The following is a 65864-nucleotide window of genomic DNA, read 5'->3' on the forward strand; positions in this document are numbered from 1 at the left end:
GCATTATGGAAGTTTGAAAACAAGTGTGGCAATCCAGAAGGGCGTGGGAGGCTGATGAAGGGGCAAGAAAAAGAGGAAAAGCATTATTACTCAGTCTTGATGTGACATTCTTTTACAGTGGATGGAGTTTGTGCTCATCCTGCTGAGACAACGAAGCTGCTGCAGGAGCCTCACACAGGTGTTGGAGCCCTTTTTGGTGACACCCAGGTGCATACGGACACCTCCTGACTCCTTCAGATGACACTCTGGGAATAGGTAGTTGACTTTCATTTTGTTCTGTGTTTGTTTGGGGTTTTTTTCTCCTAAAAATGCAATTTCATCAAACACATTGCTATATTTTATGCAGCTTTAGGTAAAATTTGAAGAGATTGTTTTTAAAGTTTGGGGTTGTTTTTATTTTTCCAGTGGCGCGTAATTTTTCTGTTTAATTGAGTACACTCAAAACTATTTAAAGACAGAGATTCAAATGCAACACTCTGAATGCCCTGAACCAAAATGCCCTGATCTGAAACACCAGTTGTTGAGATTCCCTTGAAAGAACAAAAAGAATGTGGCAATCTGGAACCTACTTCTTTCTCTCTCTAGGCCTCACCCCTTTTCACAGATCAGAAAATACAGTTTTCTCAACAACCTTTTCTTCCTGCGACGTCTGCCCATCTGACTGTGCAGCATCCTTGAAAGAGGGGACAGATCCTGCACCACAGCTCGGTGCTTCCCTTCCCAGACAGAAAGGCTACTTTGCTGTTAAAGCAACTTGGGTCTTGTGAAGGCAGCATCCCCATCATTGTCTTCACCTCCCTTCCCCACTTCAGTGGCAGAATGTGGTCTAAGCATAAAGAGTGATCTCAGCCCAAATGGTACATGGTACACATTGTCTTGCAGGACTTGCACCCTGGGGATGGCAGGGCACAGATGGCCAGAGCTGTGAGAGGTGCTAATAAAAAAAAAAGACTCATCTATAGAGTATTGATTATTTTCCCTGCCTTGCTGTGGTAAACAGCTGTCTGCTGCATGTACGCTCACTGCCTCGCTTTCCCAGGCGGACGACATGTTGCCCTCCCCAAGCCCCTTCCAGAGAAACACTTCATCCTTCCACCTGAAACCTCTCTAGCATTCACTAAATAAAGCAGTTTGGCACCCATCAGGTGCTGGATAGGTGAAGGACTTGCTTGAGGATGGCTGCAGCCTCCAGCCCCTCAGACAGGGACCACCTTCACCCCAGGGCAAAGCAGGCTGCAGTGGCACCCACAGGCTTTACATGCCCCCCAGCTTTCCCCGCCACCCCCCCTCCCCCCACCAACCCCCCCCACCCCATTTTGAACTGGTCATGGGGAGAAATGAATTCCTCAGGGAAAGAGCCAAATCCTCCCCATCAGCATCGCAGGACCCCACTCCACACACCACGCAACAGAGCCGAGTAGCTGCGCTCTAGGCTCCCACGCTGTCTCCTCCCAGCATGTATTTTAATGTGTTCAATGCTGCATGTAACAAATCCCCCTGATGTACCTGCCCTGGCACGTCTCAGAGGCACCATGTTTAGCAGCCTGTCCTGCGTGGAGATGCAGAAAGCAGGCTGGTGTTTCTCCAGCCCAGGACTGCACAAAGAGCATTCACATCGTGCCTTTGATCTGGGGCTCCCTGCGTTACACAAAAGGCTTTCTCCCCCGAGACAGGGAAGCTGCGAGCTCCCTTGCAGATGCTCCTTTGCCAGATATCCATGAGCAGAGCTCAGACGGCACCCCGGGCCACACTCTCCCTAGCCCCCAGAGCTCCTGGCCCTCCATGTCCCACTCTCTGTGAGTCACTGCCCCTCTCCACCCCCAAGTGCAGGGCATTCCATAAGGACAGCTCACAGATTTTTTCCTTTTCCTTCCCCTTTCATCCAAGTGCCAGGCTCCTGCAGGTGTCTGAGAGCTCAGCCCTCTCCCAGCTCCTCCCTGCCCTCCTTCGCATCACCTCTTTCCTGGGCTTCCTCAGGGGCCCATAGCTTGAGGTTATTTTCCATCCTTCCTTCTCCATCTCCTGATTAAGGGCCTCAGCCACAGCTCCCGGGAATGGGGGTGGACACGACAAGCTGGTGACTCTGAACTGTTTGATTTCCTCAGTCGCGTGGTACAACACTGCATGAGGATGTTAGCCCCGAGTCGCCAGTGCCTGACAGAGATGCTGCAGTGAAGGTCTGGCTGTGCCCAGACTAAAGCTGCTGTCAAGAAAACTCAGGACTGTTGGGCCCCATGTAAGGCTCCAGCTCCATGCAGGTGGAAGCCTCCTGTAGAGCGGCTGCGGCCTGTTCTCGGTCCTCTCCCAAGCACGTCCTGCTGCAGAGGGCCGCTGGCTGTTGCTACGGGCTGTGTCACATCCCATGCATGCCTGTGTGGCATCACAGGGGAGATGCTGCCTGCACCCACCCGCCTGTTGCTTGGGGAGCTGCTGAGAAACGCACGTGAACAGCCGAGGTTACTTATCAAACCGCGGTCATGCAGACCGTACTAATGCCGTGACGGTCGACCCAGAGAGGTGGAAGGGGCAGAGCTGAGGGCATGTTTTGTGGGGGTAGTCCTGCCATTGGAAGACTCAGTGTGGAGGACAAAGGCTCATTCCCAGGCCTCTGAATGTGGAAAAGTGGGTGGGTGGGAGATCTGGGCAGTCTCAAATGAAGCAGTCACTGTCGAAGGCCTCTGACTCTCATTTATGATTTCAAATCCTGTCTGAGGGTAGTATTTTCAGAAGTACATTTAAACATGCTAGAAATAACCCTGAAGATCTTCATGACATCAGATGACACAAATGTTTTAATCACTTTTGAAAAATGACATTTACTGCCCCGGAGACTCTTACCCCAGTGCAGCAGCCTGAGCATCCTCAGGAAACTGCCTGCTTGTTACTTCTCCAAAACAATTTCAAGAGATTTTCTTGAATGCAAATTTCTCTTTAAAAAAAAAAAAAAAAGCCAGCATGACATATTTTGACTTCCCTTGTTTGACAATATCATAGTTATTCCATCTCAATAATGTAAAACATGATTGTTTCGGCTTTGCCTTCTCATTTTGCTCTGTGTGCTTTTATATTACATTATCATATTTCAATGCCACAGAGCCCAGATGGAGCACGTATAACATTTCATTTCTTGTACATGTTCTGGCACAATCACACTGAAAATCCGGAACTTTACCACAGCAAAATGTTTCCCTAGCTCCAAGTCAGGGCTGGATGTGTTTTAGGATTTTGAAAATTTTTTTTTAAATGTAAAATCTTCAGCTTCCCCCCTCCACCCCATTATACAGAAAATCCAGGCACTGAATTGTCAGATTTCTTCTCCAAAGAAATGTTCCATTTCCCGAAGATGTCGATACATGGCCTCTGTGAAATGAGAGATTTCAGCCCAATTCCCAGTGGATGAGCCATTAGTCTCTAAAAGGACACCCTTGCGTTTGCAATGACCTCATCACAGAGGATGTTTCAGGATGCAGTTCCCCATTAGGATTTGTCCATGGGGTTAAAGCAAGTTCAAAGGTCCAGCCCCATTCCACCTCTCTTTGCTGCATTCTCCCTGTCCATCTGTCCCCCCCACCGCAGGCACATTGCCCCTCTCCCGTTTCCACCTTCCTCCTCTAGATCTCTAACCCGGATCAGTGAAATGAGCAGAAACCTCGGGTGGAAGACCAAGCAGTGGCATCAGGACAATGATGGAACTGTCCCCTGCTCTACTGTCACCCCTCGGCGTGCTAGCTGCCCCCCGACGTTGGATGCTTACAATGCTGACGTTCTCTTTCACTACAGTCTCGGCCAGCCGGAGCTGTAACCGCAGCGTGAGAATGCCAGCGCGCCCGCGCTGCTCTCCAAGCATCCCTCCCGAAGGAGCCAGCGATGCGGGCTTCCCCAGGACAGGCAGCGGCTGAGGTTGGCAGGGGGAGCTGTCCCCTCCCCGGCTCTCCGTGCAGCGGGGCCAGGCTTCCCCCCGCACGAACTCACTTGGGGAGAATACGCTCCCCACTCACCTCCCCCCCCCCCCCCCTCCCCCGCGTGCCCGGGGTCCTTCCCTCTTCCTTCTCACGCGGAATTGTGTAAGAGTCCTGAAACCACCCGGGGGGATGGGTGGGGCGAGGAGCCTTTTGTTGCTCCCAGCTGCTGATTTATTTCACGCTCCCCCGCCGCCCTTTCTCCCCCCCCGCCGCTCTCCCCCGGAGCCAGGCGCTCGGACGCTGCTCTTTGTTCCCAGCCGCCACGCCGGTGGCCGGGCGCAGCCCACGCGTAACCTACATACAACCCGCACGGAACCCACGCGAAACCCACAGGTAACCCACGCACCGTCCAGACCGGGCGGGCAGCCGCCGCCTTCCGACGTGGTGGAAGGCGGGTGCCGCGGGGCCGGGGCTGGCGGCGGGGCCGCCCCGTCGGGCGGGCGGTGGCGGCGGGTCCCGCCCGCGGTGGGCAGGCCCGGGCGGGGCGGGCGGGCGCGGTAAAGGCGGCGCGGCGGGGGGGGCCGGGCTCAGTCTGGCCGCCTGCGGGCTGCGCGGAGCCGGCCGGCCGCCCCCGCCGCTCCCGGATTGCTTTGCCTATGGGGCAGCAGCGCCGAACCCTCGGGACCGCCCCCCGCCGCCGGGACGTGCGTTAGGGCGGTGAGTACCGTGAGCGTCCCTACGCGCCGCGGGCTTTCCCCGCCGTTACCCCCTTCCCCCCATCCCCCCGAGATCTCGGGTACCGGGGTCGGGAGCATCGGGGGCGTGGGCTCCCTCGTGGCCGAGCGCCCCACTGTTGGCAGCCGCCGTCCGGCACCCGTTCCCCGGCGTTCCCTCGGACAGGGCTCCGCGGAGTCAGCATGGGCGGGGGGCGGCTGGATGGTTGGACGGACGGACGGACGGACAGGAGCGACAGAGGAGGGATCAGCCCTTGTGTTGGCTGCGCACAGCTGCGGCGGGACAGCATCTGTCCTGGCCGTGCGTGGTCCGGCAGCGATGGGTGGAAGAGGAGGTGGTACAGTGCTCCGTCCTGATGGGAGAGTGGTACCCAGAGGCATGGGGGCGACAGTAGGCGTGGCACCCGGCGAAGTGATGAGCAGGTGGATCCCTGGGCTGGGAGCTTTGTGTCGAGGGCTTTCTTCAGGCTGTCTTGACACTCAAAGGCTGGGGTCCCATGTTGCTTCTCTCCTGGAAGCGCCCATCCATTTCTTCTTGCTGGGGAAGAGTTACAGAGGGACCATTGTCCCCAAATGAGTGCCAGCCTCGACAACTGAGTCATGGCTGCGGTTGGGGTGGGAGAGGCAAGCACAGCTTGCACTCACATGGGATGCAGTCCTGTGGGTGTGCTGGGGAGCCCTGGCTGCAGAGAGGGCTTGGCTGTGGAGAACAGGGTGGTACTTGACCTGGGGATGGAGTGAAAGGGATGGGATGAAAGAGCTGTGATGCAGAAAGGAGCCAGGGAGAGGAGATGGGACGGAGCTGCTGCTATCACAGGATGGCAAAGGTGAGGTTACCCAGCTCTCAGTAGGATCTGCATCCCTGCCTGGGCACTCACGTGTATGCTGTCTGCTGTGCCACTTTGTGGGGCCTGGCTGGCCCTGCTGAGCAGGTGCTCTCTCTAGAGCAGCAGCAGCTCTTAGGCTTTCCAGGTAAGTACAGCTCTGACTTAGCAAACCAGGCTGAGGAAGAAGCAGGACCTTATTCAGCACCTGCTTCTTGCCCTGCCCCAGCACTGTCAGGAGTTGGGAGTCCACCAAGCCTTTCCCTTACCTGAATAGTGTCCCTGTCCCTCTTGTAGCTGCCTGAGATGCAGAGCCAGCAAAGCCTGAGCTGCTGATTAAACGGGTAGCGTTTAATCCATCTCATCTGTCTGCAGAGCCTGGGAGGTATAAACTCCAGCAGCAACCAAAGCCTTGTTGACATTAGGGCTACCACCAGTACAGCTGAGCCATGAGAAACTACAGACCATGCAATAGCACTGGCTATTCTGGACTTGGCATAGCTAACCTGCTCAGTAACTCTATCTGCACTCAAGCAGAGCCTGCTGAATAATGACTTTCAGGGTTTGTGGATGAGGAAAGTGTTTTTTAAATAAATAGTGGTTATGGTTCAGGCAGGGTAGATCTCCCCTGGGACGAAGTTTTCTTGGAAAAGTTTTGGTGAAAACAAAAACAAAACCCAAGATCCCCATGACTTGGCATGAAGGTGCCTCAGCTAGCCCTAACTACTCAGCTGCGTGGCATAAATACACCTGATGCATGCAGGGCGGCTTGCAAGGGATGCTGCGAACATGCAGAGTCCTGCTGCCCTCATCAGAGAGGGGCAGGGTACTGATGTTGGGCCAGGAAGAGTAGGACTTGGTTGCTTTTGAATGTGTCTGTGTGTTACTGTTCTTTGTCTGCTGTGCAGAGCAAGGTAAAGGGAGTTCTTCTCTGGGTTAGGTGGCTTGTCCCAACCAGGAGGCTGAAAAGATGATGCCTGCTGTATAGTCTCAAAGGAAATGTATCCCTTCTGCTTGCAGCCCTGTAGCAAGGATTTGTTCTAGGGGGAGGTGGGCAGAACAGCCAGTTTCTAGAGACTGGCATTGGGGAGGGGGTGTGTGTTGGTGGGGCTATTGATCTGTGGATGAATAAACCACAGAGCTGCTCTGCCCTGAGATTTTTCTGTCCATGTGAAGCTGCTCGGAGGCTGGGGCCTGATCCAAAGTGAAATGTTTTTCTCTTGTTTCCAATGAGCCTCGAGCACTGAAGTGTGCAAGATGCCCACAGCACATCTGCAGCTGGTGTTCACTTGCCCTGCAGCTCTCCACGGCATGTAACAGTGGAGGCTAGGAGGGATCATTCCACATGCTGGTCACAAGCATCACTTGGAGCTGTTTGGATCATGATCTGTTCCTTGCTACATTTTGGGTAATGCTTTATCCAGTAAGTACCCAAATGTCTCATGAGAACTGGTCAAACACAAAGAGAATCTCCCTCTGCTCCAGGCAGGGTGGGATGCCCTACCATTGGGCTGCCCAGCAGGCTTCACGGTGAGTAGGATGGAGCTGGAGCTGGGGGCTTTTTCTGAGCTGGCAAAAGCGAGAAGGGACCAATGAGACTATGGAGTTGGGGGTGCCTGTCTTCCTCACACTGTGTGTTTGGTTTCAAGCTTGCTCCTGGCACAGGAAAATAAAACCACACGTGCACCAGAAAGATACTGAGATTGTTTATGTTCTGCTTCTGGCCTGGTGCCAGAGGGAATGGCTTGATGACCTTGGCACTGTTGGGACATTATTTATAGAAAGTAGATCTTCTGGGTTTTGTATTTTTGACGTAGAAATGTGAAAACAAGTCTTGCGAGGAAGAGACCTGATGCTGGCTCCCAAATGTGTTGGGACTTTCTCCAAACCAGGAAAAACAACACTTCAGGTCTGACCAGGTGTTCCCTGTTGCTTCCCATTGCTTCCTGCCTTTTCTTGGGAAATACGGGTTTGATTCTGTCCTGGAGATCACAGGTTAGCACGACTTCACTCCTTGTTTGAACAGAGTTCCTGCTCAAGGTGCTAAAAGATGTTCTCAAAGACAAATCCAGCTATAACCAAAGACAGTTTGATGGTTCAGACATGAAGGGAAACAATAAACAACTCTTGGGTTCCTTCTGTTCATGAAGCTCTTTATCATCCACAAGGGTCGATGCATCTCAGCGTGCCCATCTGTGGTGTGGCTGCCCCCGGATGACAGATGGAAAAAACAAGGCTGGGAAATGCGTAGGGAGTGCGTTGGGTGACCCACCACACAGGAGTTAGCCTGGCTAGCCATGCTAGCCCTGGCTCCCTGGTAAAACCCCAGCAGCAGACTTTGCCTCAGGCTTTCACAACGTGGGTACATTTGTCACCCTCATCGTGTGAGGGGGTTGTGTTTCAGTTAGGCAAATCTGTTAATGCCTTTACATCCCTCCATATGCAGAACTGGACCCGTGTTCTCTGCTTTACTCAGCTCATCTTGCAGGGCAAAGCCAAGGACTCAAAGTGGTGTACAAAGCCACAGTCCACGAGCAAGCTCTAACCCAGATTTACACTCACCGCTGCTGTTGTTGCAGGGCAGGATGGTGCAACCAAAACAGGGAAGCAGCCAAAATGATTGTAGCAGGGTTTAGTGCTAGTGGTGAGAGGCTGCTGCTGATGCTGGCAGTGGTGAACTGCATGCTCGCTTTCTGAACCTGTGTGGACAAAATCAGAAGTCTTGAGTGGAGGGATTGGTAGCTGGCTCTGGTGCTGCTGGGCTCCCTGGAAGTTTTTATTAGAGGTTTGGATGAAGATTTTTATTTTTTTCAGTCAAAGACGCCAAGGAGAACACAGAGAGAAAGACAGTTAGAAATAAATCGGTGATTGAGTAGCACAGTCTCCTGGGGAGCGGTGTTTGCAGTACGAGTTGATGTAGCGGCAGATGTGCACACAGGAGTGTCAGCTAAGGCTGGCCACTGGCAGCCTAATTATTTGTTTGAAGGGATTCTGTTTTATAGGGAGATTATTAGCTTGTAGTCCCCTCTGCAGCTGCCTGCTGCTGTGTATGGCAGAGAAATCCCTCCTTTTCTCATTAAAATCAGGCAGCGCCTCAAGCATGGAAGGCAGGTGCAGGCAGAGCAGCACACAAAGGCTTGCAGCCCTCTTGCCTTTAGCCATATCCTGCCCCGGGTTGAGAAAGTAAACACTTTGAGGCCGTATCATCAGCCAAACAAGGGACCCACAGAGAAAACCCACAAGTCTTCAGGAAACTCTGTGGGTGACTCAGCTGGTGTTTTCGTCTGGGTTCGCATTCATTCAGTAACCTAGGATGGCAGCAGAAGTGCTCTTTTGTAGTGGTGCCATCTTTGGAGTGAAACACAAACCTCTGGTCTCCAGTTGTTTGTGGTCATGGAAAGGCTCGAGGAGCTTTTCCAGCTGGCAGAGGTTGTTTCAGGAATCCCGACACTGAGCCCTAAAAAAAGAATAATCACTCCAGACCTTGCTGGGCACTGCAGTCTGTCTGTGGGCTCACAGCTGGGCCTGCTGTAGATGCAGGTGGCTGTGACAAAGAGCAGGCAGCTTGCCCAAGGTCAGCCTGTGCGTGACATGCTTCCTAACCCATCTTCCATACGGCCAAGAAGAAGTCTTTACCTCAGCCTTCCTGGCTGTCTCAGCCTGCCTTGCTGTGTGTGACATATGCTTATGGAGGCATCAGCCTCGCTGGTCCCCACATGCAGTGTTGCTGCAGAACTGCGAGGGGTACGTGAGTGATGACTTGGGTGTAGCCCCTCTGAGGAATGAGGGTGTTACAGAAATGAGGGCTGTATTGCCAGCAGTAAAGGAGTTTCAGAAAGCAGGCAATTCTCTCAGAAAACAAGGTATATTAAAGGTCTGTGGTTTTAGGTCCCTCTGAATTCTGTTGGATGTTTAATTTTGGCTGCCTGGCACACCGTTCAGGGGGAATACTTAGTGTATTCTCAGGAGGTAGAAATGTGAGATGCCACCTTGCAGAGGTGGGAGGTAGAATCATAGAATGGTATGGGTTGGAAGGGACCCCAAGGATCATACAGTTCCAATCCCTACTGGCACAGGCAGGGCCACCAACCTCCAGGCCTGGATCTACACAAGGCTGCCCAGGGCTCCATTCTATCTGGCCTGGAACACCTCTAAGAATGGGCCATCCACCATCTCTCTGAGCAGCACGTTCCAGCACCTCACCACTCTGTCTGTAAAAAAACTTCTCCCTAATATCTAATCTAAACCTTCCCTCCTTTAGCTTTAACCCATTCCCCCATTCCCCCATTTAATCCATTCCCCCATTCCCAAAGTAAAACAACTGCAGTGCTGAGTCCGGAGGACATGGGTGGCATTGGCTTTTCACCAAAATTGTCTTTGTGGCCTAGGAGAAAAAGTTACTGTAGAAGCTGCTTAATAGCAATAAAGAGCACCCAATGCTTCGTAGAAAGGGGAAATCTGCCAGGAGTCAAAAGATACACCCAACAGGACTGAAGAGTTTAGACCATCTGTCTGTTCATTCCCAGGTTGTTTTCATGGTAGATGAGAATAAAATCTAGCTGCCTTTAATACCGGCATGGCTGGTGGAGTGTCTAGAAGTGCTGACCACAGATTTGGTGTGCTTCTGAACAGCAGGCAGCTATAGTGCCCAGCCTCACCCATTGCTCTGCCCCATACAAGCGTTTGCTCATTACGGTGTACGAATGTGTTCTTGCTTTGCCTGCTGGCAAAACCCCAGCTGCTCTACATCATGAGTTCAACAAGTCCCTCCCGTGTGCCATGTCAACATATGTTGTTTAAATCTCTGGACAAGTAGAGTGTGTCCAGGGTTGAGGGATGGAGGAATAAGAAAGCAGTTGAGCTTATCTCCTCCAGCCAATTTATTCCCTGCTCCACGTCACTGTGCAAATCAAGTGCCTTTCATTGGCCCTTGCAAAGAACACGGGGAAGAAAGACCGGGCTACAGTCCCCAGAGCCGCTGCGGCATAGGAATGACATTCCAGATGAGGTAACAGGGAAGCACTGAGAGAACCTGACGCTTCTGTGTCATGAGCTCTCCTAAGCAGGAGGCTGTGCTACATGCTTGCTGACAGAGATGTATATATACGCACACGCACATCAGCGAAGCACCATGTGTATCCACACACGTGTTACTGGGGCTCGTTGTGTTCCTGTCAGAGACTTAAAACTGTAGTAAGGAGCGAAGGTCCTTAAACAACCCTTGATTATAGAGATGACACATCTCGCAACTCTGTGTTTCCCGTGGTTACTTGAGACCCTGATTTGTCAGTGCTGGTGCTGCTAGCACTTGCCTCCCCAGGCATCCTGTTGCCTCTTCTTCGTTGGGTACAGGAGTCAAACAAAGGTAGGGATCCACTGTGAGTTTGGCAAGGAGAAGGACTACTCAGTAGTACCTTTATACTTTATTTCCTCAGGCTTCTCTCTTACGCACCAGGTGAGATGGGGAATGCTCCTTGACTGTGGGACCTCTCACTTTTGCTCAGATATCCCCCGTCACCAAGGCGATTAATGCCACACCTCGGCATCCCCCCCTCTGTCTGCTGTAAAGAAGAAAATTCTCTCTTCAGTCCCTTAGGCTGGTGTGTGTCCTCTGTGGCTGTGACTGAGAACAGGTCCGCTTGGGACATAGCTTCTCTGTGCCTAGCAGAAGAAAAGGGAACCCCTCTCCTTACAGGCTGTTGTCTAGCTTTTTTATAACCCCAAAGTGTGACTCTGTGCTGTGAGATGCGCAAAAACGATGCTGTGTTTGCCTAGGATTGGGTAGTAACTGTGAGGATCATATTGTCTTTCCCATCCATACAAAAGTAATGCAAAACAGTGTCTCGCTCATCTTCTAAGACTCCTCCCATGGCCTATGGAAAGAGGTAAGCCAGTGCAGGAGATAAGGCATCCTGTCCCAAAACAGGTTCCTCTGGGGTATGTCTCACCCTGCCTATTCCAAGCCCTTCGCTGTCCACCTGTGAAATGCTTTTATTCTGTGCCGGGGACAGACTGTCTCAGCGTGGGATCCTCGCAGTACACATGCCGCGGCCTTTTGTGGAAGCTGGAGAACCTCTCCCAGCATCAGAAGCATTGTCTTTTTCAATCTTCTTCACATTACCTCCTTCTTCTGCTGAAAGCTTTCTAAAGGGTACTTGTGTGCTGAATACCCATTGCTGGTAATGCACTTTATGAGATCGGAGAGGAAGGTTGAGATTAAATGTCACACACTTCACAGCCAGGGAATTCAGAGAGCCTTGTTGATCTGTGCATAATTCAGCGTTTGACAGCTCATGCATAAACAAACATCACACACACACACACACACACACAGACACACACACACACACACACACACACAGAGGCATGCATGCACGGAGCCTTCTCCCCTGACTTGGCAGCGAATAAGAAAGAGGTTTGCGTCAGCTCCTGGGGGTTTGTGGGTGGGTGCAAGGTTTGTGGGGAAAGCCTGTGAGTTCTTCGGGGCTCTGTGAGCTGAGAACCACGCTGGCAAGGCAACCCCTTCCTGGTAGTGGGGTGGGCCCTCTTCCACCTTCCTGCCCCGTGCGGCACCACGATGTGCTGTGGCTGCTTTGGTTTTATGTGTATGGGTTTGATCTGGCCAGCGGGATCTTCCGAGAGCTTGTGGCATGTGCGAAGTCGGTATTGACATGAGGTTCACCCCAAGGTTTCCACAGCACCTTCTCCTGCCAGCAAGGAATGAAAACAGACAGGAAAAAAAAATTGATGTCACGCCAAGCTGGTGGTTTCTCAGGCTGGGAGGGGCTTTTCTGCCGCTGGCACACGGTGTGTAATGAACCAAGTGCCACACAGGAATCCGTAGCCTTCCTGAGCAGTGGGTTATCGCAAGCAGGTTGTTGGCACTGCTGGGGTGCAGTCTGGGCAGTTGTATTTGAACTGCTGTTCCCGCTGAGCACAAGCCATAGGAACTTGGGGGGTAGGTTTATTTTCCATATACAGCTGGGAAGGCTGAGGTGTGAGAGGTCAAATAACCTGGCCTTGGTTGCGTGGAGGGGCAGAAACAGCATCAAATTTACAACCCAGTATTTTGGTTTTCAGGTTTGCTATGCCATATGCCAGGGTCTAATCCCCATCCTGCACTGCAGGAGGGAATGATACTAGTGGCTTCTTGCTGAGGTTCTGGGGGGTGCAGCAGCCTGGTGCTCCACAGGTATATGTCCCCACACGCTGCCCCGCTGGTGGATTGCTAGGAAGAAGGTCTTTTGAGGCAGCGTGCCAGAGACCTGTGAATTAGCAGAGCCTGTGATAGCTCTGTTAGCAGCTGTTTAGAAGTTTCCCCTTTTCTAAATCTGTCTTCCTTGCTCCTGTTTGCCCAACACAGGGAATTTTGCATCTAACATTTTTAGCATTAACCTGTTGCTATGGAAACCGCTAGGGTGTCAGAGGGAGGTTTTTTGGCACTTGGGGATAGGCTACCAAGTAGTTGAAGTATGTGTTTTGTTGGGAAACCTTCTCCATCATGTTTTTGCTAAGCAACTCCCCAAACTCATCTGCATGGCTGTGCTTATTTCGAGTCTAAGGAGACACAAGGGAGTGATAAACCTGGAGTTGTAATTACATGCGAATGAGCAGGGCTCAATATGAGCAAATTGTTTAGGGAGGACATGAGAATGTGCTCCCAAGCTGCAGCAATGGGTCTGGGTGATGTGAAGGGTGGTAGTCCAGGGCCAAGAGTTAAAAGGTGGTATTGGTCTCTAGGACAATAAATGGTAACCCTGGAATCAAAGAATCACAGACTGGTTTGTCTTGGAAGAGACCTCAAAGATCAGCTGGTTCCACCCCCCCTGCCATGGGCACGGACACCATCCACCAGACCAGGCTGCCCAAAGCCCCATCCAACCTGGCCTTGAACATTGTCAGGCAGGGGGCATCCACAGCTTCTCTGGTCAACCTGTGCCAGGGCCTCACCGCCCTCATATTAAAGAATTTCTTCCTAATGTCTAACCTAAATCTATCCTCTTTTCATTTATACCCATCACCCCTTGTCCTATCACTACACTCCCTGACAAATGGACCCTCTCCAGCTTTCTTTTTCAACTCTTTTTGGTACTGGAAGGCTGCACTAAGGTCTCCCTGGAGCCTTCTGCGGACTGAACAAGCCCAACTCTGCCAGCCTGTCCTTCTAAGAGAGGTGCTCCAGCTCTCTGATGGTTTCTGTGGCCTTCCTCTGGAATCCAACAGCTCAGTATCTTTCCTGTGCTGAGGACCCCAGAGCTGGATGCAGTACTGCAGGTGGGGTCTCACCAGAGCAGAGCAGAGGGATAGAATCCCCTCCCTTCACCTGTTCATCCAAGCAGGAATCAAGGCTCTTGTGAACATCTCCAGCAGGGAGCCTGAGACAAACAGTTCTCTGCGGCTTCTCTCTCCCCTGAGACTAAAATACTGCTGAATGCTGAGGTACTTGTCCAGTCCGGCAACCCGAATTGTCTCCGCTAACCAGTCTCGGGAGGTTGTTGCCATGCTGTGGGACCCAAAGTCCACAGATATCAAAACGTATCTTTTTATTATTATAGAAAAATAATAATATATACTTGATTTATTAATGTATAATTTACAGATCTTTATGAAATATATGTTTACGTAAATAATATGCTTTTACGGGATATGGCTGTGTGATACTGTGAATGCTGTGTAACGTATGGTTGGTGACAACTCTGCTACTGGCCGAGTGTCACTTGGGCCATTTTATATCAGGCTTGCTTTAAAGGACTCCGGTGCTTGTGGAAGCAAATCTTACTGCTTGCATGGCATGAGGCGGGAGCCCTGTGAGTGCTGGTCCTGGCTGGGCCAAAAGGCACTCTCCCTGCTTAATGCAAATTTATTCGTCTGCCCTTTTATCCCCTCTTTGTGTGTGCATAGACTGCGCCTCTGGTATATCACGACAGGCTGTGGGAGAAAAGGAACCCTTTGTTCGTTGCAAAAATGGAAATAAAAAAATAATGATGGCGTTGGGGCGTCCTGCAGCAGCTGTTCTCAGGCTGGGGCTGAAGATCCAGGCGCAATATGGGTCAGGAACCTGCTTTTGCCCAAGTAGCACAATCCTATCAGCTTCATTTTCCGTTTCATGGCTGCGGGCATCATGGTAGTTTATAAACCGCAGTAGTTGCATCGTGCTGGGTAAGTTATGGGACTGCAGATCAAGAAGTAATGTTGCCAGAGATGCAGTTAATCATCTTTTGGGGGAGAGTCCATCAAGAATGGCTTTGGAATCACTGCTCTGTGACATGGTAGCAGAGGGACGTGGTGCTTGCATGTGGCTGAGGGCAGCGAATCTCCCAAATGGAAATTTCTTACAAGTTCGAGCTCTGGAAAGGCACGGAGCTGGAGGACTGTTGGGAATAAAGAGCTTCCTGGAGAGTTTGTGAGTGAAAATTGTTGAGTGTCTGGGGGCACAGTGGAAAGAAAATCTGGGGAGGTTTGAGGTTGATGGGGGCGGGGGGGAGGGTAGAAGTGCCAAGAAGCCTCATTTTACCATGATGACCCGGTATTCAGTAATGAGGTGGGTATGCAGTGTGTGCTGGGGCTTCTCCCTGGTCCCAGAGTGACTTTCCTTAGAACTTCTCTGAGCCTGTGCTGTCTCTCAAGTGTGAGGCACAGGCAATGAAATAGAGAGTTGCATCAGATTTTCTGTATAACCGAGTTTTATTGCCCTGTTTGAAGGGCTCTCTTGGCTCTTTAAAATTGTTCTTTTCCAGTAGCAAGGGTTCGTTTACTTTGTCTGTGTGTGTGTGTGTTCTGTGTGCATATGGGGTTTATTTTACCTTCTAAGGTTTCCCTGTAGAAATCATCTGCAGGACAGATGGCCTGCTAAGCTTCTGGGACTGTCTCCCACAAACACCTGTCTAAGGCAGCTCAGAAATCAGAGGAATTCTCCTCTTTTAATGCCCTTAAAGAAAAACAGCACCCAATCCCAATACATCTTATTTCCTTCTATATCCAGCCCACCCCCACCCAGCTCATTAGGAAACTTGACTGCTTGATGGTGGCCATCCAGGGTGAAGGTGAGGGCCTGGGTTCTGGCCATGGGTTGAGGTTGGGATACATGGGATACAGCTGCCGGAGCCATCGGAGAGAGTGAGAGCAGCTTGGGGATGATGGATTGCTGCAGACGTCTGGGCTGAGAACCTTGGTGATGATGATGATGGAAGGGATGGACTCGTGTGTGATATGGTTGGGAGTCGCTGAGCTTGCATCCTTTGTATTTGCAGTCAAAACATTCAGCAGAAGCAAGGGATGAGCTACTTGAGAAAGGGTAGTATGGCCAAGTTTAGGGGGGTAGGGGGTCCTGTGGGGCGTCCACATGTCTGTGATGGACAGAACATGAAGCCTGTTTGTCCCCCCGTGCTGGGAGCCCATTGAGCCACATGCAGCAGGGCTGTGATGGGACTGGATGTCTGACGGGGCACCTGTGGGGTGTCGTGTGCGCTGATGCTGTGCACGGTGCCTGACCGAGCGTGTTGATCGTGTCACAGGTTGCCCTGCCAGCTGCTGCGGGGAGCAAACAAGCACCCCTCCCCTGGGCACGCTGGCTTGCAGCGAGGCTTGGCGTGTTGCTGCAGGTGGTGGTTAGCAGGCCAGCACGAGTGTGGTCGCTGTGCTTAATTATAGCTCCGGTCTGAGAAACGAGCAGAGCAACAGGGCTTTTTTATCTCGTTCTGGGGGAACCGAGCACTTTGCAGGTTTTGATTGCTGTGTAAGGCGTCCTGTGAGACAGAAAGGAACTCTCCTGTACTCCCCACGAAAGGAAACTATAAAACCTATGGGCAATAAAATCTTTGAGCTGTACCATGCTACCCAGATGGGTGATGGCTTGACTCCCAGATCACGGTGCTTCTTGGGGCAGGGTGTTTTTATGGCTGGAAGGAGCGTGTGGGCAGAAACCACAGCACCTGAGGGCAGTGGAAGAGCCGGGACTGCAGAAGAGCTGTGTGGAGGAGGATGCAGGGGCTGAGCCTGCCCAGGGGGTACAACTCTAAGGCAGACTGAGGAGGGAGTTTGGGATGTGTGGGAAAGGCTTAGCGGGTTTTGGAGGTCCTTTGCTGCCTGCAAACAGGATAAATAGCAGAAGTTAACTCTTCTCTCCCTTCCCTTGTCTGTGGTCCCCTGCTGAGTGGTGATGCTGGCCACATCCATTGCGCTTGTGGTTGCTGGAGCCACAGTTAGGCACAGGGTGTCACTGCCTTGCAGGTGGTGGCTCCGGGGCCAGGTCTGCACTGCTCACAAACACCATTGGAGGGCATCCAGACGTGTCTGCCATGGGGCACGTCTGACCTGCAGTTGGGCTTTGGGAGTCCCTGAGGCAGCTTCTCACCCATCGCAGGTAGTTTGGGTTTTGAAGTTTCCTCTGACTTGCCTGTGTTCTAAAGGCACCTAGTGAAGATGCTGTTTGACCTAGGGATTTTGCTTTGCATTTTCATCATGCATAGGGGCAGGACATTTACTGTCTGGGCTTCCAGGCTTTCCCTAAAGAGGACCCGGTGTCCCTGTGCCTGTTGGAGCTGGTTAAGGAAGCAGCGGGGCAGCGGTAGAGTTGGGAGTGAACCTCTGGCAGGAGAAGTTTCCCACTGGTTTTGGGAAGAGCCTTCTGTACTGAAAGGGCTGGTGTTTGTGTGGGAAGGGAGTCTCACATACCTGGCTTGTCACAGGACAGAAATCTGAAGTATCCCTGTTGCTTGGGCGTACAGACTGTGCCAGACTGAGCGGGAGCAGCAGCCGCCTTACGCTGCCGTCGTGGCTGAGTGCTAATTGTTTTTACTGCCTGAGCATCAGGTTATTTTTGGCTTGATCAAGTTTCATTCCCTGCAGGTCTCTCAGGCTTCCTGACCTGCAGAAACAGCTTTGGAAGAGTCTTTTAGCTAGGGTGGAGAACTTAAATGCCTCGTCCAGGGCATGGGTCACGGTGTGTTCATCCCAGGAGGTGAAAAAAAAAGGCAAATTACTGTGTTGCTGGTTTAATGTGTGTGCTAGCCCAGGGTGTGCAAAGCTGTATGCTGCAGCTGGCATGGAAGAAATCCACTGGGAGATGGGAATAGAGATGGACAGCTGCAGCTGGCTGGTAGCAGAGAGGTCCTAATCGTCTAGATCTCTGTTTTGGAGAGAAATCCAGGCAGGGAGCTGGTTCAGTCACTGTGGGCCTGGGATGTGCTGTTGCAGAAATACAGCATGAATCATAGAATAGAATAACAGGATGGTTTGAGTTGGAAGGGTTCTTTAAGGGTCTTACAGTCCATATCCTCTGCAATGAGCAGAAAAAGTACTGGAAGGCTGCAATAAGATCTTGCCAGAGGCTTCCCTTCTCCAGGCTGAACAAGCCCAACTGTCTTAGCCTGTCTTTGTAGGATAGGTGCTCCAGTCCCCTGATCATCTTTGTGGCCTCCTCTGAACTTGCTCCAACAGCTCCATGTCTTTCTGGTGTTTCGGCACCAGAGCAGGGCAGAGGGGCAGAATCACCTCCCTTGACCTGCTGGTCAGTTGCTTTTGATGCAGCCCAGAGTGCGGTTGGCTTTCTGGGCTGCAAGTGCACATTGCCAGAATGTAGCTGCACTTCTGGATTATAGCTGTACTTTGGTGGTTACCTGTGACATGGGGAGTTCTGGCTCAAGCTCTGCTCCACCATGGGCTTCCTGGAGACTTTTATTAGGTGGTTTGGATAGGACACACAAAGATGCTTTGTGGTTGGTTGTTGGGTTAGACATGGGATTTACCTCATCCCTTTGGATTTCAGAGTTCCAAAGTGTCTGAGGTTGTTTACCAAGATATTTTTATGGACGTTGAAGTGAGCAGACTGAGACTTCATATATGGGGGAAAAAAAGGAGCTTTAGATACTACTCGATTAGGCAACAGCCTAATGTTTGCATGAGCTAAGGTACTTAGTATGTCTGTGGATCCTGTCCTTAATCCTTCCAAAGAAGGGGTATCATCTGTCCTGAAGGTGCAGGGCTGTAGTAAGGTGAGACTGTGACACACTGAGATACACTTTGTTAATGAGCCTCATGGGCAAGAGGAGGGAAGAGATAGCTGGCTGATTGAAAATCATATGTGGAAAGTTCTGTCTTTCCTCTTCTGGCTGGTCTTGCTCTCATATGACTACTCTGACCTGTGCATCCATCACCCCTCTTCTTTGCCCTGCCCCATGTTTTTGACACCAGGCTTCTTTTGGGGATCCAGAGCAGTTGCTTGCCCTCACCAGCAAGACCACCTAATCCTAAAGAAACAGTGGAAGAGCCAGACAAATGCCTTCTAGGACCTTACAAGAGAAATGCTGTGGGAATCAGGCTGGCTGTGAGAGCCAGGTACCATGTTGGGTGACCTTTTCATGTGCAGACCCCTTTGTGCTGCTGCAGGGCTAGAGACCTCCCCTCTAGGGTACTGTAAAAGGATAGTGCTGCTCCATATTTACCAGTGGTTCTCAGCCCCTGGCCCATGAGAGATGACTAGGCACTGCAAGTTTATGTTAGGCTGTTGGGAAGAACACAGATCCCCTCGCCTTCCTGAGTAACTCTTTGGCATAACAAATCAAAGCACTATTTGAGGCTTACTAGCTCGGGAACTCTAAAACCAGAGCCTGGCAGGGTCACGAGAATCCTCCTCCTGAACATGATCGAGCTGAACAAACTCGTGGCCAGCTTAAAATGTGTAGATGTTCCACTTGTTATCCTGACTTGTCTCTGGTTCGTTTGGTTCTTCCCCTGCCCGCAGACTGGAAGTGCCCTCAAAGCCCTGGGGCAAGAGGTACCGTAGTGCCACCTCTTTACTTGAAGCAGCGCTGCTCTGTGGGGTAAAAGGCCGCACTGCAGATGGCAGTGCCACCAAAGCAGCGTCCAGCTAAGCAGCAGGTAGCAGCCCCACCCCCAGGGACCCCATGGCAGCCGTGTCCATGCAGGCAGGTCAGATAGCACCTGGCAGCTGCTCAGCAGTGGCTTGCTGAAGCTGTAGGCACCCAACTTCAGGTGCTTACAGGAAGGGGGTCTGGTTCCTTCCCACAGACCCACATGCCTCCCTCAATGGGTGCACACACAGCTCTGGCTGCTGCGGCATCATCATGTGTGCAGTTGAGTCTCCCCTCGCCCGTGCTGCAGAGCTCCTCTGCTCTTCAGACAGTGGGAGGGAAGCAGAGATGCTGGGGGAAGAGCTGTGGAGGTGGGGAGAGATTGAGCTATCATTAGCGTGGCACCAGTAAGGTTCCTTTGCACCATGAGGCAGTAGCTATCAAAATTTGAGTGCGGTATGCTGAACAGCTGAGCAAGGGAGCAGACACTAAAGGGAGCCTGCAAAGAAAAAAGGATTTTGGAAGGAAATAAAACCCTCTTTCAACTGCACATTGGCACTGCCCATCACTGAAAGCTGTGTCGGGGACTAGGGATTGCCTGTTTATGGTGATTGATCTGCACAGCCCCTGGGATGCTGAGAAAATGGATTAAGGAGAAAAGAATCGCAGGAGAAGGAGGAGGTGGAGGTTTCCCTTTGAAAACACATGGGCTAATAGAAAACATCCTCTAAATTTTCAGTGTGTCAGGATATGTTAATGTAAGTGTAACGTTTTCAGATACTCGGCATCTTTTGTGTGAATGTTGGTGAATTAGCAGTAATGCATTAGTTAGCTCATTATTCATTATTATTCAGGGTTCGTTAGGCTCTTTCTCTGGAAGATGGGGATAATGAGATGTGGGACTGGCTGCAGGGCCGCACCGTAGATATGTGGTGAGAGTGTGGTTTCATGTACCAGAAAGCCCCTCAGTGATGGTTATATTACTGCACTTCTATCTGTCCTGTGTTGTCCTGGCTTCTGGTCAGTGGTTGCCCACAAATTGGTGGAAATTCTTAATGGGAGAGCAGTGCTAACGGTGATGTGGATTAATTTCCACCAGTTCCTGCCCTGAAAGCAGCTGGTGAGGCAACTGATGTAGGAAAACTTTGATCGTTTTGCCTGCGGTCAGAGTTGCAGAGCTGCCCCTGCAACCACAGAAGCGTTCATCGCTGTCTTCATGAGTGAGTCACAGAGCCCCCCCTTCAGCCCCCTCTTCCTTCCTTGTTTCCTGCCCTCGGGAGAGAATCTCTAGATAGGAAGATGTCAGTGGGGGGGTGTGTGGGGGGGGTGTCCTTCTTTTCTTCCCCTCCCTCCAATCCAATCCTCCCTTCCTCTGCCGTTTCTGACGATGAAGAGGACAGAGCAGGAGGTGTGGGCAGCAGGTTTTCCCTGGAAAGAAACCAAGAGGGATATAGAAGTGCCAGGCTGGTGTGGCCGGTGCACTGAACACCCCAAGCCCTATTAAAATCAGCAAGCCTCAAACCTCTCCTCCTTGGGGGAAGGCTTTGGTGACCCAAGGCCAGTAGGATGATGCTGGTGCTCAGGCCCTCTGCCAGAGTTTTCCCTCAGCTAGCCAGTCTTTGTGAAAAGATGTCACTTTGCTTCCCACCAGAGCATGCAGGGGAGGGAGAGTGGCCAGGTAGGTACCATCCAGCACCTTTACAGGGGTGTGAGGGTCTTCCTCAGGCAACATGCATCAACTGCCTCCCACATCCCAGGAGCTGCACTGGGCCAGATTGGGGGTGTGGGGTGACCTCGGAGTGGTCCTGAGGCTCGGTGTGAGAGAGGAGCACTCAGCAGAGGTGGGGCTGTTTCAGGACTGGGCTGGATGGCTTTGATCAGAAAATGCCAGGCTAGAAATACCGCAGCAACAGGTCCTCTCTGGTTTCGGCAGCAGTGCAGGTCTGGTGGGAAACCACTCAGCATCCAACCTGGTGAGTCTAAATCAGCCAGGAACAGAACGGAATGCAGAAAATGTAGAAAAAGAAATTAAGAAGAGGTCAAGCATTTCTTTTTGCCACATCACTCTGGCTTTGGGGTTGATTTTCACATGCAGGTTGTCTAGAGGTGAGAGCCCACGCATTACTGAGGTTGGCAACCTCCAGATAAATCTTCCAGACTTTCCTACTGTCGGCTTCCCTTTGAGCTCCTTGCCTTGTGCTGGGGTGTAGGCATGAATGTATGGCTTCCCCCTTCCCCCTGAGCAGTTGTTTTCCATTGTCCCACTTCTGAAATATTTGTAGACCCCTGGCTGCTGTGTTTGCTCTCTGCTGCCTTTCTGGGAACCTGCGCTTGTTTGTTCAGTGCAATAAGGCCAAAAAACCTGCAAACCAAACCAAGCCACCACCCCCATCCCACTCCCAAAGAAGCACCCGCAGAGCCTTGACTAGCTGAACTGGCTAACAGGGAAAGCAGGATCTCTTCAGCTTTGCCTTACAGAAATAGCTACACTGGGCACTTGCAGACATGCCTGTTCTTCTGGAATAAACATGGGGAAGGGTTTTCCTGCCAGAGGGAAGTCCCCCGCAAGGCAGCGGGACGACATTTGCATGCACGGGGCCAAAATAACTGGCACCTCCTTTCACTGCTCCCTGAGGACTCGTGAACTCTTTAGATGGAAGCATAAATTCTTCCCTCCTCCTGGGGCTGCCGTGGGAAGGACGGCTCAGTGAGGGTGCAGGGATGTGGGGGATTGAGCCCTGTGCCTGCCTGGACTGGACTGGCTGTGCCTGGTGCCTTCAGGAGTTCGGCTGTGGGTCTGTGAGGGGAGTTAGGAGGAGAAACGGAACAATGTGTTTGTGTTCACCTGAGTCAATATACAGTGAAGACAAACTGGAAGAAAAGACTTTGAGTGCTGGGACAGGCTGTCCAGAGAGTGTCTCCTCTGGAGACACTCAAACCCCACCTGGATGCATCCCTGTGGGATTTAGTCTGGGTGATCCTGCTCTGGCAGGGGGCATGGACTAGATGATCTTTTGAGGTCCCTTCCAACTCCTAACGCTCTGTGATTCTGTGACTTCCTGAACTGAGGGTTTCCAAGGTTTTATGACTGCAGGATGTGGTATAAGAATGATTTGGTGAGGCTCTTGATGCCTCTACATTTAAATCAGCATGCCAAGGCAGACGTTATCTTTTCCACCACAGCTTCTGTCAACTGTCTTTGTCTGGCTCTTATTGCAGATGCTATTTGTAGTTTCTAGTTGCCATCACCTTCTGTTTCCCAGAAAGAGATGTCTCCTTAAGGAAAGTCTCACCTCTGACTTCTTGTTCAGGGGCTGGTGTGTTCTGGCACAGCATGAGAGCTGCAGCGTCACAAGGGGACACACACACAACACACAAAAATGATGCTCACATAAGCAATACAACTTGCATACATGAGACTTGGGTTGCCTTTGGCTTGAAACAGGAGCTGAAGGGAGTGAGGTATGGCATGGGGAAAGACAAAAGGCAAAGCATCACCTCATGACTTTAATTTCCCTGGCCTAGGAAGCATTTAATTTCCCTACTCTGGGAAGCAGCAGAGAGGTACTTCTGGGCATTGCTTTGTGCGGGGATAGGCCAGGCTGTGGTTTGTAGGTCAGAAGCACTTAGAGCTCAATGCCCGTGCTGCAGCCACACTGCTCTGATTTTCCTTTTCTCCCTCAGCAGATCCCGGTGACAGCAGGATCCACCCTGAGATGAGCTGCCCGTAGCCAGGGCTGACCCCACTGCCGAGGCTCTCTGCCCTGGGACGATGAGAAGCTGTCTGCCAGCCTAACAGGAGGATTTTGTGGCGGTGGTTGTTTTGTTGTGGTTTTTTGGCTTTTTTTTTTTTTTCCTCCCTCCAAACTTGGTGAAGTTTCATGTGACAACGGAGGTGCTTCCCGTGCCGCCTCGTAGCCCAGGGCTGGGTGGCGGAGGGCCACCATGGCGGCAAAGCAGCCCCCACCGCTGATGAAGAAGCACAGCCAGACTGACCTGGTGAGCAGGCTGAAGACACGCAAGATCCTGGGGGTCGGTGGAGAGGATGATGATGGCGAGGTCCATCGCTCAAAGGTGAGGGCTGCGGACTGTGTGTGCGGTAATGATAGAAAACAGACCTTCTGCCTGGACAAACCAAGGTGGTTTGGTTTTGGTTTTTTGGTTGTTTGGGGATTTTTGGCATCAAACTTCTACAGCCTCTTTGGCAAAATCAGGGCTTCCAGCTCCTTGGGGCTGCACCTGTAAAGTGACAGGTGAAGGCTGCAGTGGCACAAGCAGCGCTGCCTTTGAGTAGTGATGGGCTGTGCAGCCTTTTCTGGGTGCATGGGAGCTGCCCAAAACAGCTTTTTCTTAGTAACAGGACGAGCTCTGCCCTCAAGCTGCTTTTAATCCACTCCTGAAACTGTGTTGCCAAGATACCCATGAGCTAGCTCAAAGCTGATGCCTTAGGAGCACAGCACCACCAGTGCCCACCAGCCAGTGGCCTGGACACTGGAGCAGTGATTTAAGGAGCAGTGCTGCAGTTCCTCTCAGAAGTAGCCTGAATTGCAGATGAACAGCCTGTTTCAATGAAACACCAGAGCTGGAGGACAAGGGTGATCCCTTTAGGAGCTCTGTCCTGGCTGGTCTCTGGAGAATTTGCTGGCAGGGCACTGCCTGGCTCCCTCCAGCAGAGCTTTCTGCAACCAAAAGGTCCCCCAGTAACTTTTCCTGTTGCTGGTCTGTGTAGCCTTCCCATCCACATGGGTTGGGGAGGTCACAGCCAGGCATCCTTCTGGGCAAATGTGAGAGTGGGATGGATGCTGTGACAACCTGAGGGCTGTGCTGCGGCATACACCCCGTGGGGATGACACTCAGGCCATGTGAAAGGACGCAGCTCCCTGCCTATATGGCTAAGAGGAGACAAGAGTTACTGTTGACAGGTGAATCCCTTGTCCTGATCTTCCTGCCAGATCTCTTAAACTCCCACATGGAGTTAGGTATGTATTTTTGGGCCCAAAGGCTGGGGAAGGGTCTTCTCAGTCACCTTATGTCTTTTATTTGACTTTCAGATTAGCCAAGTGCTGGGAAATGAAATCAAGTTTGCTGTCCGGGAACCGCTGGGGCTCAGGTAAGGTATGAGGCCACCGTGGAGCCCTTATCATCTGAGAGGCCTTGGCCACAGCATCCCTGACAGCTCCGACTTCTGGCGCTAAGGCTCCTGCTGTGCAAGCATCACTGTTCTCTGAGGGGGTTCCTGGGGGCTGCAGGACCAGACCAGCTCTTCTTTCTTTCCCCATAAATCAGCCTGAGGCCCTCTCATCCCACAGCAGGTGCTGGGAACCACAGAGGCTGCATGGGGCTGGAGGACCTTCTGGTCTCATGCGTGACAGGGTGTTGCATCCTGTGGGGACCCACTTTGTGCCGTACCCTTGGCAAGGTCACTTCTCTGCTGGGGTGAGAGGATTTTGTCTTTGTCTCACCAGTGAGGCTGGCCTGTGTGCTGAGGCTGGAGCTCCTGGTGTGTGGGGAGCCAATTCCTCCCGTGGGAGGCCTGTGGTTGCCTCAGTTGTGCAAGGTGGGAGGGTGATGACCACGCAGGCAACCAGGAATACCTTCTGAAGTATGAGCAATGGGATCCCCTCTGCGGTCTTGCTGAGTCTTCTCTCTTCCTTTCCATGCAGGGTCTGGCAGCTGGTTTCCGCCATCATGTTTTCTGGGGTTGCCATCATGGTAAGTGCACAGTCCTGGGCACCGCCAGCTCCCAAAGGGGTGCCCTGATGCGGTTCCTCAACCCCCCCACATTTATTCCACCTCCTCTGCCTGCAGCAGCTGCTGTCACCTTCTCTTGGGAGTCCTTTGCCCTCACCATGTCTCAGTGATGGGCTTTGCTGGCAGTGTCCATGGTGGTGTGTTCCCATCACCTGAGTCTGTTTTCATTAGCAGGGTCACAAACCACACACGTCATAGAAACTGGCCGCGAAGCCGGTAGATGACACACTGATATTCTTTGCATCTCCTTAATTTCCAATTTCCTGGCTGGTGGACCCAATCCATAAAGGCCTGATGTCCGAGCACTGCTGTGCTGCCCAGAAAGGCACATGTCTTTATGGCTCTGTCCAGTCCCAGCTGTTGAGTCTCTCTCTCCCTTGTGTCTGCCAGGCCCTTGCTTTCCCTGACCAGCTCTACGACACTGTCTTCGATGAGGAATCAGCAAGCAGCAAGACTCCCATCCGGCTCTATGGAGGAGCCCTCCTCAGTGAGTGCCACGCTGCCTGTACCTGGGGCACAGAGCTGCCCCACAGAGTAAGGGGGCAGGGGCTGAAATGGTGGGAGGGATCAAAGAGCATGCTGCCGGACAGCTGCAGCCAGAGCGCAGGACATCTGCTCTTTGGCACAGAAATGATTTATTTAGGGGTGTTTTGGGATGCTCTTTCCTAGCAGGCTCGCTGCAGGGAGGCTGTGCACATTCGTGAATACCTGGGGGGGAACCCACAAGTGTCCAATCAAAGGGGCATTGCAGGTGGGCTGGGAGATGGGATGCTGGGCTGCAACTGGGGCCACCCCCTCGTGGTGAGAGTGGGGTGGAGAAGGGGCAGGCGAGGGCATCCCGGGATGGGGGACCCCTCATCTGGGGAGGAAGGGATAGGAAGGTGAGGAGAACCTATGGGAAGTGTGTGGGGCAGCAAAGGAGGGGAGGAATTAGAGACGGGGTGGTGGGGGTGAGCGCGGCTCCGCACCCCGTGCTGCGGCCGCTTTGGGTGCTGCCGGAACCGCGCCATCGGGGTGCTCAGCCCGGTTCCGCTCCGGGACTGCAGCGGGCGGTGCCCAGCATCAAAAGGCGGGCAGGTGCTCGCACGGCGGGAGCTTTTGCTTGGTTTGGGATGGTTTTTGGGGGTGATGGCGGGGGGGCGGGGGGGGGGGGGGGGGGAGCGCGAGTGGGCCGGGCCCGGTGGCTCCTTCCCGCGGCCTGCAGCGGCGCCTCGTGGCGGGGGCTGGGAGCGCAGCGACCGGCAGACCCCGGCTGCACCCCGGGAGGCCCAAACCGGTTCCCCTGGTGGGGACGGGACAGGCTGCGCCCTTTCCCGCCGATTCCCCGGGGCAGCCCTCTCTGCTGCCCCTCCCCAGGTATCTCGCTTATCATGTGGAACGCCCTCTACACGGCCGAGAAAGTCATCATCCGCTGGACCCTGCTGACTGAGGCGTGCTACTTCGCCGTGCAGTTCCTGGGTGAGTAGCTGCGGGCACCCCACTGGCAGGGCGGACCCCAAAGGATGGGTCGGGTGATGTGCACTGCGTCCCCCCCGCTGCGGGGCAGGAGAAGCCGAGGTGGGGTAGGACAAGCAGCATGAGCCATGGGACCGAATGCAAGGCTGGGTCCGGCAGGCAGCGCCTCTGGGTCCAGCAGGTGAAATTCCAGGTGGGGTAAATTCCAGGTGGGGTGAGGGTCTGGGAGTCGGGGGGACTTGGCTGATGGAAGACGCTGTGTCTGCTGCCTGCCTGGTGCAGCCACCGTGGCCCTGTGGGACTGGCCAAGACAGCCTGGTCCCAGGAGCGTGTTTCCTGCCAGCTGCTCTGCCTCTTCCTTCCCAGGGAGCAGCCTCTGCCTTGGGCTGAGGGGTGCAAGGGAAACATCTTCCCTCTGAGCATTCATTTAAATTCCCTTAAAAATGTCCTAGCCTTCACAGCCAGCACAGGTCGGTGGTCTCCTGGAGTGGGCTGCCTAGGTGCTGGGGCTAACAAGAGAAGACTCTGGCAACCTGCACTGACAAGGAGGATGCGTTCGGTCTTAGCAAAACAGAGAATAACGGTGCAACTTGTTTCTAAGGACCTCATCTATATTTAACAATGAAGAGGGGGTTTTGTATGTCTGTATTGGTAGCTCACTAGCTGTGGTACAGGGTAGCTGGTTTAGACACAGGCTGTGTGTTAGTAGCCAAAAAAAGAGGCAGCATGTGTGGACTATGTATATTCTGTCAACTGTAAAAGCATCTCTAAGTGTTTATCAGCACGGAAGTGGTTAAGCCACAGAGCAAGCTGGGCGATGTGCAGCTTCCACAACAAACACCTGAGCAAGACAGAAACTCACATCTGCTCGAGGGACCGTTTCGGGTTGGGGCTGCCTGAATGTGGGGGTGCCTTTAAAGCAGGGTTTCTGTAGTTGAGAGCTCTGGGGACCGTGGTCCTGTGGCTAACTTCAAGGCTATGAAATCGAGCCTGTGTCATGTGTTCACTGTGCCAAAAGCTGCTACGTTAGAGGGAAGTAGAAAACAGCTTTGTGCTATTTGTCTCCATTGTTTTATTTCATCACCAACCTCTGTCTTGTCTCCCTCCTTCTCCTCCAGTTACCACTGTCTCCTTGGTTGAGAGTAGCCGGATAGCTACAGGTGCCGTGCTCCTCCTGGTCAGCAGAGCCCTCTTCATCCTCATCAGCATTTATTATTATTACCAAGTTGGACGCCGTCCCAAGAAAGTCTAATTCCTGGGCTTTTTGTCATGGGAAGGGTGGGAGGGGGGTTTGTGTCGGTAATTTTGCATTATAATTATAACTTTTTTCTGTTAGTCCCTTTTTTGTTCTAAAGTGGTTTCCTTCTTTTCCACTTACCGGCATGAATCAGTGTGTAACGCGGTGCTGGTGGATTTGCCAGGTGAAACTGGGGGGAGAGCAGCATCAAGCAGGCTTCCCCCCACCTTGCCCTCCCAAGGAGGAGGGGAGGAGCAACGGGAGGAAGGCTCAGGGAGGTGCAGTCCTGACAGGCTCAGGGAAAAGAGCTTGTTTCCCAGGTGGAACTGGCTGATGGGATCACAGGCTCTGAACCTGCTGGAACAAAGCACAAAATAAGACCAGCACATTGAAGCCCAGCCTCTGGGGAGACAGGGCAGTAAGGCAACCACTGAAGAACTCAGCTGCTCCCCTTGGTGAGTCTTGCACCTGCCTGGTGGAGAGTGCCCTTGTGTACAGCCCGTTCCCCTTGTAGCAAGTACTGACCAGGTAGCTGGGAGCTGGATGGGGCTAGGTAGAGTTCAGCGCTTTGCAAATGGCTTTTCTTCCTTTCCTTTCCTTCCTTCCTTCCTTCCTTTCCATCCGGAGTTTTGCACTGGGTGCTGTGCAGAGCTTGGCAGGAGATACGGCAAAAGAAGAAGGAGGCACTTTGCATGTTCCCTTCACAGGGGCCATACTGGGAGCGGTGGGGCAGCTTGACCTGCAGTATTTAGAAGTGAAGGAAACTATCATAAATAGCCCATTGAGCACAGAGACATCTCCTCTCTTGGACTGTTTCCTGAAGCTTCTAGGCTGGGGTCCTGTCCCTTTCTCCCAGAACACTTCCTACAGTTGCAGCTTTACTGCTGGTTGGGGGCAGTGGTGGGTGTGAGGTAGCGCCTGATGCTTTAGTTAAGCGGGGACGGAGTGCAGTTGTAGTTAACACTAGTAAGAGCAGAACGAGCATCAGTACAGCTGCTTCAGTCAGTGAGCGGCCTCTAGAGATAAGCCCCAGCGGTGGGAGATGTTGTTCCAGCTCTGCTTGTGCGCAGGCATCTCATCTCTTCTGCCTTTGAAAAGACCAAAGTTTGTAGCATTAAGATACTTTAACTGGGATGAAGAACAGCAAGGAGCAGGGTGCATGAAGGCATCATCACCTTCTCTGACTCAGTCAAGGACAGACTAAATGTGCTGCTTTACTGACTGACCAGTTTCCCCAACACCTACTGTTGGCTTAAGAGCATTGGCTGCCTCACTTCCTAGCGCCTTCCTTGTGGATTATCCCTGTCCACAGCTGGAGGCGGCACTTTTTTTTGTTTTTCCATGGGACCAAAGCCAGGTGGTCTGCGTACAGGATATGGACTGCGTACTCATGCGCTACTGTTCACTGGATCAAAGCGTGCCCTGGAATAGAGCTGGCGTCCCAAAAATCCCAGTAGAGAGATGCCTACGCAAACAGAAGTGCTGGTGTGAACAACAACAGCCCTCAAGCTGCCAGTCACTCTGGGATCTACGGCTATTGCTGTTTAATATCTTAGTAGAGTTAGAAGAAGGTAGCGGGTAGTTACTGTATGTTGTGTTAGTGCTTTTGGCATTTAGAAGCAGCTACGTAAAGGTGGGACACTGTGTGTGTTGTACCTACTGGCCATGCAAGATGCCTGCCAGGTAAGAACCTTGGAAATGGTTGAACCAGAAAACATCACAGTTGATTATTGTTTTTAAATCAAATGGAGCGGCAACATCCAAGAGCAGGCTGAATTCTGGAGCCTCCCAACAACACATGCCTGCCAAACTGCTTTCAATGGGTCCAAAATATGACACTGAGCAAGTAAAGCTTATATTTGATGAACTTTCCTGTTCAGGTAGAAGAGTTGGGCTCCGAGAGGGCAGGGAAGTGACCAAGTGCAGCCTGGAGAGTATGAGGAGTTAGACGGAGCCGTGCTGCATGCGGGACCGTGAGCGTGGCATGCTGCGGCTATCGCTCACACCCCGCACCACCACCCGTGTGGGCAGCTGCAGTGGCTCCAGTGTAGCGCTTTGGCTGTAGCTGCTGGTAGAGGTATGTGAAGTTTGGTTGTGTATTGGGGGCACATAAAAGTATACACAGGCTGGTCATTGGGTTTTTTGGGGGGTGGGAAATTGTGTTTCTAGGAAAGACAAGTAAAACTGACCATGGGAAAAGCAGTTTTGGAACAAAAGAAGAAAATGGAGGATCATCTCAATGCAGTCCTCCCATCCGTGTTGGCTGCAGGGCCTAGGACCTTTGCTATGACTCTGGGTCTGTAGATGTTTGGCTGATTAGCGTACCCCAACATGTCATCTAGCAGGTAAGAGCAATGGGTTACTGCACCATGTGAGAGCAGTTCTCCACAGACTTCTTGTCAGGAGGGAGGGGGAAGCAGCTACAGCTTTCCAAAGAAGCTTTTAAGCAGGTGCCATCAGATTTCTCTGGTCCCCTGCTCACTTAAACCAGCGAGCCACATCTAGTTTTGCCAGTCGGTGTCTTCTGCTCCAATGCAGAACAAAACCTGTAGGAGAGGCCACCTAAGAGATTTCATCCTACTTGATACCTGGTCTTGCAAGGGGAGAGGTGAAGTGGGTTTATGTACATGCTTCTTGCTTCCTTCTTGCTAGAAGTGGACCCTGTAGAAACTATGGAAGTGGCCTGGAGCTCTACATTTCTTTTAAAACTGAGAAGAGGCAAACGTGTGGCCCTGCCTAGCACCGGCTACAAAAAGGCTGTGGTCCATCCCTGCATGATCCTTCCCATCAGCAAGGTGCCGCAGGAGAAATGTGTCCAGGCCCACTCAAAGTGGTCAATTTGCAGGTGAGATCAAGGAAGGAGTTTCTCATGGGCGCTTGAGGATGGAGCCCAGGCAGAGCATCCGCAGCATGGCCAGAAACCAACTGTGGCTGGTTGTCTTCACTCTGGTGTCTTCACTCTGGTGTGAATTGGGGGAAGGAAGGAGGATGCAGATTCGTTTGTACAGAACCGCATCCCTAAAGACTTTAGTGCTGGCATCGCAGCTGCAGGTGGCAGTTGAGCATGTAATTTGGGATCAAAGGCCTGAGGCATCACTTCAGGCTCCTCTACAGATCTGCTGAGAAAAAAGCAGCATCTCCAGGGGCTTCAGTTTCTTTATTTGTTAAACTGTGAGAAAGGCACCCTGGACCGACATCAGTTCGCAGTGAGTTACCTGCTTGCATCTGGTAATGCCGTGTGCGGGGCTGGGAGCTGTGTTCCCCAGGGGGCTGTGCTCTGAGCCGGCACAGGCCAGGACTAAGGCTGACACCCCCCTCCCGCTTCTCTGCGAGCGATGAACCTACACCCTCACAGAGCCCTTGGTTTTGAGGGTGAAGAAAGCTCATCCTTGACATCTATCTCCCTTCATCACCTTATTTACGCCTAACCCACAGCTGACAAACTGGAGCTGCTGGCAAAGGAGAGGCTCTGTCTGACCGAAGCTGGCCTCCCCTTTTCGGTCACAGGTTTTTACTTGGGGTGGGGAAGCAGGGAATAATGGGGCACCTCCGTTTATACCTCATTTTAGCTGCTGTACCTGAGTTTATTCTTTCTCCTCTGGTAAGAAAGTGACTGTACTTAACACCAAGCAAATAGTGAAAATTAAAGCCGTTTCACTTCACTGTCACAATTAGCTTTCTTTAATTTTTTTTATTTAATTTTTTTTAAAGAAATGCACACAAAAACCGTGCAGAGAGTGCTTCAGGCTTGTGTTCTGCTTTATATTACAAAAAAAAATTCCTTTCAATATAAAAAAGCATTACAGTAGGGAATACAGGATAAATTAGCTCCACTATCTAATAAAAAGAACATTTACAGTTTGTTTTTTTCTTTTTAAAATAGATTTCAAACATTTCCCACGCAGCCCTTGTCCCAGGCCTTTTTGTCAGTCATTTGAGCATTAAATAACAGCGGGGAGGCAGGGGCGGTGAGAGGGGCTGGGGGCTCGCAGCTGTGGGCTGCTCTCTGCTCCTTCCATCCAAGGTGCTTGGGCTGTGGTCACAGTGCTACAGCAAAGGAGGTGGCAGCACAGCAGCTCCCTCTGGTCCCCAGCCTGCCCTGATCCCTCCAGCAAGTGGGGAATTGAGCCCCTCACCCCAAAACAGCCATCACATCTAAACACACAGTTGCTTTTCCCACCTGCTGTCCTGAAAACTACCCTAAAACAGAAGGGACAAACCCAACCACTCAAAATGCTTTGCCATACAGCAGGAATCTGCTTTCCGTGCTTGCCTGCTCATTAAATTCCCCCCGGAGAAAGTCTTTCTGCCTGTTACCAGCTTCCATGGGTCCTCTCAAATGCCCACATCATTTTACTGCTCTCTCCAGTTGGTATCTAAAATGTGCTGCCCAGGCACTGCTGGGGTGCCAAGCTGCAGGGAGGAGTCCCAAGTCCTCATCCAGAAAAGCGGGGGTGGGGGGGGGTGGGGAGGGGGGTCAGACAAGGTTAAAAAAAGGGGGAGGGGGAAAGAAGAAACAGCTGTGTAAAGGCCAGAATAACACGGACAAATAACAGATCTTTTTCAAGCTACAGGGACTACCATTAAGGAAGTGAGAAAGGTAAAAACCAGACAAAGCCATAAGTACAGAATTAGGAAAGCCAAAGACAAATAAACCGGCGGAGATCCTACTTCAGGTATGTGTAGCATCTGTCACTTACCACTGTTTTGGTCCGGTTCCCTCAGCTCTGTCAGTTTTTCCCCATGCCACAGGTGGCAGAAAAAGGCTTTAAGGCTTTTTCACACACACATATATATATGTGTGTGTGTGTGTGTGTATATATATGTATTTAAAACACTTTGAGCCACCCACCATGTACAAATCAGGGTATCCACCTTCCAAGCTCTGACCTGAGACAGCCAGGCCTTTTCGTGATGAACTGAGGGGGGGGGGGGGGGAAAAACCACACCCCACCAAAAAAATCCCCCAACCTAATAACTGGAGGCTCCAGGAGGCAGTTCTGCTTCTCTTGCTCACCCCCCAGCCAAATTACCAGCTCTGCTCGTGGCTATGTTCCTCCCCTGGGAATTGTTCTCCCAGCAGAGTCACTGACACGGGCTCCTGTGGCAGAAGCAGAACAGATAAAGGCTCGCCTTCTGCTCAGCCTGGTCCCTGAAAGAGGAGTAGATGCAACAGATTTTCCCTATCTTAAGTGCAGCACCTGCTGTTGGATACAAATCCTGCTGGTTTTTTGGCTAGCAAAATCGTTTTCCTTCATTAAACAACAGACCAGAATTTAATGCTAAAATGCCTCATTAAAAGCAGATCCGGAGGGAAATAGTTCAGAAAAGCTTTCCATGAGGTTTAATGCAACATCTGAGGCCACTTAGCAGCCCTGGCCTCCTATTCTGTTCCTGGAATATGCTGACTGCAGCACGGGGGGGCTGCAGCTCTACCTGCCTGGGCCGTCTCGCAGCAAACTGTGGCTCTCAAACAAAGCTTGAAAAGGCTCTAATGCCTCCTTCCTGTTCTTAGCATCCCGATTCTTCCACCTGGATTGTTGTCTGTTGGGGACCAGTCTCCCTGCTGCTCTTCCTCCATCCCCATAGTCTGTACAGTTCCCCCTGAGAGAACTGAAGGGACGCAGCCCCAGTGGTGTGAGGCAACAGCCAGGCCAAGCGTACCTGCCGCTGCTGCCAAACCCAGGCACAGGGTCACTGCTCTGCTCCTCGCTGCTGCTTCTGCGCCCTCCCCTTCCTTGCCAGCGCTTACAGCTCCCAGAGGGGCTGGTTCAAGCTTGTGTAAAAGCACTCCATAACCTGAGCCTATAAAATCTGTAAAAAGACCGAAACTGAACAAGAAACCGCAGCCCCTCCTGTCCACCCACAATGAGTTCGGGGTCCGGGAGTGACTGGGTGAACCATTAAGGCAACCGGGGTTGAGGCTTCCAGAGGAGAGAAACCAGTGATGGGCCTGGGTCAACAGCTGTGGCTGCTGAAGCAGGGGCAGGCACGGGGCGACTGCACACGGGGGTGCTCCTAAAGCCTGCCAGTTCCATCTCCATCTCCAGTGAAGGTCCAGTCCCAGGCCTTTCTCCAGCTCACTTCTCCAGATGATGAAGCAGATGATGCATCAGTTAAATGTCAGGCTATCTTGAGGGAGCAAGCGTTCTCGCCTAGCATGCAGACTAAAAAAAACAATTCTGACTTGATGCTTTTGTCATGAGCCCATGAGGATCTTGGGGGGAATCCTCTGGGTAGAAGTGACACCACAAGACTGTTTCAGGCAAACAGCATGGGAGCGTCTGACAAACCTTGGCCTCCTCCATCCAGCACCATGCCTGGAACTACACTCAGGGCTGAAAAGCATGTAGCAAACACTCAGGCTGAAAAGCACTGCAAATATTTATGCTAACAGCACTACAAACCATTTCCTTGCAAATATGAAGAGAAAGGCGAAGGCTGGCAGGATCTAAACATTATTTCCTCCCCTGCTCAGAAAGGCAGCAGTATCAACAATTCTTGACCAGAGCCATTATTTTTCCCAGGAGATGGGAATGCAGAATGGAAAAAAAAATTGTTCTCTTTGTTTTTCATAAGGACCAGTAAATCCTAGTAGAAACAGAAAGGTAGGCACCAAACTCTTGACCAACAGCCAGCCTTAGGTGAGTCCCGTCGCCAAGTGAGACCAGGTTACCCCTGCTTGGAGCTCCAGAAAAAAGTCAGCCTCACTGAAGCGCCTGACTTCTCTGACAAGCTCCAGGTGACTGGGGCACAGCTTCCACTGAAGAACGTGTGTTGTCATTCTGTTGCTGGGCATCAAAGCCAGAATGGTGTGAACGACACCCTACATCTGTGATGAGCCACCACTCGCTGCTTGTTTCAAACCTGCCTGGACAGTCACGGACTTTGGCCAGGCTGGTGCCCCTGTTACCCAGCCCCTGCTTGGCTGTTCTCCAGTCCTTTGCTGTCCAACACATTGCGAGCAGTAGGCACAGCCTTGCAGCCAGAGCTGTTTGTCCTCCTGCTCCCCCCCACCGGCTCCATCTGTCTCTAGTGCAATCAGCTCCTGCTCCACAGCTGCTGCGGGTGGCTCTGGGCAAGGGTCCGGCGTACAGTGTAGTGCACATCACCTCAAAGTTCCAGCCCCTGAAGTACAATCCTTTTGGTCATTCATATATTACAACCCTCTTTTTTTTTTTTTCTTTTTTTTTTCCTCCCTACCCCATTTTGTTAAAAAAAAATAAAGTTTTTTGGGTGTTTTCAGGTTTTGTTTCTTCTGGTTGTCCTTCTTTCTTCTGAGTATGTGGGGGAACATGGTGGTGCGCAGGCCACCTCTTACTGGATCCCTCGAAAGAGACACATGGCAAAGATCATGGCAAACAGCTGGGAAGGTGGGGACAGGGACAGGGTGAGGGGGAAGGAGAGGGTAAAAACAAAGCAGAGAACCAAGAGTCAGATGCATCTTCCCAAACATTGACAAAGCCCCTCCCGTCACTCCCTCCTGCCCAGCAGCCAGCAGCACAGCAACAGGACCCTTCCCACCACCCAGGGGAGGCTGTGCCTGGCAAAACTTTTGCTTTTTTTCCTGAAGGTGATCCCTCCTCTCCTTCCCCTGTCCCTCAAACTGTTTTCAGCTACAGCAGCAGCCTGGTTGTACTTGTGGTTGCAGGGCAGCAGGCTCCAGGATCCCTGCCCTGCACACTATTCCCACTGCCCCCAGGGGCAGGCACAGCAGGGCCTTCATGGGGACTGCTGGGGCTTTGCCCAGCTCCCTCTTTGCACAAGACGGTACACTTAGGAAAGTACCCATCCTTCCCCCAGAAATGCTGCAGGGACATCACTTTTAGGCTAAGGTTGTGTCTGGTGGAAGCCCATCCCCTCAGAAGCATCACTGAGAAGCCAGACACTAGTGCTGGATAAGGGATGCTCCGGAGCCAGGCCAGTGTCAGGTTTTAAAGCAAAGGCACAGTTTGAACGCATTAACCAAGCGACAGGTTTGTCAGCTTGCTGGGGTGCTGCGGCAGCGAGGGCAGAGACTGCATGTCCCTGGGGCAGGTGACCGGTCTGGGTCCCCAAAACCTCTCTCTGGCCAGGGAGGCCGGGTGCGAGCTCTGCGGAGAGCCCGACACGAGGCGGCACTGCAGGCTTGCGGCACCCGGCATCTCCCCGCCTTTCGTGGCCAAGGACCGAGCCCCCAGCTCTCGCTAGGCAATTAAAACCCCAGGTTGACAACCTGCTGGCACTCTGCAGAAGTACCTTCCCCCTTCCCAGCCTCGCCGCTGGACACCCACCGCCCCCTGCTTCTCTTTCAGTCACCCCACAGTGAGTACCTCAATGGCCAGCACTCCGATGGCCAGGGCTCCTGCAAGGTACACGTAGGTCTCGAAGGAGTTCAGGATCACGGAGTAGCAGCCCTAAGGAGGACAAAAGGTGGTGAGGCACAGCTGGGCAGCACGCTGCGTTGTTGTAACAGCACAGTCCTCACAGGACAAGAGGAGTTCTCTGATCCAGGCACCACCAAGCACAGCTTCCTCTCACCTCCTTACCCATCCCCACAGCACAGGGGACAGAGACCCACAGGACAGTGCCAGGGAGGGGAAGGTTTTGCTGTAGTGGGACCAGAGTGTTTCATGCCCACAGCCCTTCACTGGCGGCAAGAAACTCTGTCTCCTTGCAGGGCAGGAAGGAACAGCACGGGAGAGGCTCCTGCAAGGTGCAAGGACTATGCACAGAGGAAAAAACCCTCAGGGCAGACAGATGACAAACAGGCCGTGCTGCCTAGGGGTAAGGACAATTTATTTAAAGCCCAGACAGGACATTCTTGAATCCTTTCTCACAGCCAGCAGCTCTTTCACACCCCAGGACCATTTTGCTGTGCCTCCACCCAAAGGAGTGAGGACAAACATCTGATCTGTTGGCTATTGGAGCATTAATTTCATGAAGAACTCGGGGCCACAAGCACTACAGCAATCCTTTCGCTCACACAGCACAGCCACTGTCACCTTTGATGTTACTTGCTACTGCTCATACAACTAACAGCAGGCACATCTTCTGTAAAGGTTTCAGGATGTTTCTGGAAATCACCGCTTCTCCCAACCTACAATTCCAACCCACCAGCCAATTTCCATAAATAGATCACATGTAAAAAGAAAAGGAGATTGGAGTTTGTCCAATGGGAAAAGGAGCTCTCCTCCCCACTGAGCATATACTACCCCACACACGTTTAACCCAATTCATACTGCTGGGACGTTTCTGCCACCTGACTTTATCCTTGCACCCCAAAATAAAAAGTCTGAGCTGCAAAGACAGCACAGCAGTTCCATACTGGTGTCCATGCTCACTGGGAGCGAGACATGATCACTGGAGACGGTGGGAGGCCACGGAGGGGTCTCCTTCATGAGGCAGACCCAGGCAGTGCAGACCACTGGGCCAGCAACCGAGCTGTTAAAACTGTGCTCTTGTCAATATGAGACCACTCAGCAGCAGCTCTGTCCTGGCCATGTTTCAGCGTGATTTTCAGGGAAAAGCATACAGCCCAGCACAAAAACATCTGGATGCTTGCCAGAGCTCCACCCCTAACCCAATTGCCAGCATGCCCCTCCCAGCTGGCTACATACAGAGATGAGCACATGTGTGACCAGCACTGTCCTACCAGCATGGAGTCCCAAGGCCCTGACCTTGCTCCAGGAATGCAGCCATCAGTTGCTCTGAGAGTGTCTCTCCCTTTTTACAGCAGTGCCTCGCTGTGCACATGGCTTCTCCCACCAACACTGGTGACAAGGGCTCACAGGAAACCTTCCCTCCTCACAGGCCTCAGCACCATCACTTGGGGCAAGCTAAATCTGTTACCTGCTTTAACCCTCCTTCGCAAAATGCGTTTCTCTTTCCCTCCCCACTGTTTGTCATCTCTCTCCTCTCCCTTTCCCCCATCTATTCACAGCAATCAGACCTTGGCAGAAGCAGTATGGTGCTGTCTGCTATGATCTCTCACCCAGAGCACCTCTGCCAACAATTTCCAGCTGCCAGGCAAGAAACAGCTTGCACGCTGCTTCCAAGCTCCTTTACCCTCTTTCACAATCTGCTATCAAGTGCTGAAAAGAGGACGACTGCTTAGTCTGGAGAGCAAAGGAGGCTTGTGCATACGGACAGCACTGAGCTCAGCTGGCTTATTAATGCTGAGGTGAATACGGCCAGGAACTCTGCTAGGAAGTTCCCGAAACTTCACATCCTGGTGACAGTGTGATGAAACAAGACTGTAGTAGCAGTGGCAATGACATTATGCTGAACCGTCTTGTTCCTGTCTAGTACTGGTAAAAATTGCCAAGGTGAGAGCCCTAGCAAAAGAAATACCCTTTTTTGACTGCAAAGAGTAAAAGGGCAGAGAAATGCAGGTTTCCAACACTTCCCTGGTATGGACATAGTTTTCTGTGGCTGTTTAACCCTTGATCTCTTGGTTGCTTATGCTGTTGATGAGGACTCTTTGTGAACTACAGTGAAGCCACTACTACAGCCAGTGAGAGTCAACTCCATCCCATCCTTGCTGACCTGTGCTGGCTTGCAAATTAGCTGTTCAGAGATAACATTAACCTTCAGAAACACAGTAAATTTCCAGCCCATCTATCAATCCCTTGAAAAAAAACAACCTTAATGTTTCTGCTGAAACAACACAGATGTAGCAGTACACACAACGAAAGGGGATTTGCAAAATCAGACATATGCCATGACTCCAAAAGCTGTCAGCACAAGTACAGTTAGGGTGTGAGTCAGTCAGAATGGCTACACATGACCACCCCAACCATCTCTCTGCCTGCTGTGACACTCCTTTTCCTGGCATTCAGCCTCCCTCACCTGTCGGTTCTGAAACTTCTCGTCACCTGTGAGGCAAGCTTCCTTGTTGACAATCATCCCGTCCCGACTCTGGAGCTCTCGCTGGCAACAAGCCTCCGGCGTCGCCTTTTCCAAAGAGTAAGGTGGAAGGTGAGGGACAGCTTCAAAGTCTTCTGGTCCATTCACTCCACAGCAGGCAAACTAGGGAGAAGGAGGCACAGAGAAGAAAGGAAGGCAGAGTTGACACTTTGCCCTGAAAGCAAATACGAGAAATCTACCAAAGACCTATTCTTATAGGGATCAAAGCTTTAGTCAAAGCAGAGACAAATCAACTGTTCCAAGTTGTGCCTGTACCTTGGAGTTTTTGTTTCATCAAAGCCTTTCTATAAAGTCCCACTGTTCCCACATCATACTGTGAGCTCTAAGGTACCACTGGGAATATCGCCATGAACCGCACAGGGATTTGGAGCACACCCAGGATGACTTGCTTGAGGTCATCCAGCAAGTCTGTGAGGGTGCCAGCAGTACAACACAGGCTTCCAACTGCCCATTCTCCCCATAGCTAATGGCCAGGATTGCTGCTGATCAGTGATTCAAGTAAGCTCCTTTTTAGGATTCGAATCAGGTCCTTTTTAGGGATTCAAGTCATTCTCTAACTCTCTCTCTTTTCAGTCAGCAAAAGGAAATGTCTTTATTAAAGTCCTGAATCAGCATGAAGGGCAGCAATCATCTTTTTCTTTTAAGATTAAAATTGACTTTTCATCTGCAAAGCCTGACATCCTGCTCTTCACTTCTGAAAAAGAGAGACCCTTTGGGCTGTCCTGAGCACTAAATTCACATGCGTGTACGTCCAGACACACAGACACACAGAGAGAGGTTCTTGTGGTAGATCATAACTCCAGTTCCAATGACAGTCGACCTTTAACCTGCCTGATTATGACTGTAACACCAAAGTCAATTTTGACAGCCAGTATGCGTACACCACAAACAGACCATTAGGTGCACCCCTGCCTAATCTGCCACCTACCAACCCATTTCACAAGAACTAACAAAAAGCCATTAGTTAGCACCAGGTTTGGGCTGCTGGTGGCTGGCAACAGTTCTGAAACAGCCTCCAAGAGGGAAGGTCCAGGGACAATGCAGTGATACTAGGCTGCAGGCAGCTCCAGAGTTTCCTGTGCCCAACATCTGAAAGCCGGGGGGGGGTACCCAGTTCCATCAAATGCCTCAGGCTTTGGCAAAGCACATCCTGAGACGCTCCCAGTGACTGCATCAGACTTCATGCTTTGGCAGCTCTACTTTAAGAAAGACTGTCTGCCAGCTGAATTCTCATCCCTCTCCCACCACCTCCAGCAACCCTTGTGCTACGCTTTACAGGATGGTTGATGCAGGCTGACCCTCGGTGAGCTGGTGGCACTGGCTGAGTTGATGGCTGCTGACCGCGGACCACACCAGATCAGCATGGCCTGACTTACTGTGATCATAACGGAGTTCCAGGTGGAAGAGAAGACGTCCGTGTCATTGTTCCTCAGGTAATGCTTCTTCAGCTCCTTGGTGAAAAACTCTCTGGTCAGCTGGAAGGCACAGACAGGTGGAAATGTAATGGCAGCTGCCAACACCCCTCCCACTCATTTCCCAAAGCTCCCTCCTGTGAATGCTGGGCCTTATTCAGCTGGTTTGGATTTTTTTTTTTTTTTTGGGAGGGGGCAAATCTCAGAGGAATCATAGAATTCCAGAATGATCTGGGTTGGAAGGGACCCCAAGTATCACACAGTTCCAACCCCCGTGCCACAGGCAGGGCCACCAACCTCCAGGCATGATCTAGACAAGGTTGCCCAGGGCCCCATCCAACCTGACCTTGAACACCCCCAGGGATGGGGCACCCACCACCTCTTTAGGCAGCTCGTTCCCACACCTCACCACTCCCTCTGTAAAGAACTTCCCCCTAATATCTAATCTAAACCTTCCCTCCTTCCGCTTCACTCCATCCCCCTTGTCTTGCCAGCGTCTGCCCTTTAACAAGCAAATTCCCCTCCTGTTTCTCTGCTTCCTTCAGGTACTGGAAGGCTGCAATGAGGCCCCCACACAGCCTTCTCTTCTCTAGGCTGAACAAGCCCAGCTCCCTCAGCCTTTCTTCATAGGGGAGGTGCTCCAGCCCTCTGATCATCTTCGAGGCCCTCCTCTGAACCCTCTCCAACAGTTCCACATCTTTCTTGTATCAGGGCGCCCAGATCTGGACACAGTACTCCAGCTGGGGCCTCACGAGGAGAAACATGGGAAAAGCCACTGGCTGACTCATAACTATATCCAAAGGGAATGGTACCTGTTGAATAAAACTGCTGTTCGTTAAAAACCAGGGAATGGATTACATCTATACTTGTAAGATAATGTTTACGCTGACAGGTTGGTTGCTTCTCTACATTCTCAGTGCTGTTTGAAAGCGCTGCCTAAGTTGAAACAGGACTACAACAGGTTTTAGGAAGACCTTCAAATCCACACCCAAACAGCAGCTTACTACGCTTCACAAGGTCTGCAATTAAAGCATGATTTCCCCCTCACTTCTCATTTCAAACAAGTCAGAATTCCTACTAACGACAGGAGAACTGCTCTGAATTTACTTCCATGAGTGAGAAAGCAGAATGAGGCCTTAATATGAAATTTTTCTGGGAATGAAAAGGAAGTAAAAAAAAAAAAAGGTAACGAATATGAAATTTTCAAGTCATGTTATGACTCAGAAAAAAAGGCCATTTTCCTGACAGGGGTTTAGATTACCTAAACTAACCCACACAGGAAGAGGAATATATATTCCCAGCATTTAGATGCTTTAAACATTTTTTTTCCTAAGGTCAACAACAGAAACGAATGGAATTTAATTTACTCCCATTTATATTTACAGTAAAATAGAAAATAAATCTAACTAACATTTTTGGCTCTGAGTTTTCTCAGAAAGTTAGGCTCCTTGAAATTACATTTACTTAGGATGACTCTCTGGAGGACCAGCAGATACGCAAAGTTAATGGCCTGGTTAAAATGAACACTCTGATTCAATCTTCCTGCCTTTCTATCACTTCGGGATGAAAACTTCAAGGAACCCCCTTTCAGGTTCCCAAGGCATCTTGACTTGTGTGGTCCCTTCTCTGAAATACCTTGTGATTTGTGATCCACACAGGCAAAACCTCCCCGACACTGCAAAGCCTCAGTGAAGGGGGTTGGATTCGGCTGAATACAGCATTGCTCCGCTGACTGCCTACGTGCAGGATCATGAATTAAGGTGGCTGAAAAAGAGCCCTCCTCCTTTCTTTTTTCTGTTGTTCACCCAGCACTGCAGGTGCAGTAACACACACTGCTACGTGTTGGTTTCAGGTTCTTGACATGCAAGGTGAAATATCACACGCAGGCATATGCATGTCTGAGATGTTACGGGTGGGCACAGAGGCGCAAGTGCAAAATTCTTTGCTTCCTTTGTAACTGTACTATGAAATTCAAGAAAGAAAAAGGAGGAGAAGACTGAGGTGACTCTTTGAAAGACCCCTGAAAGCCACTTTAATATTCACTTTTGGTTTACAAATACAAAATTAAGGCCAGATGTAATGACTAAATCAATTGTGGGTAAAACTTTGTCACAAAGAATTAAAGGTGCTGGTAGTTCAACCTTGGTACCTTTTAATTAGATATGCCACTGAATTCATAAACCACTTCTACGAGCAAGATATTAACTCATTTTTTTTGTTTCTGAATATTCAAATACCAGAGGACATGGCCTTTTCCTCTAGGAACTTGGTGCACTGAGGGAAGGTCAGGTTAAGATGCTGACACGTCCTCAATGTTCTCCTTGCCTTCCTTTTCTCTGTGTATTTTGTCCATGCAGCACCCTACCCTGCAGAGACAGCCACACATTTTTTAATGCTTCTGAAGAGTGGACTTTGAAACTGGTATTAAGGTTGGTAATAATCCCAGCCAATTGCCTTTGGTGGGGTCTAAAACAAGGGAGTCATTTAAATATAAAGCGAAACCTTGACTTTGACAGCAGCAACCCCAAAGGAAATTGTTCAGAGTTAGTGTGTGATCTTTACGAGACTTGGCCTAAAACAAAGCCTAGTGCTGGGAGGGTAAGTTTGCCAGGAAAATAACTGATTCCATTTTGTTGCTCTTTAAACAGTTTGCCCTGAGCATGTGAAGTTCAGAAAAATGTTAAAATGAAAAAAAGCATCTTCCTTTAAAAACTTGCTGACAAAGGAGCATAGCAGTCTGTAAGACAGTCCTACCCAGATCCCCAGCAAATGGAGTAGGACTTTTTTGTCACAGAATCATCACAGAATGAATCATAGAATCATAGAATGGATCACAGACTGGTCTGGGTTTGAAGGGATCCCAAGGATCATACAGTTCCAACCTCCCTGCCACAGGCAGGGCCACCAACCTCCAAGCCTGGATCTACACAAGGCTGCCCAGGGCCCTATCCACCCTGGCCTTGAACACCTCCAGGGATGGGTCACGCTGATTCAAAAAACACTCAAATAAAATAGTGTGGCTGTAATTACTGCAGCCATATGAAGGGGACATATGAAAAGAAGAGGGCATGTCTGCACAGCACAGGTGCTGACACTGGCCAGGAAGGTCACAACCTTCTCATGCAGCACATTGTTCAAGAATACTGAATGGTGTGCAAGAAGCTGGCTTCCTGGTGCCTGCTTGGAAAAGAGGTCTGGGGTGGGAGGTGGGGCTGTTCAGCCTGGAGAAAAGGAGGCTGAGGGGAGACCTGATTGCTCTCCGCAGCTACCTGGAAGGAGGGTGTAGTGAGGCGGGTGCTGGACTCTTCTCCCTAGTGACTAGCGATAGAACAAGAGGAGATGGTCTCATGTCGTGCCAGGGGAGGTTTAGATTGGAGATTAGGAACAATTTCTTCACCAAAAGAGTGGTGAAGCATTGGAACAGGCTGCACAGGAAGGTGGTGGAGTCACCATCCCTAGGGATGTTCAAGAAACAAGTAGAAGAGGTGATTCAGAGGATGGTTTACTAGTTTTGGTGGTTAATGGCTGATGGTTGGACTTGATCTTGGAGGTCTTTTCCAACCTTGATGATTCCATGATTACTGTCTGTCTGCATTTGCCTGGAGTATCCTGATGTTTCTGACACAGTACAGTGCTTGTGCTGTGGGTAAGGTCACTTCCACAGTGCCTTCCATTCAAGAGGCCTCCAGCTGCTTGACTGAGGGATGGATGGTTCATGGTTCTTAGTTTTTGCCTTCTGCCTGAGGAATCAGAGGCATCAGGGACCCAAGCAGCTTGTCTATTGTCAGAACCAGGGCTAAAAATCCAAACACCCTGATTCCATCCAGAGCCCTTCCACTGGACACATCTGTTCCTACCACCCTGCATTCTTGCTTGCCATGACAATTCACCAGGAGTCAGATATCCCTCCAGGGATTTTCCCATCCAGGCCTCTGAAAAGCATACAAAGAGCAATTCCTGTACATAAGTCAAATCTCTCTTTCACAGCCTCTCTCCACTGTTCAGGGAAGGCGTTATTTTATGGGGGGCAGGGGGGATCTTCTAGATGACAAAGGGTTCTACACCCTCCCAAACCTCCTTTACGAAGTAGAAGAAACTGTAGTACTCCCACAGCTGATTAGCAACAGCCTTCCTCTTCAGAGACTGCTTTTAAGCTGTTCTTTGGGGCTGCAGCTGGACTTCCAGATCACGGTGCCTTACACCACTTGCACTAACCCAACCACCACACTCTGCTTCACTGACTTGTTCTCTCATGTCAAATCTCAATAGAAAACATCATTTTTTCCTCCCTTATTTTTGTCTCTTAATTTCTTTCACTCCCTCAGCTATTAATAATTTAACTCTGTTGCGTGTTTGGGAGCTAGTTTGGATGTGAAACACTGTGCAAGAGAAAGTTGCACTGAACGTTATCTGGAAAGCAAACAGAGCGTTATCTTTCTCCTTTGTCTCATTTAATACACCAAGGGAGGCCACAGCCATGTGGACTGGTGCAATGGCCATCACAGGAAGCCACTTGGTAAGCTTCCAAGCAATCTATGTTGCCTAAATGTGCATTTACCACCGCACACCTTGAAAGTAACTCGTTCCGTAGGGAAAAACACATCTGAACCTGACTTTAAATTGCTACTGTGAAGAATTCTTCCTGATGCAGGGTCACTGAAAGATCACACTTGTCCCCACAGACATCCTGTCCAGCCATCTAGTCTCCCCCTAACCCAAAGAGGACAGCAGAGTTAGCCACAAGCAGTTCCCAAGACAGAGGAGCTGCCACCAAAATATATAGCAAATATAACAGCAAAAGAAGCATCTTTTTTTAAGAAGAAAACCGAGGAGAGAACAAACCACAAGGATTTGCAGACTGGGTTTAAGTTCTGCAAAGAGCCATCTCCAGCTATGCTGGAATCTGATGCTCTTCATGTCTTCCCATTTAAGCCCCTCCTGTCAGTCATTCTGACAGAGTGGGAAGCTGGTGATGCAAACAAGGAGACAAGCTCAAGAAAGATAGAGGCTTGTTCCCCTTCAAGTTTTATCTCACAAAACACCACCAGATGCCACAAAAGCCTAGAATAACCATAGCGACCTTATCTGGCAGGGTAACATCTCCTCACATGTCCCATGGCTTCCAGGGACCATGAAGTATGGATGCTTTGCCCAGAAGCAAGGCACTGCAGGCTCCTTGTGACTGAGGGAAGAGGAGACAGCCAGCCCTTCAGTCACCTGCACACAGGGCTTGCAGTGAGCCTGGCTAGTTCCTTGTACCTTTTACCAATTTCCCACAGGGAAGGTGGGAGGTGGGAGCTGTCAGCTTACCCAGCCCCTGCTGACCAGGCACTGCATTCTCCCTCTGCCACAAAGCTTGTACCTGGATTTTCAGGGCAGCTTCTACGTGTGTGGTCTGATGCTTGAGCCGAACAAAAGGAGTTCTATAAACACTCCTAGCGCAGAGCTGCAATGACCAGAACACACCAGATCCTGCCCCATATTTACTGAGTGGTAGCTGTTCCCATGAGGACATGGTCTCAAAGCCGAAGCTGGAATGGCAGACCCACTCTATGTTCAGAGTGCTGTCCCTTCCTCACTGCCTTCAGAACTGAGGCAAAGACAAAAGACCTCCAGCTTACAAAGGAGAAAAAAATTCCTCTCACTACCTCACCTCAAGACTGTCCCTCAGTACAAATACTCCACTGTCTTGCTGTGAGCTTCCTAAGCCCTCATCCTTTGCTTATCACAATCTTTTTATACAAATAAAATGATATCCCTGCTCAAGAAAACCATCATTATGCATGGCTCTTCTGTACTCCTGTCACATTCCTGTCACGTGCAGTGCATGGGACGTGCTGTATGCTTCTCCTCCTGGCAGAGGCCAAATAAAATAAATACTAACAATCACTAGTGACCACTTCTATGAACCAAAGTTTTTTCCACAGCTGTCATTCAGAGTTGTATTTCAAAGATGGGCTGACTCGGGAACAATGGACCTAGTTGAGTTGGGCTCTTCCCTGCCTGAAAGAATTGCACAAACCTTTGCTGGTTAAGAAAACAAATGGGACTGTGCTTACTACTAGTGTAGTAAAAGCTTACTACTAGTGTAGGCAAGGGATGATGGCCATATAATAATAGGCATAGCAGCAGAGGAGAAAAAGGCTGTATCATGTGAAGCTGTGGAGGCAAGGACCAGAAATTACAGAGGGCGATACGCAAGGGATCTACTGATGGGAATCAAAATGGGACATGGGGAGACTTGCTCAGGGCCAGTCAGGAAGGATACGTTGCAAGCAGCATCGAGAGGAATCTGGTGCACGCCAGGACATGAACATTCAAGAAGGAATACGATTAGAAGCTGCACAAGAGAGCTGTTGCGTTGCAGAACAAGCATTGGCTCTGCTGGGAAAACAGAAGGCTTCACTGCTAATAAATATTAAACAAGTGCTGTATGTGAAAAGAGAAGAGTTGCTTTTAGCCTTAGTGTGACTTCACTATAAAACTTCTATCTGATGGAATGTGCAGCTGGTTTGGCTGCCAAAGAATCAGGAAGACTCTAAAAATGTCAGGATTTAAGCAGTTCCCTGGTGTTTATCTCCTAAGAACCTAAGCCACCCACCCTGCACACACCAGGTCAGTTAGCATTCCCTGGCTTGCTGGCAGCTCTGCAGACCGAGGGGAGTAACGAAGCAGGTTAGTTGGTATTTGAAACAAACAGTCGCCCTACAAACAAACCGGCCCCCATCTATCCCTGTGCTCCACCTGGGTACCATCCCACTGGGGTTCAGAGTTTGCCTGCCATCGGATACTTACGTTTTCCCTGAAGATAAAAGCCAGGATTGCAGCTGAAAGCTCCGCCAGGAAGATTAACAAAATGAACATGAAGAACTGGAAGAGAGAAGAGGAAAAAACAAAACCCAAACACAACACATCATTAGGTGCGTGCAATAGGCAATAGGAACACACGGGAGATTTCTAGTCACCAATGAGATGGAAAAAATAACTGAGGAAACTGGGTTTTCCCTGAGGATTAATAAAACCTGTGAGACAGTAACCTGGAATAGACACAGCCCTGCTCTGACCACACCACAGGACATGGGAGCTTGCATTGCTTTTGCCTGGTTCTAATGAGGAAAAGGGAATAAGGCCACAGGACTCAGATCTGCACCAGGTTACAACAGTGAAGACTACTTTGATCGAAAAAAATGTATGATTTGTTTAGATGCTCATGCAGGGTTATATGGCTCTCAGAGGGTTAAACTGTCCTGATACACCCACACGTGCACACCCACCCCCTCATCACAACATAAACAATCTTACTGTAATATGATCATGGCTCATTTTGCATGGAAGGAGGTAGGGGGACATATATTCAAATATTTATACCTATGACCAAAAATGGACTTTCTTCAGAGTATTCCGCATTTCAGGATATCATTAGCCTTGGTTAATACCCCCCTCCGCACAATGGAGTTACGCTGAGTTAAGTGTTAACCATGCAGAACCTCTATAGAAGGTTGGTAACACACAATCACTACTTTAATTTTATTATGCAAGTATCATCCATGTCTTGTATAGCATCCAAAGTGGGATACTCATATTCTTAAAATAAGGGCACACTGCAAACTGGACAGAAAGCAATAGACATCAGACTGAGTGGTAGCAAAAGAGAACTAGGCACAAAGTTTGGAGTACAACCATTACACTTACGTCATCAAAAATCTAGGGAAACGAAGTGAAAGTAGAGTTGCACATGGTTGGTCAATTTAAGCTGGAACTGTTGTGCTTGCAACCTTCTGCTGCTTCAGTCTAAAAGCCTGGTCTTCAGTCTTACTAAAGGCATCTTGTTTCTGGGTTGTTACCAAGCCTGAGTGATTCATCACACCTCTGAAGCCCACCCCACAGAAGTGAATCAGATGCACTTAAGAGGTTTCACCTCCAGAGTGACCGACATCTTGTTGCAAGGGTGCTGTTTCTAGGGCATTGTCTAACCAGAGCACTCGGGTACTGTGGAACATTTCCTGCCCGGGATGAACATGGGAACTCCCACCTCAGACCCTCCTGCACGGAGGTGGCACAGAAAGCTGGTACTCAGCTAGAGGTAAAGCTCAAGTAGAGAGGGCAAGAGTGTTGAAGTGGATGTGCCCTCTAACATCCTTAAAACAACAAATGTTGGTGCTGCAGAACTCTTATAGGAACAGCAGAAAGTTGCCAGGCTCACACTTTCTCCTGAAATGGCATTTCCAATCTTGGAGACAAAATAGTGGGCGCTTGGGGAATCGCAGACTGGTTTGGGTTGGAAGGGACCTCAAAGATCATCTAGTTCCAACCCCCCTGCCATGAGCAGGGACACCCTCCATCAGAGCATTTTGACCAAAGTCCCATCCAAACCGGCCTCAAACATTGCCAGGGAGGGGGAAGCCACAGCTGCTCTGGGCAACCTGTGCCAGTGTCTTATCACCCTCACAGGGAAGAATTTCTTCCTAATGTCTAACCTAAATCCGCTCTCTTTTAGTTTAAACCCATCACCCCGTGTCCTATCACTACATTCCCTGACAAACAGTCTGTCTCCCTCTTTCCTTTTGGTCCCCTTTAGGTTTTGGAAAGGCTGCAATAAGGTCTCCCTGAAGCCTTCTCTTCTCCAGGGTGAACAACACCCAGCTGTCTTAGCTTGTCCTCTCAGGAGAGGTGCTCCAGCCCTCTGATCATCTTTGTGGCCCTCCTCACATTTAGCTTTACATCAATCAACACTCCCAAGTCCTCCTCAGGCCTGCCCTCAATCCATTCTCCACCCAGCCTGTGGTTGTGCTTGGGACTGTGCTGACCCACGTGCTGCAGGACCTTGCACTTGGCCTTGTTGAAACCATGCGGTTTGCATGGTATAACCCACCTCTCAAGCCTCTCAAGGTCCCTCTGGATGGAATCCCTTCCCTCCAGCATGTCAACCACACCACATAGCCTGATGTCACAGGCAAAGTGCCAAGGTGCACTAAGGTTCTGTAAGTCTTAACCAGATGGCTACTTTTTTATTTGTTCTTACAGCCATAAAGAGGTATCACCACTTGAGAGTCAGCTCTTCCAAAATTCAAGGATCCCAAGAATTAGCCTACTGGCTCAAAGATGATTTTACAAAATCGAGCAGCCATTTAGAAACGAACTCAGATTTTGGCACCATGTTGAGAAAAATGGGAATGAATGGAGAGCCCAGTGAGACTACATCACATGGAGAGTACTAAACATGTGGTACATCTTACCAGCTAGAGAGGCTAAAGCAACAAGTGGAAATAAATACAAGAGAAGTCTGGATGTTTTTCTGTGTGTGAGAAGGTTATTGAAAGTCTTTCCGAAACAGAAGGCAGGCAGATGGGGCCAGAAGTACTATTGTAATCCCCAAGGAATGATTTATAAACAGTGTCTCAAATGCTGTGCACCATGCATTTTGGTAATGGAGAGCAAATTCAAACTACCTGCTTGGAATGGCAAAATGTTGTTTTGTTCCCAGTTATCAGAGCAGTAAGGGATTTTTTTTTTTTCCCCCACTGGAAAAGTGCACACACCACCCTGTCCCATTTGTCTTCTGCAGAGGAAACAAAAGGAAAGGAGCCTGGGTTGAAATGACAGGTCAAGAGGAGTCAGATGAGCAGGGGTGTTAGCTGCTAACAGAAAGCTGTTGCTTGATTTTGCTGAACTAGTTAACTCTATAATTTATTCTTACTGCTGGAGTTTTCTGTGTGGCTGCTTTTTATTTTTTCCCCTGCTCAGAGACTGTTTTGTTTTTCATTTCACCACAGGAGGGCAAAGAACAAGTGATGAGAATGAATCGTACTTTGCAAATTCACATCATCATCCATCAAGGGATCTCGGCATAGTCACTAAGAGGTCTAAGGTGGTGATCAAGTGATTAATCCCATCACCCTGCTAATTGCATTTCATTTACTGATTACTAGGAGACACCCGTTCACCCAAGCTCCAGCACAGGTCTGTGCAGAAGTGGAAGCAGTCGTTCCCAGGTTCTCTCTGATAAGCTTCATTATCATTCCCAACCTGATTTACATCTACATTGTGCAGTCTGCACTACAGATTTGTAACAGCTGCCGTAGAAAAAACATGGGCAGCCATTAGGGCTGATGAGAAAAAAGAAGATGGATCATCAGTGTTTCAGAACTTCCTCTCATTCGGCTTTTAAGGAGAGTCCAAGTTGTTTTGCCTCCCAAAATTAAATTGATTACTGATATATGAGAGCATTAAACAGCCAACTGGTTAATGCATGTGACACAGCAGGCTCACATTTAAATTCATGCTTGAGACCAAACACTTGAACACGGGTACCCCCCACACCCCAGGAGAACATCCTGAGGAGTGGGGTCTCGCATGTTGGTCAAAAATCCTGCCTCGGATCTTGTTGATTGGTTACAGGTTTGCAAGAAATTTCCACAAATCAATGTTTTTCACATCTCACCTCCAAAAAGAGCAGCAACTGCATCTAACCCAAGGGACCACATTTTCATGCTGAGAAGGGACTACTGTATCCATTTTACAAGAGAGCAAAACAGGACATCTGCACTCAAAACTCAGCCAAATGAAGCTAACATGGACCGTTCTTGTTGCAATGCTCAATTCAGTCCTGTGCTGCACTGTTCTATGCCCAACAGCACTCCGGATGCTGATTTTTATGGTGTTCTTTTGCAGCCAGAGGATCTTTGGGAAAATTCAGAAGTTGGTTCAATATCTGATTTGGAGGCCAACATTTGTTCTTTTTTTGTGAGCCAAGTCAAATGCTGGAAAATCTAGAAACACTTCACAGCCTTCTGCTTAATGCCACATGTTAGGATCCACAGTGATGTACAAGCAGCTTAATGAAAAATAAAAGTCTCTGCAAACACAGAGAACATGCCTTTGTGCACCTGTCTTGTCCTTTCTATCTTCTGTTTACATTTGGGCTGAAAGCTTCAAATATACATTACGCATCACACTGAAATCTCACTCAAGCAGCTCTCTGGCTCATTAATTCTTTAACAACTTTGTAAGTAGACTTGATTTGATCTAGCAACTTCTCCCCAAGTACCAAGTACCTCCCCGCAAGCCTAACACTCTCGATTTTGAAAGGGGTTCCCAGTCTGTCTCTAATATATGATTTACCTTTTCAATGCCTAAAACTTACTCCCATAAAACCACAGACCAATTTGGGTTGGAAGTGACCTCAAAGATCATCTAGTTTCTGCAGGGACACCTTCCACTAGACCAGGCTGGCCAAAGCCCCATCCAACCTGGCCTTGAATCAAAGTAGAACACTAAGTCCTCATCCAGTAATTACTGATAGAGCTTCTCCCAGTGTAGGGCATTACTTCCAGCCCATATATTTGTCACATTGCAAGTATAAAACAGTAATAAAAGTAAATAAATAAAGCAGCAGGTCTTAGAACTATCCCTAAGAGTCAGAAAAGTAATAACCACAAATTTGACTGCACTGGAGTCAAAACACCAGGAGGAACATTCAAATTGAGATGTAACACTGTGATCTTAAATCAGGAAAGAGCACAGACCAGGACTCCCTCCAGCCAGGTCTCCAATCTCCACATCAGCACAGTCCAAAGTGAAAATATTACTCTCCCATTCATTTGCAATCAATACTTCTCATTAAACCTGATATTTAGTTTTTTTATTCTGGCAAAGACAGGCTTTGAAGTAACCTCAGGCTCATTGCATGTCATTATGTTCCTCTGGGCAGATCTCCATGACTTCACAGGTGATACATTTGGTTTTCTGACTCACTTCTGAGGTAAGTCACCAGAAATTAAATCCACGATGGCTTCCAGAAAAGGGTTCTCCTTTGGAGGTTATGAATTCAAGAGGTAGGCTATCAAAGCACTACAGACAGTTTATCTCAGTGAAGCCATGCTCATCTCTAGAAGAAAAGAGTTTTGCATTGGAGAAAGAGGACTTTCCTGTTCTGCTTAAAGTTAGACACAAGCCTAGTGAGATCGAGATTTAAAAAAAAAAGAAAAAAAAAAAATCCTAAAGCCCCAAACGGACCCAGATGGAGAAACAAAAGGTTGCATTTGACAGAAATGAAAAACAAAACTAATGATCTTTGTCTATCAATATGTAACTGGCAATGCCTTCCAGGAAGATTTAATGGCTGGAAACACTGCGGTATCAGAACTTATGGCAGAGATCAAAATCGACTTACTTTAGAGGCTAGCTCTTTGTAAACAGTACTTGGTGACCACACAGGCTGAAATAATAGAATCCTATTAACTCTATCATTATGGGGAAAGTTGGGGAAAATTTGCCCAAAGATAACAAATCTGGTTTATTTCAGGAGCAGAGTATGCTGTGCAAGGGAGCGACCAGCTACTGAGAGCTGCAATGGTGGGCCACCATGCAGATCTGAGCTGGGCATTTCTGCTGGTCAGGGGGGCTCCATTACACAGTTGCTTTGCTGGGGAGCACCGAGGAGCGAACCCGCAAGCAGAGCAGTGGGTTTTGGGTGGCCAAGAGAGGCCTGGTTTTGGTCACTTTATAAAAGTTTAAAAACCCCCACAAACCCAAGTAAGCAAATAGGACCATTTTGAAACAAATCTTAACAAGGTCAAAACGCACTCCCAGGCTCCTTACTCTCTGGGCCCAAATCTGGTATACAGGGACAGTGAGTTCTCTGTATTTCCAGCTGTAGGCAAATGCAGCCCAAGCATCTTTATTATTTAAGGAAATGATTGCTACAACAACAGACACCCATTGGGGCACTTATCACAGCATCACCTACCTTCTTGGGAAGCACCAAAAGACAAAGAAAGAGCAAGGACACTTACAAAAAGCAGGAGGCATTTGTTCTCACGAATGGCACCGCAGCAGCCGAGGAAACCCAGGAGAAAGAGCATCGCTCCCATAGCCAGCATGATGTATGCTCCCGTGAAGAGAAGAGGGTTGGCAGCCACTATCTCTCGAAAACCTGTGGGATCCACAATGACCCAGATCCCAACTCCCAGCAGGCACGCTCCTCCCAGCTGTTGTGGCACAAGGAGAGGAAAGAGAGGGAGATTATAGCCTATCCTGCTGGGGGGTAGCAGGCTGCTGGAAACAGGAAGATTCAGGAGAGAAAAAATGGATTCTAGACACTTACAAATATAAAGAAATTGAAAAGAAACATCAGGTACTTCATGCAGCTTAGACAGTCTCCCTCCATGGTCTTCAGGCTCCTTGATCCAATCCTTCCTGCAAAACACCAGCACTTCCTTAGCACACTCATTTTTTTACTGGGGTGACACAATCCTATTCCAAGATCCCACAGAATTCATTATACAGAAGAGCTCATTTCTTACCTGAGCAAGGCAACATAGCACAGGCTAGTAAGAGAAAGTGACTGCTGCTATGTCCCTTTGCATTGTCCCAAGTCTAAAGGTGAACGCAGATGTGAAGAGGAAGGTTGCAGTACAGAAAAGCTCTACTTTTGCTTGCAGAGTGAGATGCTGGGGGAAAATATCCCTCTGCACATGCAGATTTTTTCTTCCCCAGTCCTAAAGCCTGTCAAGTATATGAAGCACTGAACGTATCCGCCTATTTCATGCCAAAAAGGGTCATATCAGTACACGCACCAGAAGAAGCTATGCCCATCTGAAAGACTCACAAGAAAGCATTTGGGACAGTTAGCTCCATACAAACTTCCTCTATGGAACAAATGCTACGCAAACAAGGACAACATTTTCTGGGAAGCTTGTAGACATTTGGAGGAGGTGAGCTGGGAATGAGTGCAGTGTGTGAACATGGGAGGACATGAGAAGGATGTCTTCACACAGTTACTGAGCCTGGGGACCAACACCTGCTGGTCATGGAGCATGGAATGTTACTGTTCCCATGAAGTCCTGGTGCTCTACACCCCACCCTGCACAGGTCTTTTGCAATCAGAGCCCATGGATCAACACTGGTAAGCTTTTAAGACCAAGAAAAAAATGTTTTGAAACTCTGTATCTGAATTAGGCAACAGACTGCCTAGAGCAGTAATTCTACTGGGAGAGCAGCTCTAAAGCCTGACCAGGTGAGGCTTAGCTGGCAGAAAGTTTCCTCTGGCTTTCTAATGGAGTGACTGTGTCTCCCAATGCACAATTCTACCACCAAGTACCCTAGAGGGACAAATAAATACAGAAAAATAGTACAACTTTCACTGAAACTGAAGATAATGCAGTCATGGCACCGTGCGCAGACGGATGCATCCATATGCAAACACAAAGACACAGGTTTGCTTAGCTCCCTAGAGAAGCCTTCCCAAAGCCCACACGTTTCTTAGCCCATCTCTTTCCCTAAACAGACCTGCACCCAATGAGAGGCTACATCAGTAAAATACCTCACGTTCACTGAAAAGAAAATCCAGGAATTATCCATGGTTTTAACCAGACCAGGAACAAAACTTTCTTTCACTCCTTTGTTGTTTTTTTGCTAATCCACAAAATTTAGGAGTGTTATAGAGCTTCATGGGGCACTTTCCCCAGTGACCACGGGAACTGCTCTTCTTTAGCCACAATGCTGAGAAAACCCACGGCATGCAGAGCAAGAGGCTGCCTGAGATAAGAGCCAGATTTTTATCATACAGTGTGCGTTTGCTGCACTACTTTGACTTGGTTTGATGAATCAAACCAGGTCCCTCCTGGTGACAAAACAGGCAGAGACATAAATGGTGCAACGCAGAAGCTCATACAGATACACAGCTGCTTTCCCTTTGCACCTTCATGCGCCTGAGGGAGGACAGCAGCCCATTGGTGCTGGCTGGGTAGCACCAAGGGAACCTCCCCTTTGATAAAGGAATCCCAAGAAGATCTATGAAGCCAGTCTTACAGCCCACCTCACCTGGAGAAAAACAAACTTGAATCCGAACCTGAGAACAAGGCAGTGTTTTCCTTCACAAAGTTTATCTTCTTACACCTCTGATACACAGCTGTTCTACCCAGAGAGACTCAAAGCCAAGACAACAAACTGCAGGAGACGGGAGTGGGGCACTAAACTGATATGGACCTGGAGGAGACACCCACAGCTTCCTGACAATGCCTGAAGCCACATCTGCAAATCTCACAAAGAAAAGAGATCTTGAAGTCCAGATGGTTAAGGAGCTGGGAAGGAAATTCTTCAGTTTCATGGGAATGGTGAACTTTCAGTGCTACTGAATGAGCTTGGACACTAGAGTACAGAGGGATATGAAAGCACAGACAACTAGTGGCACTCAGATGCTCCCATCACCTCTCTGCTGGCTTTGGCTGGGACAGAGGTAACTTTCTTCATAGTAGCTTGTACTATGGGGCAATGGTTTAGACTTGTGCTGGTGAAAGTGTTGACAACACAGGGATGTTTTAGTAATTGCTGAGCAGTGCTTACACTGAGTCAAGGCCTTTTCTGCTTCTCACATACGCCACCAGTAAGTAGGCTGGGGCTGCACAAGAGGCTGGGAGGGGACACTGCCAGGACAGCTGACTCAAGCTGGGCAGAGGGATATTCCAGATCATATACTCACAGAACATCCTGAGTTAGAAGGGACACAGTAAGGATCATCAAGTCCAACTCCTGGCTCCACACAGGGCCACCCAAGTCAGAGCATGGGACTGAGTCCATCATCCAGATGCTTCTTTAACTACGTCAAGCTGGGTGCTGTGACCACTTCCCTGGGGAGCCTGTTCCAGTGCCCAACCACCCTCCCATTAAAAAACCTCTTCCTAATATCCAACCTAAACCTCCCCTTCATACTGTTCCCTTGGGTTCTATCACTGGTTGCCAAAGAGAGAAAGCCTGTCCCTTTGCTTCCTCTCGTCAAGAAGCGATAGACCATGATGGGTCTCTCCTCAAGTCTCCTTTTCTCTAGGCAGAACAAACTGAGGGATTTCAGTCTCTCGTCTTAAGGCTTCTCCTCCAGACCCTTCACCATCCTCACTGCCCTCCTCTGGACACTGTCCAATATTTTTATGTCCCTCTTGTACTGTGGGGCCCAAAACTGCCTCAAGGTGAGGCTGCACCAGCGTGGTGTAGAGCACGCTCTCTATATAACTGGGGAAGCTAGATATAACTGGGGAAGCTATAGAACTGCTTAGAAACCAACTGGGATCGGGGTTTTTGAGGCTTTTTTCTCCACAGGTAGTAAGCAATTGCATTTGTGCATCACTTGCTTCTTATGTACAAAAATATATTATAATAGTATATCATTATTGTTATTACTGTTGTTGTTATTACTATTATTATATTCCTTTGTTATCCTATTAAACTGCATTTATCTCAACCTACAAGATTTTGTTTTTCTTTCCCGTTTGCCCCTCCCCATCCCACTGTGGAGCAGGGGACTGAGTGAGGGGTCATGTGGTGCTTGGTTACCAACTGGGGTTACACCATGACAACCATACAAAAAAGATTATGCTCCAGCGAAAACAAAGGATGGCTAAATCTCAGCATATCAGCCAAAGCCTAAAAGTTATCGGAGAAATTTTCAGGTCCTGCTGCCTTGAGCACCCACCCAGATGCTCCACATCAAAGTAGCTTCAGGAAAGAAAAAGTCGTAAAAAGCAAACCAGTTTAACTGTGCTGTTGCCACTCCACGTCATCTACACTCAGCTCACTGCAAAGGCACCCGCATGAAAAACACTGCCTGTGGCCCAAGAGGCAGCGACTCCCAGGGTAATGCTGTCTTGCTGCTTTGTAGCATTGATAGATCACGTTCCTGCCTTACTTTGTTTTCAATGTCTGGGTCCGCTTCCTCTGCAAGATGCACCAGCCCCCCCAGGAACCTCTCTGATTTACACAAGCTGAGTACAGGCCTCCTTTCTTTGCAAAGACAAACCTAAGCTACGATTCCTTGCGTTGCCCCTGCCCGTGCATCCACTCAGCATGTTAAAGTGTGAGCAGGGATGGGAGGCTCTAAATCTGTTGAGCGGTCGGGTCCTGAGCACTTCACTGGCAGGGTCACACAGTCACAGTAGCCTGGGAGCAGCACAAAGACAAAAGGCAGGATACTCTGCTTTGACAAGTGAGGTTCCCCTTCTTTTCTTGGGTAAGAAATTGTCCCCAGCAGTGGTGCTATCTAAACTCACCATGCTTTGAATAGCAAAGCAACAACAAAGTGCAACCCTACTAATTGTGTTGAGCTTCAAGCCACGAGTATACCAAATATGGTTTAAAAATCCCAAAAGTCCTTCAACTCAGGATGTGTAAATGGAAGTCAGCAGCAAGGTCTGGGCCAGCAAAGCCAAGAACAGAGCATGTCAAAGCTTCCACATCATAGTTGCTCAATGCAAACTCCCAAACAACGCCAACATGCTGACCCGACCTGAGAAACAGGAGCTCTGGGCGACTGTTTCAGTGCTGAAACTCAATGCTTGGAGCATTATACCAGCATAATACACCCTTGGAGCACATACCAGCATAATACACCCTTTCCGGTTTCTGCTGGGTACCCATATTCCCAAACAGCATGTGCAAGACCACCATTTGGGGTTCTGTGATTCCACAAGTGAATCGGCCAAATGCATGATCTGACTTCTTGCACATCACTCAGAACTGTTTCATGCCTCTTCTTTTTCCTCTTGGAGAAGAGGATGCTGAGGGGAGACCTTATCACCACCTACAATTACCTGAAAGGAGGGTGTAGAGAGGTGGGCGACGGTCTCTTCACACAAGTGAGAGGTGATAGGACGAGGAGGAATGGGCTCAAGCTGTGCCAGGGCAGGGTCAGATCAGACATTAGGAAAAAGTTCTTCATTGAAAAGGTTATTGAGCATTGGAACAGGCTGACCAGGGAGGGGGCTGTGTCACCAACCCTGGATGCATTTAAAAGATGGGTAGATGAGGTGCCCAGGGGTGTGGTTTAGTAGAGGACAGGTATAGTTGGAATCAATGATCTCAAAGGTCTTTTCCAATCTAGTGAGTCTGTGATTATGTGATGCCAGAGCTTACGCACTCCAGCGTATATAAATTACTGTCTAGTTCATATATGCAGTAGTGCTCTGCACTTTGAAGAGTACATAACTAATGCTGTTTACAAACAATGCAAGCAAAATGTTACTTACAAATAATCTAATTATTTGTTTGTGCCAATTGCTGCCTTACTAATTAGCTGAATGCACCTTAAAGTCCCTGATGACAGGCTGCATGGAGAAAATAACTGACATGGAAGGACAATCCTGACCGATGGAGCTGCTTTTTTCCTTCACTTTTCTTTTTAAGCCATAGACACAAAAGTCAAATTCCCTAAGTTACTCCTACCACATGCTGGTGCAAGTGTGATAAAATCTGAATACATGTGTCTTAATCCACCTTTTAAAAATATCTTCCCCCCTCCTCCAGGCCCCAAGTTTGCGACAGATTAAGTTCTTCTCCACAGGAGACACTTACACTAGGCAAACATTAACAGTCAGAATTGGAGAAGACAGCGGCTGACAGATGCTTTCCCTGGCTTGTCCCATCTCAGACCTGTGAGACATATGAGATGCATTTGGTTTTGTCTGAAGTGTAGCTATAAACGTTCCTCTCTTTCTTGGGCAGACTATTCTACACTTCTCCCTCCCCCCCCAAATATGAATTTTATCTTGCAAAATGATGGGGAGGCTAAGAATCCACAGCAGTGTAGCCAGGAAACATACCCCAGCTGCTGTAAACATTTAGGGATAAGTCTAGTTTATCAAGGCAGTGCTTTTTTTCCTTGTTCTCCAGCAGCCATTTATTTCCTTCCTTCTGGCATTTGCTTTTTCATGCTTTGCAGCTACCTTGAATTTCACGTATCTAAAGGCAGCAGCTCAACCACAACCCCAAAAACTGCTTCCAAGCTTCTCTTTGCTACCACAGACATTTCCCACTACCCCCATCTCCCTTTCACACTGGATTGAAAGCCGCTCCTTTACTTTTGCCTCGGAGATGGAAGCACTGAAAAACTTAGTTGGACAGGACCTCTGGATGTTGTTGAGTACAAACATCTACTGCCTCCAGTCTGGGCTAATTCCCAAGTTTCATCCAACTTCAAAGTTAGAGCGGGTTGCTCAGGCTCACATTAGTTAAGTTTTGAATATCTCCAAGGATCGAGATTCCCCAGTCTTCCAGTGTTTGACCACTCTCCTTGGAAAAGATTTTTCAGAACATCTGCCCAAGGTGTGTCCAAGTTACTTTGTGACAAAAGGAACAAGAGCATCCTTCAGATGTGCCAGTCTATCAGAACTCTCAGGAGCACTTTATCTTCACTTGTCTCAATCCTTGCACTGACCATATCATACCACTCCAACCCTCTACTGAAAAGAACTGTATGAAATGTTTTCCTTGCCCACCATTCCAACCATCCATTGCTTCCTTTAAAACCTAAGAATCAGCTCTGCAGTACCTCCTAAAAAATACTAGCCAACAGCTGGAGAAGGAAATGGTGCTAACTCACACCCACTGTCATACTAATGCACACTGCAATCAAGCAAAAGCAGAAGACATGTTTAAAGCTCTCCAGAACCACTGCCAGACAGCCTTTTAAAGGAATTAGAAAATGCAGACTAGATTCTCTTCCAAGTCAGTGCATCAGTTTCTAGAGGTTGTCCCTGCTGAGATGTCACTAGAGATGTCCCTGAAGCTCTGAGCTGCACTAGTCATGAAGGACTACCACAAGCTGGTATTGTTCTGTTGTGTTCTGTCCCCAGAAACATGGCAGGCCACCCTTTGGCTTGCAAATACAAAGACCTGGCTCAGCATATTTTGCCTTACTTCACAGAGTACCCCTTTCCCAAGAGGATTTCTGTGTTCACTATCTGTCTGCGGTATTCAAGTCCTTTACATCAAAGTGGTGGTGTCTGCTAAAAGAACCTATATAACAGGTGGTGCCTTCCAGAAAACAGTATTATTTCCACACAGTCTGCTCTTCTAGGTTGAACAGAGATAGGGGCAGTTTAATTAGGAGACCAAAGTGGAGACAACTTGGAGGTGATCCAATGGCAGATGAACTGTATTTTTCTTACCCCCCTCCTACATATACCATAGCTACACCTACCCAGCCTTGACAGAGACAAAGAAAAAGCATCTGACATGCAGAAAGAGCCACAAACAAGACTCACCTTCACAAATCTTGGGACTTGAAGCACAGTGCCTATCCTAGTCCTTAATTTTCTGTGTGTCCCATGTATCTCTTTGTAGCCAAACTTGTCCTGTAAGAGAAAAATAACCAATTACTGCAGAAGTCAATAAAATGCAATCATGTTAAATACACTATTTATTAAAACACACCATCCTGATGAATATACTCAGTCTAATTGCCACCTTAATTTAGTATACATTAGCACTAATGAAGAGCTTTCAATACCCAGTGAGGGATCCAGTTCCTCAGAATCTCTTTAACAACCTTTGGGGTGTTTTAAATGCCCACAGACCACATGTAAATCTATAGCCCCATTACACATGCACCTCGTACCACAACAGGACTAGATTAATACCAGCTGCACCTTCAATATTTTATGGGAGGTTTAGACAAACTTTAATCTGCTGTGACTTTACACCCCATTTACCAGGAAAATGGAAAAGGCAGAGGAAGGGAGATGGAATGCATCTTTGGGAAGCCCAGCCCAGCCATTAGGAGCAGCGTCCCAAGACACCAGGCGCTATCCCTTTTTCTTCCAGCCAGCTCTCACACCAAGATGAGCAAACTATTTTCTCTGCCTGGTTGTCACAGCCTGGGAAGCAGCCACAGAGAGGAAGGGTGACAGCACCACACTGTCTACCCAGATGCATGAGATAAACTGACGCAGGCGGGGAAACCCGGGCGCAGAGTGCCACTGCCCTTGACTCACACTTTTCTCAGGAAATTCTCATTTCTGCCTGCACGATGCTAATGACAGCCAAAGGTGAGGTAAGACTACAGAGTATTGTGCACAGCATGCTTGTGTAACTGTTGCCTCCTCGAGGCAGTACCCTCTCCCTGGCTGTTTTTTCCACCCATCCAACACAGTCCCAACCCCAAACTGTGGGGAAGGGGCAGCCTTTAACTATTCAAACAACGCCCTATGCTATAAGGGTCTGGTACTTACACAGGGTTGCTTGGTGCAGTAACACACTCATCCTTCAAAAGCCATTTTGGACCACTCACAGCTTTGCTGAAGCCACTGCTTCCCTGAGAGGGATCAAGTCAGTCACCTGGGCCTACCCCTGCTCCCTCACTGCCAGCATTTCCCGGTGATTTCTGGAGGGTGGGCATTTAATACGTTTCCCCACAAACATTTGTGAACACATCTTTGAAAATTGCCTCCCATTAAAATTTCTGTGAGCAAAAGTCCATCGTTAGTTGTTGGGAGGAAGAAAACAGAGAGTTTCAAGGTAGCTGTAAGTATTATAACATAAACCACAGAATGACTGTCCATAGATTTTCTGGTTTGCACTAAATTCCTCACACTTAATGTCCTTCCTCTGACACTGTGGACCTGCATCTCTGAATGATGAGGATGGACAGCTTCCCTTTGGAAATCTGGAAGGTACAAGCATCTATAGCAAACTGACCCACCTCTGCTGCAAGGTACTGAAGGCATCTGCTGAGCAGTGCCTAAACTGCCCCGCTTTATATAAAAGGCTGTGTATGAAGGCCACCCTGGATCACTACAGTTTTACCACCAGTGGGAAATTCAGAAGGTGCTATGTGAAGGGCTGGGAGACAGTTGCAGCAGGCTCTGGGACCTCTGGAAAGGGGCTTTGAAAGTCTACAGCTGGGACAAGAGACTGTCACTGCTGCTTTTTGACAGCCAGAGCACAGTGCCAAACTCTACCTTTTAATCTTTTTCTTTTGGGTGGGGTGATACCTCATCCTCTGTTTTGCATGTGCAATTGAGACAGTTTCTTCAGTTGTCCTATCCTCCAATGCCACTATCCTGGGACAACTACTGCCTGGAAAAGATGGCTCTAACTTTAAAGCAGAGATGACACTGTGCTATACAAACCTATCATTAGGAAAATAACCAGAATGATACGATTCCTGCTCCTACTGTGCGTGCATATAATTACATCCCTACGAGCCCTCAAAGGTCTGTGTGGGAGAGGAATTTTATTTTTTTTATTCCCGTTAAGTCACAATATTTTAAAGAAATTACAGCACCACTGAGAGGAAGAGCTTAAATGCTTCGATAGGTACCAGCAGGTGCTGTGTCAGAGGGGATGAAAGAGTGTATTTGGTGCCAAACAATAGCAATACTCCATCTTACTCTATGGCCCTAAAGGGAAGGACGTTCCTGCCAAACAGGCTCTTTGGTTAATAGCTACGATTTTGTCATTAGGGAGAACTGCAGAAAGCGCAAAACCACCATGCCTAATTGCGACTCCAGCAGCCCGATGCCTTTAATTACAGTCGCTGGGGAAACACAGTAAAAGCTGGAGGAAGAGCGGAGGCCAAGCCCCCTTCCTTGGAGCTGCACGCGTGCAAGTCCTGCTGCCTCGGCTGGCTGAGCAGCTGCGTTTGGCACACTGTCCTGCCTCCTCGCTCAGCTCCCAGCCACTGCACTGAGTCTCCTTGCTGAGCACTAGCTTCTCTTCATATTCCCTGCTTTTAGAGCAGGTCTTTGTGAGGAGCAGGCTTTGATGAGGAAAAAAGCAGCTACACTCATGAGTCCTCCTGGTCTCATGCAGCAAGTTGGAGAGCCAAAGAAAAGAGGCGGATAGAGTCAACAAGGTAGCAAGTGAAACAAGAAATGAAGGGAGGGCACAAGATGGAGAAGCAAGGCCTGTCTTTGAGAGAAATCCAGTCTTCTGCATGTTATTAACCAGTGCAGGAAGGCCACCAGATGCCTTACCAGTGGCGTGCTTCACAAGTGTCCCTAACTACTGCCAGTGCCCTTTGCTCACCACATTTGCAGGGTCTAGAGAAACCGAAACACATGCCAGCCTGCTTCTCCAGCCAAAGGAGAAGCTGAAGACAGAAGTCATGTCCTGCTGGATGTCCACAAGAGATCAGTGCTTCTGGATGCTCTTAAAGGTCTTTTCCAACCTATCCATTCTGTGATTCTGTGGTGAAGGGTGAGGAGAAACATCTCTGTGGAAGCAGGATCAGATTAATATTGGAGACATTCAAGGTCAGGTTTGATGAAGCTCTGGGCAACCTGATCTAGTTGAAGGTGTCCCTGCTGGACTTGATGACCTTTAAAGGTCCCTTCCCGCCTGACCCATTCCATGATTCTATGATTAATATTCCCTTCCGAAAAAAGTACAACATTTGCTGCTCCTGAACTGGAACTCAGCCCACACTGTCAGCCCCGTGCATATCCTGTAACTACTGCTCCTGCATAAAAAACTAATTGCACTGGAATTTCATAGTGCTTGCATAGCAGAGTCATTGCTGTGACACGACTACATTACTGCATGTAAATCCAATTAGGTTCCAAAGTGCACTGTATAACTATAATCGGCCCCCATGGAGCAGCGATGGGGGGGACCCGCGAAAGGCCATGCAACTAGATACTAAATTACAGTCAATCTACCTCCTCTTTAGTTGCATTAAAATGCTAATGTCACTGTAATACGGGCCCATTTACTAGCGATGACTGCCTTGCCTTGCAACACCAGAGTGAATGATGCTGTTGCACTGCCTGAGAGCATTTAATTCCTCAGTACAGTTGAGTGAGCAAAGCCCTGAGGGGCATCTTATACCTTAAAACAATAATCTGATTGGCTTTTATAACACTAAAATCATATGAGGCTTGGGATGGTGTTTAAATGAATCCGAGCTGCTGCTAAAACCACCCTAAGTTTCCTTCCTGAGCAGAGTGTCTGGGACAACCGGGCCACATCCCTTCCTGACCTCTGACTGTTCCGCTTTTAATGAAGACACGTTTTTGCCACCAAAAGGCAGTGCATAACAGCACATCAGTCACACACAGGATGATAAACAGGGCTGCACTGAACCTCTCAGGGCTTCGTATGAGGAACACCAGCTTTGCAACAAACCTGACAATGCAACACTCTAGCCACCTCTGTTTTACATTAGCAAACATGTGCAGTGTGTGTACAGAACACACGAGGTCACACGGAGGCAAAATCTCCCACATTTACGCAGATGGCCAAGAGCAGAAGTCCCAGAGCAGACCCTGTTTTCCCAACTGTCGCCATGCTGCTGCAAGTGCTGGGGTCTGCGTTTGAAGTGCCGCTACAGCATCAGGCCACAAACCACTCTGTTTCAAACAAAACAAGTATACATACAGCACTGTTCTAAACACAGACTGCTCGCTTTGGCCCCTTTGAAAGCAAAGTTCAATAGGTAATCATGTCTGGCTCTTTCCTACAGCTTTCCACTCACAGACATCAGCCGTCTCAGGAAAGAGAGCATACAGAACCAACACATCTGATAGCCTGCAACTCTTTTAAGTTCTGTTCCTTAAAAAAACGTCCTTGGACAGGTCAGAGGTGGATTTTCCCTTGTATTAACTGCAGTACAATAGAACCATATGGTACTGGATTGTCCGTCTCTCTAAACAGATGACTCAAAGATTACATGCACCAATGATATAACAATATTAATTCTGTTTACCAGATAAGAAAAACAAGGCTAAAAGGGAAATGGATGTGCTAGATCTCTTGACCCACAGTTCACCAGTCTATACTGAGAACAGCCCCAAATCCATGAAAATGTTGATTGCATCTGGCCAACAAGTTATGGTCTTTGACTGGCATCTTCTGTCCTAGACAGAAGTCTGGCATACAAAAAGGATGTGGCTAACTTTGGCTTCCTACATTTGAAAATATTTCCCTTCAGGATAGAATAAATGTCACCCTACTAAGCAGACAACAGAGTTGCATCACAAGCCAAGTGACATTATCCACTGTCACGTCAGATCAGATACAGTCAAGTGTCGAAACCCTCTGTACGCCTGCATGGCATCCCAGGCACTTCGGGCATTTAACATGAAGTGTAAATGCCTGCCACTTCTTCCCCCAGCCTGACACATCTCACCTTTACAAAAACTGACTGCTTGATGCTCTTTTCTATTCTCTTTTCCTACAGCCCTGCTTTTGTCTGCAGCGAATGCCTCAGCGGCTTGTGGCATTCGTGATTGTTTTGAAAGATGCAGGAATAAACCTCAGAAACACTGGGCAGTTGCTGTGGCAACCTGGTCCTTCTCAGACCACGGTTTCCAATATTTTAAGAAGTTTCCTGATACTTTGCAGGCTACAGGGAAACAATGCAGTGGAGGAAAATGATTGATTTTCAAGTAAGGAAGCAATCAAAATAGATTACTATGAGTCACAGGGCCTTGTATCAAAAAGATGATGATGATGATCTCTCCTTAGTAAAGAAAAGCAGCCCCAGACCAGCTGAGCACAGGCACAGGCAAGGGCCCATGGGCAAGGGAATTTGAATTTGAAACCCTTGCTTTTATCATCTGTTTTAATGCAGAATGAAACTGTAAATCAGTAAGTTAACTCTCCCCACCCTCCCCGCTGTTGTTTTCTGTGCTTTTTCAGAAGGCAGAGGTGGGGAAAAAACCACCCCACCCTTCAATACCATTTATTGTGGGACTAACAATTGCTTTTAAGAAAGAAATCCCAAACAGAACTTCAAATGTATGAACTATTGTACACATACAAAAAAAAACCCAACTTTAAAAATAAATTCTCATTCTTCAAAGTAACTGCTACACAGACACAACAGTCATGAACAGTCAGGTTTACTCAGTCTAGAGAAGCAAAGGTTGGGAAAAACATCCCATAAGAAAAAGCAGATCTTAAACAAGGAACATCAGTAATGCTAAATAAACCAGTAAATAATATTGCTATAAACCTGGGAAGGGGCATTATTTATCTGATTCTGGTCATCCTTTAAATGTTTTTAACAAGAAGAATAACGATGCATCCCACAGTGCCATGGAGTCTAAACACAACAGG

The 65864-nt window shown here is 49.3% G+C and overlaps 2 protein-coding genes across 2 annotated transcripts; one reads left to right on the forward strand and one right to left on the reverse strand.

Moving 5' to 3' along the window:
* Nucleotides 1-23216: 23216 nt before the first annotated feature.
* On the forward strand, nucleotides 23217-27735 carry TP53I11 (tumor protein p53 inducible protein 11; the record flags this gene model as incomplete). Its single annotated transcript, XM_084264002.1, has 6 exons — nucleotides 23217-23345; nucleotides 24323-24381; nucleotides 24935-24983; nucleotides 25413-25509; nucleotides 26379-26480; nucleotides 27596-27735. 6 exons carry the CDS (start codon nucleotides 23217-23219, stop codon nucleotides 27727-27729), a joined length of 570 nt encoding a protein of 189 aa, XP_084120128.1. The 3' UTR covers nucleotides 27730-27735.
* A 6012-nt stretch (nucleotides 27736-33747) lies between these two features.
* On the reverse strand, nucleotides 33748-60161 carry TSPAN18 (tetraspanin 18). Its single transcript, XM_084262682.1, has 8 exons — nucleotides 60068-60161; nucleotides 53140-53231; nucleotides 52829-53023; nucleotides 46830-46904; nucleotides 39999-40097; nucleotides 38545-38724; nucleotides 36027-36110; nucleotides 33748-35079 (listed from the first exon to the last, which is right to left on the reverse strand). The coding sequence occupies exons 2-8, from the start codon at nucleotides 53200-53202 to the stop codon at nucleotides 35032-35034; spliced, it is 744 nt and encodes a 247-aa protein (XP_084118808.1). The 5' UTR covers nucleotides 53203-53231; nucleotides 60068-60161; the 3' UTR covers nucleotides 33748-35031.
* Between the last annotated feature and the right edge of the window lie 5703 nt (nucleotides 60162-65864).

The sequence above is a fragment of the Gallinula chloropus genome (assembly GCF_964237585.1).
Source record: "Gallinula chloropus genome assembly, chromosome: 4".
Classification (NCBI taxonomy): domain Eukaryota; kingdom Metazoa; phylum Chordata; class Aves; order Gruiformes; family Rallidae; genus Gallinula; species Gallinula chloropus.

What these genes read in the sequence shown, in the direction of transcription:
- TSPAN18 (XM_084262682.1), bottom strand. Translation starts at nt 53,202, where the DNA reads ATGGAGGGAGACTGTCTAAGCTGCATGAAGTACCTGATGTTTCTTTTC. An exon ending in CTTTTATCTTCAGGGAAAAC is followed by an intron (nt 40,098 to 46,829) that starts GTAAGTATCCGA and finishes TGTGCCTTCCAG; the next exon opens with CTGACCAGAGAGTTTTTCAC. An exon ending in TCGGAGTGCTGGCCATTGAG is followed by an intron (nt 35,080 to 36,026) that starts GTACTCACTGTG and finishes CCACCTTCCCAG; the next exon opens with CTGTTTGCCATGATCTTTGC.